Here is a 72,089-nt window from a genome sequence, read left to right on the forward strand (position 1 = left end):
TCTGACCTTGTTCTCAGAAATACGTGCTATTTATTTCAAACGATGATGTTGTGCTCGTTTTCTTGTTCATGTTTCATACAACGGCGCTGAAGAAGTCAATAGACGAAACCGGTACGCCTTTAATGTAACTGTTTTAACCCGGCAGTTGCTGGGGGTATTTCGCCACCCACCGTTTGCTGGGGGGGGGGGTGGCGTTAAACGCCCCCAGCCGATAACTCGAGAACCAATAGGCGCAGCGAAACGCACGAGGCGGCAAACGAAAGAACGCGAAGCGACGAACGCTTCAGATGAGTACTTTAAGTGAATTTTGAGTCACAGGTCAGGTCAAGGTCAGGTCAACACCTGAAATCGGGCTTTCAGTAGCATGGACTTCAGGACTCGCAATGGGCGCCTCTCGTCATAAACTCTGTCAAAACGGTGCACAATCCATCATATAAGGCCTACAAGATGTCAGCTCCATGTAGGGGTCAGTCAAGCATAGGTCAGGGTCAAGTCAGGTCAACCGGGCAGGCACATATCCCCGAAAATCAAAACTAATATTCGCAGCCTGTGACACATGTTTTATGGGTAATTTGGGGCGTGGAACACGATGGTGACATTCATTTTACCATATGTGTACGTGTTTGGCTAAAAAAGTTCAATTTAAGAAATGCATGTATCATGGTCGTGAAGTAGTCACGAGAAATTGCCAAGATTCAGTTCAAGATTTTGGAAAATGCGGAACGATAATCAACAATCGAAGATAGCCATTTGATTGTTCATGGTATTAGCAGTCCAGTGGCGTTTACGGCATGTCTATATGTCTATTCTGTGATTTTATATGATTTTTTTAACATATGCCGTTTTTGGTCGAAAACTCAGAAATCATGACGTCACTAAAACCTCGATATCTCAAAAAATTTCCGAGCGATTTTTTTGAAACTTTGTCACAATAAACTTCATTCAATTCCCTACAGGTACCCAAAATTTGGCGCGCCTGCGGCGCGCCGTTTTCATGCTGTGGCCCGGCGAAAAAAGTGGGGGCTTTTAACGCCCCCCCCCCAGCAACTCGCGGGTTAATAGTTTGATTTGTGGAGCCTGGAGGTTCATATACTCTCGATACCATACTTGTCCATTTATAACTACAAAGGTCTTATTTTGCTAGACGACTGAGCGTGTGGCGTTTCTCGGCCCTCTGTCAGCAGGCCCCAGTTGAGTGTGGTGGCGGCCGTGCTGCTCACCACTCTGGCGCCATCGCTCGCCGGAGAATGGTGCGAGAACTTCGAGGCCGGAGCGGGCTGGTTCTGGAGCCAGCAGGAGTACCAGGGTGGTCTGTGGTTCCACACCACCTACACGGAGGAGACGGCGGAGGGACACGACGTACCTAAACCACCCTCTGGAGAGGTCAGTGGTAACCATCGGGAAACGTGTCGACAGAGGTAACAATCCGGACACATGACGGGAGATGTGACAACTCGAACACACGACGGGAGAGGTGACAACGCGAACACACGACGGGAGAGGTGACAACGCGGACACACGACGGGAGAGGTGACAACGCGGACACACGACGGGAGAGGTGACAACGCGAACACACGACGGGAGAGGTGACAACGCGGACACACGACGGGAGAGGTGACAACGCGGACACACGACGGGCCAGGTGGGGATGGGCCGCGAGCGGACCATTGGCAGAATGGGGTTGGGAACTCGATTTTTTAAGATTGCATGAAAATGATCAAACTATTTTCACAGAATTTATGGTGCATACCATTGCCTCATAAAATCAATATGCTGAGAGAAATGGGGGAAGAAAGATAGGAAACTTGTTTTGAAAAGTTCTTGAAAAAAGATGCTCTTGATGCTGTTACGTCACATGTCACCTTCTGCGGTTGACAAATAATGGCGCATCTGGCGCACCACAGATTACATGTTATATCAATGGGTGAAAGATGTTGTTTGTTTCACTCTGCCATTCGCGCTGTTTTTAACTTTAAATTATGCTAAAACATTTACGGATGAAATGTTCAGTGTCAAAAATTGATGTGTCTGCCGTGTACTATCCTATATTCCCACTTACATTGAGCGCGTGATAAACATTTTATGTACCTCGAATTTTCAAATGATAAAGATGATGAATCGGAGGATGCTGAAAAGCAAAAGCTCATTCCAATATTTGGACTACTTTACGATTAAAATGTTTACATTCCTGTCATCTTATTGATCATTTATTTGTTCTTTTTTATGAAAATAACTTAAGGCGTTGAGAACCGAGGTAATTTCTATCTACCGTGCCTTAACCCGCGCCCTGATGGGGGGGGGCCATTTTGGCCCCCCCCCTGTGGTTTTTCTTAAATAGCGAGAAAACGGCGGCGCGCAGCGCCGCCAAATTTTGGGTACCTTACCGGGCATCAATTTAACACCTTCACACAAAATTTCAAGTCACAGGTCACCTCAGGTCAGGAGTTATTGAGGTCAAACTGAGGTCATGTTCGAGTAAAAATGAGCAAAAAACATGACATCTTGAAACGCTCACCAATTCTACAGTTAACAAGCAATTTTAAAGTTCTTTATATGGTTGTGTAGACAAAAGACGGCGCTACAAAACTGCTATCTCGGATTTTCGAAATTTTGGGATTTTGACCCAAAAAAATCAAAAAAATTGATTTTTTTAGAAAAACTCAAAAATTTTCCAAAAATTTTTCGAATTTCGAAAAAACCGGAATGTATGTGATAGTCCCTGCGCTCTTCGATATACATACCAAATTTTAGCTCGATACCTCTTTTTTTGGCCAAGTTATAGCGAAAAAACTGTTAAAAATTGATGACGTCAAATTTTTGAACTCAATTTTTAGCAATTCTAGACCTCGTAGCGCAAAACGGAGACCACCATTGAACTCCCCGTGACGAGCTGCATCGAATCGATACCCATTTTATGCAAAAATATCAACTTTGAAATTTGACCTAATTTGACCTGACCTTGACCTGACCTTGACCTGACCTTGACCAAAACGTGACCTAAGCTGGCCCTAAAGTCTGTCTGACCCACATAATCGCATTTGTCATGTAAAATGGACCATAAAACATGTATCACATGACACTTTCATATTGTGACCCCCCAGTGACCTGACCTCTGTGACCTGACCTGGTATCAGTGACCTCAAATAGCAAAATATGTGTTTGAAGAACATTTCGCCATCGATAATTTCCAATGAAATGCATTTTACACGATTTTACAACGCATTTCTTGAAATGCCTGTAAACGGTGAAAATTCGACCTTTGACCTGACCTGTGACGTCATCGGTTTGACCGAGGTCAATGAAATTGGGTCACAAGGTAGTTCCCCGTTGGGGCTATCCAACACCGTTTACCGCTTGTCGCTATGTTGCGTGGTTCTCGAGATCTGAGGGGGGGGGGCCAAAATGGCCCCCCCCCCCATCAGACCGCGTTGCTCGGCAGACCCCATCTGGGCGCGGGTTAACTTACCAGCAACAGCAATCTATCTACGCCCTACGGTGGCAAGGGAGACTGTGAAAGAAGCGTAAGATGGTTGCTAAACAATTCTTTTGTGATATACTGAAGGGCAAAGTGCAGAGAAGAGCGTACAAGTCCTGTTTTGTGCCAGGCTGTTGCAGTAGCACTTATGAAACTCCGAAAACGATCTTCGTTCATGTCCCGAACAACATTACCCTGAGGAGATGATCGTCTGCAATAGCAGGAAGAGCTGATGCAAGTACTTTGAAATCCACTATCAAGTCGGTGCTATTGTTGTAGTGATCACTGTGAGGTGAGATATTTTGTGCAAGGGCTGAGTGTAATGCCCAGGAGATGACCTCCATTCGCCCCCTGACCGGTCAGGGTTATAAAATTTGAGTGGATGGCGGTCCGTTTGGGGTTCAGATGTCAATTGTATTTTGTTACTGTCAAACAATACATGTTATGCTGGCAGCGAATGTGTGTAATGTCGGTTTTCGAAACAGAAGTTAGAACTGTAACGGCAGAGTGCTTGCTGTTCTCATCGTAAGTAATCAAAAATATCAAAAATATCAGTATATCAAAAATAGTATATATTTCAAAACTTTAAAAATGAATATTATTCTTTGTTTCAATGCAAGTTTAATGCCGTATGGCATTTGGCATTTGGGGCATTCCACGATAGATCGTACCACTTTTTTTCCAATTTGACACCCTCATCTCTCGGAATTTGACGAGAATTGGTCTCAGGGGTAATCAGGGGCTCTGAATCCACCTGTAACAATTTCAGGCTTATCAGATAAGTATTTTTTGAGTTATGGTGTATAACATTTTTTGGATCTTGCTTTGCAGCGCTCAGTTTGGCGGGCTGTAACTCTAAGACAGATTATTAGAGAGAGAAAATATATGAAAAATTGACCTCTCCTCGACATTTAAAAATTATTTGAATAGCCAAATATTACTGTATTGATATTTCGACCAACAGGTCTTCTTCAGAATAAGACAGTGTACACAAGTGTACAAGAACGAGAATACAATAATTGATGCAGCAGACTTATTCCCGCGGTTTTCAAATTCAAAAATTAGCGCGGTTTATCTCGCGCTCATAAAACAGTGGTACAACCTTTTTAACAACTTCAAAATATCACAGAATATGCATGAAAACACATCGCTTGACACATCGAGTTCAAAGGTCAACACTCCAAAGTCAAAGGTCAAAGTACTAGGTTCAAATGCCAGACAAGGTCGAGTTCAAGGTTAGAGTTCAACGTATCTATGACCATCAAGGTCAAACCATAGCCAGATAATGTAAATTATACAATATACACATATATACAGATCTTCATTCGCACTGATTGTTCACAAGTCCAGTAAAGCGCATTACAAATTTAGCAATACAAAATTGGCCATAGGAAGCATTGGACATTTCCACGATCACACTTCATACATTTCCAAATCTTCACTCACCCACATTTACATATATCTACATGATAGGCCATGAGGACACATTTGAGTTTAGCCTTGGGTCAAGCTGCCTGATGAGTAGTGATTCCGCTATTTTGCGGTCAGGATGGTCTCTTGCCCGGTACAAAACTTCAACATCTATGTGTGTGAGGTTGCCTGTAGTCTGTGGGTGACAGGTACGAAAATGGTCTCCTAAGGGTGTATCCTGTTTTTGGCTCGTCATATCACGTAAATGTTCATTGAACCGCAGCCTCAAGGGCCTTTTCGTTTCCCCAATGTACTCCATTTGACCTACATCAGAAGCACAAAGTTTGCATTTTAGCCTATAAACTACGTTTTTTTGTGTGCATAGTCCGCGAAAATCTGTCTTACATAGATTACATCTGTTGCCGCCCGGGCATTGAGGTTTGGAAAAGGCCGACCGCACTAACTGTTTCTTTAACTTTTTATAATTACGCCATGCTACTTTCACGTCCAGCCCCGATTTCTTGACCACTTTTTTCACCTTGCATAGCAAATCCTCATCGATGTACGGTAAGGTAAGGAAGCTATCCTCCCCCAACGTCTGTTTCGGTGCCCTACCCTTTGACCTCGCTTGTCTGACCTGCCTTAGAAGTTTTTTCAACAGCTGTGCCGAATAACCATTACCCAGTAGCAATGCCCTAATCTTGCTCACTCCAGATTCTGCCTTACTTGTGCTGGAAGCATTGTTGTAGGCTCTATGGAACATGTTCCTAATCATGCTATGCTTAGTAGCTGAGGGGTGTGCTGAGGTAGCATGTAACACTATGCCCGAGTTCGTTGGTTTGATATACAGTTCCGTCTCCAGTTTGGCCCTACCTGCCTGGGATGTCTCGATAGTAACCAAAGTGTCCAAAAAGGGCACCCCTTTGTTATCTTTAGTGAAGTCCAAGGTGAAAGCTAGATTTGGATGTATGCTGTTCAGATAGTCTACAAAGCCTAACAGCGCCTCCTCCCCATGTATCCAAATGCCTGCATAGTCGTCTATATATCTTACCAGAAACTCAGGTTTCAGAGCTGCGTTTCCGAGAGCCTGCTGTTCAAACCTATCCAGAAAAATGATGGCTAAAGGTGGCGCACACGGGTTTCCCATGGCTATGCCTAGTTTCTGCCTATAGTAGCTATCCCCGAACGAAAACACATTATTGTTTAGGCACTGGTCCAAGAGGGCACAAATATCATCGTACGTTAAACCAAAAGTGTCAATATCCTTGCCATGAGCTGATGATTAGGAACATGTTCCATAGAGCCTACAACAATGCTTCCAGCACAAGTAAGGCAGAATCTGGAGTGAGCAAGATGAGGGCATTGCTACTGGGTAATGGTTATTCGGCACAGCTGTTGAAAAAAACTTCTAAGGCAGGTCAGACAAGCGAGGTCAAAGGGTAGGGCACCGAAACAGACGTTGGGGGAGGATGGCTTCCTTACCTTACCGTACATCGATGAGGATTTGCTATGCAAGGTGAAAAAAGTGGTCAAGAAATCGGGGCTGGACGTGAAAGTAGCATGGCGTAATGATAAAAAGTTAAAGAAACAGTTAGTGCGGTCGGCCTTTTCCAAACCTCAATGCCCGGGCGGCAACAGATGTAATCTATGTAAGACAGATTTTCGCGGACTATGCACACAAAAAAACGTAGTTTATAGGCTAAAATGCAAACTTTGTGCTTCTGATGTAGGTCAAATGGAGTACATTGGGGAAACGAAAAGGCCCTTGAGGCTGCGGTTCAATGAACATTTACGTGATATGACGAGCCAAAAACAGGATACACCCTTAGGAGACCATTTTCGTACCTGTCACCCACAGACTACAGGCAACCTCACACACATAGATGTTGAAGTTTTGTACCGGGCAAGAGACCATCCTGACCGCAAAATAGCGGAATCACTACTCATCAGGCAGCTTGACCCAAGGCTAAACTCAAATGTGTCCTCATGGCCTATCATGTAGATATATGTAAATGTGGGTGAGTGAAGATTTGGAAATGTATGAAGTGTGATCGTGGAAATGTCCAATGCTTCCTATGGCCAATTTTGTATTGCTAAATTTGTAATGCGCTTTACTGGACTTGTGAACAATCAGTGCGAATGAAGATCTGTATATATGTGTATATTGTATAATTTACATTATCTGGCTATGGTTTGACCTTGATGGTCATAGATACGTTGAACTCTAACCTTGAACTCGACCTTCTTGTCTGGCATTTGAACCTAGTACTTTGACCTTTGACTTTGGAGTGTTGACCTTTGAACTCGATGTGTCAAGCGATGTGTTTTCATGCATATTCTGTGATATTTTGAAGTTGTTAAAAAGGTTGTACCACTGTTTTATGAGCGCGAGATAAACCGCGCTAATTTTTGAATTTGAAAACCGCGGGAATAAGTCTGCTGCATCAATTATTGTATTCTCGTTCTTGTACACTTGTGTACACTGTCTTATTCTGAAGAAGACCTGTTGGTCGAAATATCAATACAGTAATATTTGGCTATTCAAATAATTTTCAAATGTCGAGGAGAGGTCAATTTTTCATATATTTTCTCTCTCTAATATTCATAATGTTCCTCGCAAGAGCGCTCCAAAGAATAAGTTCTAAGACAGATTATTCAAATGCCAAATGTTATATAACATTGAACTTGATGGAGTTAAGTGCTTGTGCGAGGAACATAGTAGGCAATAGCATAGACCTCTACATACCTGGACTGGACACTCGAATCTGGCGAATTGCATAGTGGCCCTAAAAGTAAAACGTTATATCTCGGGAACTAGGTCAGGTACGATGTTGCGGTCCTCACTACTGGACAGCCCTATTCATCAAAATTTAGGGCACACATGTGTTGAAGCAATACCATGTAATAGGTCACCGTGAGCACGTGGCGCGTGAGGAATGTTTTCGAAAATGGTGCATCAGTATCTCTGGAACGGCTGAACCAATTGGCCTGAAATTTGGTATGTAGCCTGGTACACCACAGTCAACACTACAGGAAGATCGAAACTTGGCATACCAGTGCACGTGCGCACGTGCGTACCCCTTTTTTGTATCTCAGGAACCGCTCAAACGATTCGGATGAAATTTGGTATATAGTTAGATAACACATAACTTATAATGACACACACTCGATGCTTGGCCTATCGGTGCACGTGCGCACGTGCGTACCCCTTTTTTGTATCTCAGGAACCACTCGACCGATTGGGATGACATTTGGTATGTAGCCAGATAACACATAACTGATAATGACGCACACTCGGTGCTTCGCCTATCGGTGCACGTGCGCACGTGCGTACCCCCTTTTTGTATCTCAGGAACCCCTCGACCGATTGGGATGACATTTTGTATGTAGCCACTAGCCAGATAACACATAACTTATAATGACGCACACTCGATGCTTGGCCTATCGGTGCACGTGCGCACGTGCGTACCCCTTTTTGTATCTCAGGAACCCCTCGACCGTTTGGGATAAATTTTGGTATGTAGCCAGATAACACATAACTGATAATGACGCACACTCGGTGCACCCTATCGGTGCACGTGCGCACGTGCGTACCCCTTTTTTGTATCTCAGGAACCACTAGACCGATTGGGATGAAATTGAGCATGTACATCAGAATGTAGTACACACCACAGTACACCACACAGAAAGTTTCGGCAAAAACTTAAAACTTGGCATAATTGGTCTTTACCGCGAAGCTCTATCTCCAACAGGAACGAAATGGCGCGGGGGGGGGGGGGTGGCAACCCCCCCCCCCGCCCATGTGCGTTCTAGGATGGGAAAATGGCATGTGCGGGCGAGGGCTAGAGGAGCGACGATGGTCGACCTCGACTGTAGTCTTGAAGATAATCGTCTATCATGTCTGTCTATATACCGTTTATATAATGTAGCCCTCATGATGATGAGACCCTATTGTAGCACAGATGATGCAGCTAGCCCTAAGCTGTAAATTGTACTTTTTTGTGTGTGCTTTTCGGATTTTGTAATATTTTCGTTTTCCTCTTTCACAATAGTGTTGTGCAGGCTGAGTACATACTTGATTGCTAAGAATAGCAAATGAAGGCGTAGCTTTTAAGGTTTATACATTTGAAGCCGACAGCAGCATACAAAGAAACAAAGAAATTGAGCAATGTTTGCATTAATTTCTAGAGCGGGTGCAAACACGGACATACACAATAACAAGTGTTTCATCCTTATGACCGTGACAGTGACTTTACACTTCGAACTCAAAATTAGGCATTTAGAACACAACATCTGGCACGAACAAGGCAAACGAGCGCCGCCAAGACAGCTGAACATCGGTGATGTGAACAAGCGTCGACAAGGCAGCTGAACGTCAGCGAGACGAACACGCGGCGATACATCAGCTGAAAATCAACGAGACAGCTGAGCGTCCGCGATCTCAAGACATAAAATAGACAACAACGCAGAGTGGTGCACCCTGGGTGCACCCTGGGTGCGTGTCCCTTACTTCTTTCCGCTGTTCAGCTTTCTGATCTTGTCTCGATTTTGTTCACGTGTCGTCATCTGAGACGTCATTCTGCCCTTGCTTGAATGAATAGCACTATTCATTCCCGTAGCATAGTTAAACGTAAAGACGTTGAATAGAGCGCTGGCCATCCTTCCGTAGACTAACAGGAAGTCGTGGCCGCTCTCGCACTCAAGGCCTGCAAGGCTACTGTCTTGCTCGCCGATAGTGGTCATCACTTTCTCGAAGCAGGAGCGTGGCTCGGAGCAACCGAGCAGAGCAGACCGCGAAGCGTCGTCTTGCATGAGCCACCTGTGAATCAGACAAACAGTCGTTTTCTGTTCAAACGACTGCGCTGAAAATGCCGCAAATGCCGCGCAATTTCTGCTTTATTTGAATGAGTCTTTATTACGTCAAAGACACGACTTAATCAAGGGGATTTAACTATAATTTTCTAAACAATAAGCTGTGCTGAGCGTTGAAAATTGGTCAACGTGGTCTTGGACTGTCATCGAACCTTTTCGTATTGGAAACTTTTTTTTCAAGATGGGACAGCCCCTTTAACAGTGTAACTACACATACACCACATCTAAGTTTTAATAGGTAATTCATCATACCTGTACACATGGCAGATGTTCATAGACAGCTCGACAGCCAGCTCCGAGGGATAGAGAAGCTTGCCCCGATTCAGGAGGTCGGTAAATGTTTTGATGGCTTCAGCCAGGCCAGCCGCACCGTCCCCGTGATGCTCGAGGTCAGCGTCCAGACGCACTTCTTCCAGCTGGCGAGGGCTCTCGTTCACCAGAAGCGCGTGGCAGGCGTGACACGGCCTCCTTTTCAGGGCAGAACGAGCGAGGTAGACAGCCACATGCATGAGCGCTTGTTCTTATCCTTCTGATAAAGCCTCATGTTCTGCAGAGGAGGTGATGTCTACGAGCGTCTTAACCACCTCAGAGTCATCTCGTTGCCGTTGTTTGCGGGCCTCCTCCATCTGGGCAGATACTGTGCCCAAACTGTAGCCAGTGAGCCAGACGAGACTCTTCACACGAATGACCGCCTCACCTTCGAGAAACTGCCTCACGCTCGCCCAGAAATTTCCTCCAGCCAGCTTCCTCAGGTAACCGAACCGGCTCTCGATTCGGTCAGACTGGATTTTGCCCAGCAGAACATAATGCACTAGGTCACCGTGCTTTTCCAGCAGGTATTGGGTCACGCCGATCAAGCCTCTGCACGTGAAGATGGCGGCCTGTGTCGTGTCAGCTGACATCTTGCCCGCTCCGGTCCTGTTTTGCCAGGCTTCGAGCATCTTTCCAAAGTAGGCGAGATATTTCAGACCACGCTTCTCTTCCCTGCTTGGTGGGGCTCTGATGGAGCCGCGCAGACACACATGTGTGTAAGGAGTTTTTACATTTACGATGCTGAACCACTTCCTCAGCATCTCCAAGAAATCAGCCGTCTGTCTGAAGTTGCAGTGTTCCTCCTTCTGGCCATAAAACCTGAGGGCTGCCACGGTAGTTTCATGAGTGGCTGCCACGGCCAGCTGAACGTTGACACGCTCGACAGTTGTGGGGTGAATTACCTTGTCTGTCAGTCGATAGGCCATTTTGATGTCCTGTCCCATTTCCATCCTGTACAGTTGCTGCAGGTGGTTGTACTCGGCTTTCACCACTGTCTCGGTAGTTGGGAGCTGGCAGACGAGAGTTTTCTTGTTCATGAGGTTGAAAAAGAAGTTTTTGTATAGGTGCACAGTGTCGAACATCGTGTACACCCTGGCGTCTGGACTGTACGGGTTGATGATGAACTCCGGATGACGTCCATCTTCACCGAGGGAGTTGTGAAACCCCTGGTTAGTTCGGTGGCCATCGGTTGTGCACGAGACCACGGTGAATCCGATCTCCGTCAAAGTTTTCAGAACCGTGAAGAAAATGTTTCTGATGTCAGATGTGGTGATGCTGGTCACTGGAGACATGGATATGATATCCTCATAGCTACCAGCGACAGATGAGATGAAAGTGCAGAATATGGTACTGGTGACGCCATCCTTTCCCTCGCCGTACAGGCGTCCACCAGCCAGTTCCACCGCTCGGGCCGTGTAGACCTCGTCCATTGCGAGGTTCACTAGCCGTTCTCTTTCGCTCAGTTTTGCAAGTCTCATCTTCAGGTAGTTCACCGTGCCGATCTCTAGCCCCTCTCTGACGCTCACCGCGGTTGTGAGTCGTCGGAGAGTCTTTCGGTGCGGCAAGAGCAGAACAGCGGAGCGGCAGATATCTTCGTAAAGCCTGGGACTTGTTCTGTCCCAAACTACGGCCAAACTCATCAGCGCTTGGCTGTAGCGCCGCCCCTTGGCAGGAACTGAGGCCAAGCGCAGCTGCTCTGCGACAAACTGGCAGATGGTGAGGTCATCGCCACCGCCGGTCTCCGCCGCCCGATCCAGGAGATCAGCAGCACAAGACATCAAGTGTTTTCCAGTAGGATTCACTGACTTCAGACGAGCTAGGACATTCAGCACCTCGGCTGTGCTCTGGAAAGACCCAGACCTGGCCGTCAGTCCGGCGGCGTGCTGAAGCGGGACTTCGGCACCAGCCACGTGCATCCGGAAGCGAAAGTCCTCGAAAATGGTCAGATTTCTTACGATCACAGGAAGCCCGACTGCTTCATCAAGTCTCTCAAGCCGGATGCTCAGAACTCCAGCTGCGTTGGAGAGAAGCATCTTGACCATGATGAAGCCTGAGGGTAGATTTTCATTCTCTAGCTTGGCGTGCAGCTCCTCTAGAGTAGCGAATCTCTCCGCGTTCATCATGTCGGCGCACTGCTGCTGCAGCTGCCGTTCCGTGGCATGGCGCCTCGATGATGGTGTTGCTAGTGATGTCCGTGGGCGGTTGGCCGAGCTGAAAAAAACGGAAAGCATGTAATTAAGACTAGATATTCAAGAATTACTTATGCAACTTCATATTGGTATGTATTAAAACACTAACTTAAAAACATTTCCACCAATCAATGTAATAATTACATAAAATGTTTTTTTTCGAACGAGAACACATGCTTGACCTCACTTTGAAGTAGTAGGTAGGTACAGAAGATAAACTTAACCTGACTTGGATATCTCGCGTAACAGAACTGACTGAGCCATACCTCCGAACGGATTGATCTGATGTTAATAATTGAAACGGCGTTTATTGCCACAGAAAAAATGGTAGGCAGCACAAATTAACGATCATTATTAATGATCATGAAGATCAGTTGGAGATCATGGCTGCGTAATGTTAGGCCTGTGGTGGGCTGGAAATATTCAAATAAATCATGTCTGAAACTGCTAGATATTCGCTTCCTTCGGTCATAGTTGTGCTCCAATATCACCATTTTCATGATTCCTTTCACTTATTCAAAGTTCAAGTCCGGTCACAAACATCATGTCACAAAAGGTCACAGCTACTATGAACTCTGGGCTTGAATGACAGGATCTATGGTTGATTTAAAGTAAATTTTAATGTTGTTTGAATGAACATAAACCGCAATTTGGACCAGATAGAAACAGGTTCACTTAAAAGTCAGGTAAAAGTAAGTGCTACCTAGGTGACAAGTTAAAGTTATGATGTTGTAAAACAAAGACCATATCGTTGGTCCGTCTACCTCATTTTTACCTAAACGGACTACTTGTAGCGGAGTATGACTTCCTGGCGTTCAGCTGCAATTTATACTATATAGAACGAATACCTTCACGGTATGCGAGACTGCTACTTGCTAGAGATCTCGTTTTCGTGTAAGTTTTGTGATTAGATCAATATTTTGGTACTTTTAGCAGCAGCATGCTACAACATAAAAAAGTTCTCGCGAAGAGGCAATCTAAGCTATTCCATTACTCACGCCTTACTCATGCAACAGTTTGTTTCTTACCTCGTGTGGTCATTGAAAATTGACGGCACCGCTGATGGTTTCAGGGACTTTCGCTGCCGTTGAGTTTTCCTAAATGTGTCTTCCACGAAATCATGTTGCTGGAAATGTAACTCGCAAATCCCGCTGTGATCTGGATTCCATTGACCATCTCTTTTTACGGCGCTGAGCCATTTTTCCCTGATGTCACGCCTTTCATACTTTGGAAACGTGAACACTGAAACGTTTTTCAGGGAAGCAGTAAGATTACGTTCGCTTTTGGTGGGAGCATAACCTGACCTACAGCCTATAACCGCACATTTCACCATAATTATAGAAAAACAGAGTCCAATCCAGCGAGAACACATTTAGAAGACTTCGTACACTGTTAATAATTAAAGTCGAACTCAACCCATTTTCCTCGGTGAAAAAGCAAGACCGTAGAAGATTGCAATAAGCAAGAGTGTCCAAGAACACCTTTGAACGTCTTCAATATTCCGCCCTACCCCGTAAATCCATGATAAATGTCTTGTAAACTTAATATAGGACCTTGGTTATAAACAAAGCATTGTCCAAGCCCGCATTGCCTAGATTTTATCTGGATTTTATCACAAATGTATTTTTGGTATTTACTATGTTTTAGGGCCTTGGTATTTACTTTCTTCCAATGCCACGCACTGCAAGTTATCGTGCGATTTTTGCAAAATACCTCCGCGCGGCTGAAAAAGGACTTTATTTTGAAAAACATGAAAGAAAACAGCCCCTACGCAAGTTTATTCGAAGAGAAACACATGTTAATTAACACATTGTTGTAATTAACATACTAATTAACATTCAGTTGGTGAGTCTACTGCTTCTTGTCTATATTGACTAGGCCATGAATCTACGTCTCCCTGCGGGTCGTTACAACCATAACCGTGCTTATATTGGTTATATACTGTATAATGAGAAGACTCATATTCACTGCTTTAATCTTGTTCTCTATTTTATCAGTAGACATAGCGTTGTTTCAACTTTGGGTAGCAGAGTTTGTTAATAAATCGTAGCTGGGGACAGCAACAAACCATTACAAACACTGCAGTGCTCACCGAGATACAAAGCGGACGTATACGCGAAGCGTCATGTCCTGAGATACAAAAAAGGGGTACGCACGTGCGCAGGTGCACCCATAGGCCAAGCACCGGGTGTGTGTCATCAGTTATGTGTTATCTGGCTACATACCAAATTTTATCCCAAACGGTCGAGTGGTTCCTGAGGTACACGTGCATCGATAGGCCAAGCACCGAGTGTGCGTCATTATAAGTTATGTGTTATCTGGCTATATACCAAAGTTCATCCGAATCGGTTAAGCGGTTCCTGAGATACAAAAAGGGGTACGCACGTGCGCACGTGCACCGATAGGCCAAGCATCGAGTGTGCGTCATTATAAGTTATGTGCTATCTGGCTACATACAAAATGTCATCCCAATCGGTCGAGGGGTTCCTGAGATACAAAAAAGGGGTACGCACGTGCGCACGTGCACCGATAGGCCAAGCACCGAGTGTGCGTCATTATCAGTTATGTGTTATCTGGCTACATACCAAATTTCATGCCAAACGGTCGAGTGGTTCCTGAGATACAAAAAAGGGGTACGCACGTGCGCACGTGCAACGATAGGCCAAGCATCGAGTGTGCGTCATTATAAGTTATGTGTTATCTAACTATATACCAAATTTCATCCGAATCGTTTGAGCGGTTCCTGAGATACAAAAAAGGGGTACGCACGTGCGCACGTGCACTGGTATGCCAAGTTTCGATCTTCCTGTAGTGTTGACTGTGGTGTACCAGGCTACATACCAAATTTCAGGCCAATTGGTTCAGCCGTTCCAGAGATACTGATGCACCATTTTCGAAAACATTCCTCACGCGCCACGTGCTCACGGTGACCTATTACATGGTATTGCTTCAACACATGTGTGCCCTAAATTTTGATGAATAGGGCTGTCCAGTAGTGAGGACCGCAACATCGTACCTGACCTAGTTCCCGAGATATAACGTTTTACTTTTAGGGCCACTATGCAATTCGCCAGATTCGAGTATCCAGTCCAGGTATGTAGAGGTCTATGGCAATAGTTATTTGAAAATATATAAGCATGACCTTTCCTCGATATTGAATAAAAAAGTGCCGAAAAATGTACTTTATTGATAGAAAATATGTGATATTTCGGCCACTGGCCTTTGTCGAACATATATAATCAAGATTAACAAGTTCCAACTGCCTCTACAAAATAACGTACATCAGTTCGTGACAAAATCGATATCGTACCACTGTAACAAAGTATTATAATTCCGTTGAAAGGTGAAAACTCTATCTATGAGTACACAGGTTTAGATACACCTACCGGCCAATAACAATACCTATAATCAGGTTTAGATACCTTCATAAAGCTAGAAAATCATGACAAAGGCTTTAGACCGAAAGAAAGTAAGGACAGTTTAAGACGAAATTATCCTAACATCTGTGAAGACCGCGTGTGGAAGGTGAGTCTATACAAATCAAATGAAAACAAGCACATCAATAAACAATCCAAATCACTAACACATATCTCAAAGCAGTTCGCACAACACATATACACACATGTACAGTAGGGGTACCCATTTTTGGGTCAATTTTTCAAATTTTAGGTGGGGGTGGATTTACCCATTATTTGGTCTATTCTGATTCCATCTGTGCCAAAAATAGTGAAATCAAACGATTTCTAGGGGTCGCGAATTCAAAATGAAAATGCCAGTTTTAGCGAAAAATCGACCAAATTAATGCTATTTTATTTTGGAACAAAGTTACCATGCTAACAGGTGGGAGTCAATTTTCCCATTATTTGGTCCATTCTGATTCCATCTGTGCCAAAAATAACGAAACCAAACTATTTCTAGAGGTCACGTATTCAAAATGAAAAGGTCAATTTTAGCGGAAAATCGACCAAATTAACATTATTTTATGTTGGGACAAAGTTACCATGCCAACGGTTTGGGGTCGATTTTATCATTATTTGCTCCGTTCTGGATCTAGCAGTGACAGAAATAACGATATCAGACCACTTTTAGGGATCGCGAGCTTGCATTGGAAGTTTTAATTTTACTTGGAAAAATGACTTCATATGAATGGATATAAATGCGCAAAGCCTGAATGTGTTGCAGTGGTATTCGACGTGCAGCGGTAAAAGAGAGCACCAAAAATATCATTTTGGTCAATGAACAGCATACGTGTATGCTCATTTACACTCACTGTGGCTTAGACCGTCATTAGTACCTACATATATACAAGACCGTAACTCTTAGAACGACTGGCTATGTAGTCAGAGGGCTCAAATCAGTGATCGAAGCTTTCTCATTAGGACCATTTAGTTTTCAATGAGTCGTCTTATTCAGCAAAAGAAATGACTGAACCCCAGGACGTAAACAATGAATAGGGGAAGTTGGGGGAACGCCGAATACTTTTTTTCTGACGCCCGTAGCACGCAAGGTAGACAGCAAGAGCTAATTCTTGTTGGCGTCATTCGAGAGGTCAGTCTTTTACCTTTCAAACATACCAGGCGCATTTGATGAATTCGCATACCGTTAAGCGCACAAACTAAAAATATCAAAGAAGTGACTTTTTCGGCGTTGCCCCGGACTGCGGGGAAAGCCGAAAATGGGAGAAATGATCTGCGGGGAATGCCGACATTGATGTTTTGCCACTTTATCTCAAACTTTATCCAGAATTTATCAAAGCTGACACGCGTTTTAAGAGCTTGAGGACGCTTGGTGCACACTGGAAGTTATAATTGTGTGATATAATAAGAAAATGCCAGGTAAATAATTCCTTATAGGTAACAGGCCGTTGTGTCGGTTGAAAGTGTAATTTGTGTGACTAAAAATTCGCGTTGCTATTCTACAGCAGTAAAGTCCACGTAGCGTGCTTTAACGTGCGTAATTGCACGTTTTCGGCATTACCCCAGCCAGCCATACTTTCATTTGCAGGCCCATAACTTTTCAACGTGCCGTATAAATTTCAAATAGGCAGCACACTTATGCAAAGACATGCTGAAGATTACTTGACCGAACTGGCCAGACAAACGGTAGCATAATGAGTAAGAAATGCAGCTTCAAAGGCGCATGTAGTACAAGGAACGCGTACCTTGAAAACGCTCTTGGTGTCCTCACAGCCGAAGCATTCCGAATGACGACTCGTAACAAACATGCGATAATTGTAGTCACTTAAGCTTCAGAGCATCACTGACAGGTGGCATCCATGTCTTACGGTTTTCGAAATATCTCGAATTTCGGCTTTGCCCCAACTCCGGCATTGCCCCAACTTCCCCTATTGACACAATCTGGGTGGGAGGGGCATTAAAAGTCGTTACGGATGTGACGATATAACTCGTGTGTCGTATTGTAACGGAAATATGGCATGAAGTAGATAAATAAGTTGTTAATGGCCTATTTATATCTTTAACGAGATGAAAACAGCACAGAAGCTATGCCGGTATGCATAACCTTTGCCAATTCGCTAGCCGACCCCCTATAGTCCCGGAGTTGCAGACACGGCTGAGGGAGGGGCGCAAGCTTTACACCACCGAGCCGTTGGGTGACTGCTGTATGAGTGTAGCTTTGCCCCTCTCCCACAAACACCCACACCCACATACAGACTTTTGTTTAGACTGTTGACATATCGTTAACTTGAGACGGGTGCAGATATCATGTCATGGAACTAGTGCCTGGTGATGGCCGCTGCCAGCAGCGTCCTTGCAAGATAACGGACCTTACGCTGCACTCTATGTACATGCCCAGTCCAAACCCTCAGATGGTGCTGAACTGAAGTCGAATGGCATTGGCTAAAGCTGGAAATTAGGAAGGTGCCAAGTCTAAACGACTCAGCCAACTCCGAGGCAGATCCGTTTACTGACTCCTGGCATTGCCTGGGGGCCGACACATTGGGTGGGCCATGGACCTTAGGTGGCGGACCTAGTTCTCCTCGTCTTCAGCCTCTGCACGCACACTCTTTTATATGACGCCGCGTCCTGGTTACCACCATATACGGCCCATGCAGGATGAAAATCTTCTGCTTCATTAGGTTCTTCAGATTCATACGCCAATCACCTCAGATCACAAGTGATCTGTGCAAGGAGCAGTGAAAGGTCTTCGTCACTTATCAGCTATGCACGTATCAGCGCATGGCTAGTCGCCCGTGGTCAAAAATGCAAAGTCGTAAATGATGTGCAATGTGCATTGTATCGGAACCTCTTACACTTAAGACGTGTACTCGTATCCCCACTGAAGAAATGGAATAGTAGGTACATGGTTGGTAGGCATGGAAAGAATCGACGCTTTGGAGTTTATGGTTTTGGATTAGAAGTTGATATTTTTGGGTAGAACACCCAGAGTTATTCTACCTTGTCTCATACGTGTATTACATCGTAGCCGTCAGCGACAGTAGCGGTGGAACACCTTCAATTAAGGGGGGGCACTGCCGACTTTTGGTCCCATTCTTTCCATGCAACGCCCCTAGGGCTAATGTTAAAATGCCAAAATCAAAGGGGGGCACGGTGCTCCGGTGCCCTCCCCGTTCCGCCGCCTGTGGTCAGCGATCAGGACGGCGTGTCTTGTGGAAGTATACGGTCAAAATGGTTTGATCGTTTTTGAATTACATGGTTTGAAGTCCATTCGGAGCCATAACCTGTGAGATGTATCCTGAGCTAATTTGCGGAAACTTTAATTGTATGGACACAAAAAGCCTGTCATGAACTGAGATGTGGCAACTGAAACGTCATATTTAAGTTTGACCTCACAGGTCATCAAAGGTCACCAATACCAAAGGTCACCAAAGGTCACATGAAGGCAGAAGATATAAAAAATAATTACACGCCGACCAGAATGATACCAACAACAGGAGCAAAACATCACGGCGCTTTTCACCAAATGTTGCAATATCGACTTGTATTGATCGCTAGTAAGGCATTTAACCGGAACCACGTGATGGAGCACATCGATCTGGATGAAAAAGGAGCGCTCAATGACCCCTCTACCCGACTTTCGAAACAAAAAGTTTGCCTTTGGTGCGATTTACTATCAGCGTAAAATAGGCATATTTCTAGGTAAATACGCAAATTTAAATCTCAATTCGCGACCCCTAAACCACCTTTGATTTCAATATTTTTGGCATCATTGGAATCAGGAGCCGCGAAATAATGGGAAAAACCACCCCCACCCTCAAATTTCCAAAATCGGGAAAAATGGGTACCCCTAATGTACAGTCTGTCTTAAAAGTACCGCGCAAAGTGACGGTGGATCCATCGAGCCTGACTGAGCAAGGGCCTGCTAAATTTGGGTCACCGAAGCAATTGACATCCTTGTCTATTCCCTAGGTCAATTGGTCGGTGACTTTTAAATTAAAACAGGCCCTTTCTCGGTCAGTCTTGATGGATCCACCGCCACTTTGCGCGGTACTTTTAAGACAGACTGTACAATGTACATACATATAATTTCACAGGATAGGCCATGACGAGTCGTTACTGTTTAGATGTGGGCGGTGGTTCCTGATCATCAAAGACTCGGCTATTTTTCGATCCGGGTGGTCCTTAGACCTGTACAGTCTGTCTTAAAAGTACCGCGCAAAGTGAGGGTGGATCCATCAAGCCTGACCAAGGAAGGGCCTGCTATAATTTGAAAGTCACCGAACCAATTGACCTGAGGAATGGACGAGGATGTCAACTACTTCGGTGACTCAAATTTTGCAGGCCCTTCCTCGGTCAGGCTTGATGGATCCGCCCTCACTTTGCGCGGTACTTTTAAGACAGACTGTACATGACTTTCACAGTGAGAGGTACTTTGCCATCTACTGAAATATTAGAGTGGGAGGCCTGGAAATGCTCTCCCATGGGAGTATCTGGAGTTCTATTTTTGAGGTCACGTACAGTGGATCTAGTAAGGATCTCCAGACGCAACTAGATGGCGTTGAGCCTCATTCGAGTCCATGTGAGATTCAAGGAGAGGTCACTACCGAGCTGAGCCCGTTGGGGAGGTGGGCGGAGGGGGGGGGGCGGTTGGCGAGGTCACGGTGCGAGTGACCTGTCAAACAGCCCCGGCGCGGTGGGGCACTGCCCCAGGCAAATGGCGCACTCCAGCGTTGTTCCATATCGCGGTGGTGGACCGGGCGGCCGGTTAGCTTGACAGTTGGCTGCTTGGAAGGAAAGGATAATGAGGCATGGGTTTGCTGTGGCCGGCTCATCTACTGTCAACTATGGTGAACCCAAAGTAATGCAAATGTGATGTTGGTAATGCAGCTGGCAATGGAATGCTAGCGAATGCTCCGGGCGCCCAGTAGCTATAAGGATTAAGATTATTTATGTCTCCTGAAATGTTCATTGAATATAATTCAAGAAATAGAAAGATCGTATCGTTCGCCGGTTTTTTGACCGGCTGGTATTTCATGCGTAGAACGCCCTTTGGCAAATAGGTAATTATCACGCAGGTGATTTTTTTTTTTTGGCTGGTAAGACAAAAGGTCAAATCAAGTCGCTACGAGAAGATGAGGAAAAGTGAACGAATGCCACATTTTTGTGCATGAAGTCTGGAGTTAAAAAGCTAAAAGTTATTATACGTGTAAGCTAAAAACAATAAGATCAGTTCATAAAAATATTTGACCCGAAATTAGCCTCTGTTTTGTCTGACCACGATTGCGTGTAAGACACCGGTCCAACCGGGTTCAACCCGGTCCAACCTGGTTCGGCTCCCCCTTTTTTTAATATAAATTTTGCCCGGACCTTTTGAAAGAAAGGAATCACAAGGGCAAAGTCCCCGCTAAGCTGAGCTTGTTGCGTTGACCCTGCTCTCTACCCTCCGATCAAGCAATTCCTGGTCTATGGCAGAATTTAGAGTCCAAATTTTAACGTGCGCACATAGCCGCGCACGGCCGGTCCCCTCACTGACTTCGCCTGGCAGCGGCCTGCCACCAACCACAGCCATACCCGTCAGGAGCCGCTCAAAAACGTCAAGCACACGCCGCGTTTCGAACCCGGACTTTTTCAACCGGGACGTGCGCTCTCACCATATGGCACATGGAGTCCAACGCTCTACCGACCGAGCTACCGGGACGGACATTTACCTTGGGGTTTCGCCTCGTGACATTGACAGACGTCAGACACCTTGGCCGAACTTTAGCCGAAACACTGAGTAAGCTGCGCAAGGCGATAGGTGCTCGTAGCGTTGAGGTTGGGTAACCTGTGAGCTGAATGCGATGTCGTGAGTTCGAGCCCCACTCCCGGGTCCGTTTTTAGCTAGACACGAACCAAAACCTTTCCTTCTACTGCAACACAGATAAGCACGATGACATATTTCCCCAATATCTTTCCCCGTTATCCTCTCCAAAAGTCAAAATTATCGCTTATCAATGTTCAGCTAAGTTTCATTTTTTAAAGAAAAATATTTTTGGTCATTTGTCTGGAGCCGTTTCAACATTTTTCTTTTATGCTTCTTATCGACCCGATAAAACCCACCAAAACTGAACGTGCCAAATGAAAAATATCTAACTCAAATAACAGTTTGGAAAAGCCTCATCATGCATCATGAAAAGCATCATGCAACTATCGACTGAACAGTTGCATGCTATGAATACGTCCTAGATTTCAATTATCATTGTTCAACATTTTGGCTGGAACTGACGGTGCCTCTGGCTTGCCCGTTTGTTTGAGATAATGATTCCCTTCAGTCGCATTCCTGCCGGTTCCACGTGAACAGGATACCACCATACCGGAGTGAACGCACCCGCAACCATCATCCCCTCCCCTCAGCCTCGGCGCAGTGGCGGGCGGCGCGGCCCTGCCCGGCGCTACGCACGCCCCATGCGCCGTGATACCGCGTCACCCCCCCTCCCTCCTTCCCCCACAATGACCGGTGACCTCACTTCCCTCGGGATTTGGACTCGCCCTACCCCGACCGTAGCGCCACGTGGTGGCTCTGGAGATCTTAAATAGACCCACTGTACATGCTCGTTGAAGCGCAGTCGCAGGGGGCGCTTCGTTTCACCTATGTACACACAGTCATGTCCATCCTGGCGACAAAGTTCACATCTAATTTCATATACAACATTTTTCTGTGTACGTACAATCCCCCACGAACCCAGTTGAACATGTGTGGCATCTCCTACCCCCCGGACAGGCTGGCTTCGACATAGCGGATCGTACTAGTTTGTTTTTTATTTTTTCCTTGTTTTGCCACGCCACCCGTATGTCTAAGCCTGATCTTTTGACCTTACTTTTTATCTTGCACAGCAGCTCCTCGTCTATGTATGGTAGACAAAGGAACCCGTCAAACTGCGCTCGGCGCTGATGCCCATCAGCCGAAGGTCTTCTCTGTGCTCTCGCCTCTCGCAGAAGCCTTCGGAGAATGTGATTAGGGTACCCATTTTTTGACAGAAGTGTCCATACCTTTCGTATACTTTCCTCTGTTTTTTCGGCGGTAGATGAGTTCCGAATCGCCCGTTGAAATTGACTCCTAGCCATGTTATATTTTGTCACGGTGGGATGCGCTGATTGATAGTGAAGGATGATGCCGGCGTAGGATAATTTCGTCTTAAACTGTCCTTACTTTCTTTCGGTCTAAAGCCTTTGTCATGATTTTCTAGCTTTATGAAGGTATCTAAGCCTGATTATAGGTATTGTTATTGGCCGGTAGGTGTATCTAAACCTGTGTACTCATAGATAGTTTTCACCTTTCAACGGAATTATAATACTTTGTTACAGTGGTACGATATCGATTTTGTCACGAACTGATGTACGTAATTTTGTAGAGGCAGTTGGAACGCGATGCGGCGAACCGAAACTATTGTTAATCTTGATTATATATGTTCGACAAAGGCCAGTGGCCGAAATATCACATATTTTCTATCAATATAGTACATTTTTCGGCACTTTTTTATTCAATATCGAGGAAAGGTCATGCTTATATATTTTCAAATAACATTGAACTTGCAATGAAACAGAGATTAATATGTATTTTTGAAATTTCGAAAAATACGCTTTTTTTGATATATGACATATCGAGTTTTCTTTCGTTTGTATTTTTTTGGACTTTGGGACCAATTTTTTTTGAATTTTTATTTCTTTAAAAAAAATATTTGGCTCATTGTTAAGGAGTATGCAAAAATTAGGAAGGTGTTCTTTCTATAAATGTATTTATTTTACGTCACGATAACGGTTTCAAATAGTGATTTCGGGAGGGGAGCTTACAAATGGCGTGGTAAAGCTGCTTAGTGACATCACGGGCTACTGAAATTTCAATTCAAGTCTGAGTCATCTGAAAAAAGTGAAAAGAGGGTTCAGTCAACCCTCTTTCCTATAAGCGCGAGGGTGAAAAAGACTGTTTGGTTCTGACATTGTTTTGGACGCCAATGACCATAACTGTCCGAGATGAAAGTTACAGGACGCATACATGGTGTCCTCCAGAGGTCTCACAACTTGTATATCTGAAAATTTTTCAAGGTTACATGAGGTCAGGTCGGTCACGTGACATCACTGTTTTGAATCAATGGGGAAATATAAAAACTGTTATTTTGGCGCCGAGAATGATCTAAAACTATCCCACGGACATGGTATCGTGATTTCATGCACTCCTTGCAAAGTTCAATGCTTTACTTTTGCATTGTTAACCTTGCGTGACGTCATTTATGACGTCACTAGGGTCGTACGAGTTTTTCGTCAATAACACCCGATCAAATGGAGCTAGAGAGTCTGGAAAGCCACCAATGGACTCTGGAAGACCTTCCAAATCGAATGATATGCCATATGATACCCTTTGCCCAGCTTCGTGACCTGAGGGGCTCTGACCTGACCTTGACCCGAGGTCAACTGCTTAAGTTGACCTCACCCTAGCAAAAAGTATACCATTCGATGCACCTGAGCTAGGCGAACACAATGATGCCAAAATCGCGGCTCTGCGGCCATTTTTTGCGAAGTTATTTACTAGAAACCGAACCCGTAACTTCAGTCACGTGACCTGACCTCAGACGCTACTGGTTAACCTGAGACCTTAAAACCGGGTACCAATCGCTGAGACTTGTAACGGCACACACGCTCGTTTTTTCCGCGAGGCTCTAGCTCTATTAGAAGCGAAACGGCGTGCTGGGGTCGTATCAACCCCTCCGAAACCCATTTTGTTTGCGGGAAAATGAGGAACTTATATAGAAAGAACACCTTTCTAATTTTTTGCATGTCGATTTGCAATGACATGAAGATTATTTTGAAAAAATAAAAATGTGAAAAATTTTGGTCCCAAAAGTCATTAGAGGCAAATGAAAAAAGATTAAGTTTTTTGCTCAACAATGAAATTTTTCCTTTGGAATTTTTATTAATTTTTTATTCATCGCAAGCTTAGTGTTGTATTGTATTTTGTATTGAACAATCATGAGCGATCCACATTCTGAAAGTGCGTGGCGATTACTGCTCAGAATCCGTATCCGCGGTTACTAATCTAAACATTCACAGCATTCACACATTCACTCACGTCAAAGCACGGACAGAGACACTTTCGTAGTGCCACAGGTACAACTCACTGTTGGTCAGCGACGATCAGTTGATGCCCCGTCCACTATCGCGGCTTTAACAGATCGGGCAAAGGGGGCGGGAGACAGCTGCGACAGCTGAGCTGGGAGACTGTTGAGTAGAGCAGCGGCTCGATAGCCGAACCGCCGCCTACCCGTTTCCAGCCGTGGTCGCGGAAGGTGAAAGAGGTGGTCTTGCCTGGAGTGTCTCTCCCGGACAGCGCTGTTTGTGACGAACATGGTTGCCAATTCCTCGGGTTCGCCGCGCTGAATGGCTTTGTGGGCGATAACAAGGGTTTGGTAATCAGCCATATGACGCGGGGACAACCACCCGAGCTTTTTTCGCAGGTCAGAGACATGGGCAAATTTACGGCGACCGAAAATGACTCTAGCAGCGAAGTTCAAATTTTTTTGGAGACGATCGAAATTTTTTTGGGACCCATTGCCATAAACTGAGAGGCAGTATTGGATGCGTGAGATAACGAGTGCTGTCACGAGCGTTCTAATGATGCCATCCGGGAGACTGTGGCGCGCATGGGAGAGACCGATCAACAGTCCCGTACACCGGCGGCTGAGTTCGGAGACGTGAGCGTCCCAGGATAGAGTACTGTCAAAAGTGACGCCCAGGTTCCCCACCTGCGCGCACGGCTGCAACGCTGCGTCACGGAACGATACCCTGAAATCTGGCAATTTGCGTAAATTTTGACGACTGCCGAAGACAATGAGCTGTGTTTTACTGGCGTTGACCTTCAGGGCGTTAGCGCAGAACCATTCGTTGAGTGACGCGAGCGAAACCTCCATGCGCGAGATGAGAACTCCGAGGTCCCTGGCAGGACCGCTAACCAATACTTGGGTGTCGTCGGCATATTGAAAGACTACTGCATCACCCGCGTACAGCGATAAGTTGTTAGAGAAGATGGTGAAAAGTAACGGCCCTAACGCAGAGCCCTGGAAGACACCCATGGTATTAGGAAGAGGCCGAGACAGCACTCTACTTCCGGACCCATTTTTCAACGACACGCTCTGGGTGTGTCCATGAAGATAGGCGGCGAACCAGGAAATATCGATACCGTGCAGCATAAGTTTTTGCATCAGAAGCTCGTGGTCTATCACGTCAAAACATTTACTAAGATCGAGAAGGCATAGCATTGAGATCTCACCCCTGTCGGTGGCGGCCAGGATGCGTTCAGTGACGGACAACAACGCGGTTTCAGTAGAGTGCCGGGGGCGGAAGCCGTGCTGTGAGGATGCCAGAAGGTGATTATGAGAGAGATAGATGTAGAGCTGCTGATGGACAATGCGCTCAACCACTTTCATGACTACAGGAACCAGGAAAATGGGCCGGAAGTTTGCGGGGTCTGAAGGATTGCCGGATTTGAACAGAGGGTGAACCATGGAATGTTTCCATGAATCGGGGATATCGGATTGAATTAAGCAGGTATTGATAATATGCAGGATGACACCACCAATAGCTCGGAATCCGGCTTTCAGCATGCGAACGCAGACACTGTCGGTACCGCAAGCACCCGAGCTACGCATGCTGAAAATCGTCCGCTCAAGCTCGGCAAGTGTGATTTCTCGAAGTTGAAAACTGCATGCGCCAACACGGGTAAGACGTACATTCAAATCGGTAGGTGCGTTTTGGGCTCGGATCTCGGCAGCGACACGAGGACCGACGGATACAAAGAAAGAATTTAAGTCATTGGCAGATAGGTCAGGCTGAACATCAGAACCATCCTTCTTACCGGCAACCACCGACCTGATACATTGCCAAACTTTGTTGGGGCCCCGTTCCCCGATTTCCCTCTCTTTTGATTGTTTACTTTTTGTTGGTTGCTTAACCCGTTCTTGAGTTATAGGCCATCAAACTCACCGTTACATACCGAAGTTAAAAAAATGTAATGCAATATAACTCAAAAAGTTTTGATCTGAGAAGTCTGATATTTTGCCAGGCGTCTTTGGGGCCTATGATCACCCCTAGGACCGATTTTCATTAAAATCTGAGAGATGAGGGTGACGGGCCTGGTACTATTGCTTCCAAATTAAGCTTGATTCGCGCCTGGCTCTAGTACTGCATTGAATACCCTCCCGAACCCCTCCCGCATCGCCAGGGTAGCTGTCCCGGTGAGGTGCGTGTCAGACTGAAGCAGTGCGTGGACCTTGTGCCTGAGGCAGGGACACCGGTGTGACCTGTGATAATGGCGGGCACGTGAGCGTGACGCATAGCTGTGTCACATTCTATCCAATCAGGGATGATGAGAGCGCCACAGTGCAGTGGTCAGGACGATGATCGGGTGGGGGAGCGCTGGATGGGCGTGTTACGGGTGAGAAAATATTTGGCACACTTGGCAACTTGAGTGCTACACGGACTTATACGCTAAACCTTTTCACATTTTCTGAAGCAGGGAATCAATTTATGTCCTAGACGTCGCTGGCCGAGGAGAGTGCCTTCTCAGACATTATTTTTTCCAATTGCACGAAGCAAGCAAACAATCGTGTTTTTTTTAGATTTTCGAGCTTTTTCGAATGCCGCTTACCACGTGTCGCATACGTGGGCGTGGCCTGCAGGAGCCGAGTTAGTGGGGGGGGGGGAGGGAGGTGGTTGGCGCCGAGCACCTGCTTGGCGCGGGTTAATAATTATCTGAAGATATTTATAATATATGTTCAGATTATATTGACATTATTGTTTTAAATCATAGGTAGGGGAGAGTGGGGTAAGATACCCAGGGTGGGAAAGACGCCCCACCCCCTCTAGCGGCGAAACAAAGAATCGAATATGAAAATTAATGTTCTTAGCGTAAAGCGGAAGCCTGCCTTGTTAACTGCACAAAACTTTGCGAAGCTCAGTTGGGCAACGGATGGCTGGTGATTGCATGTTTTTTATTTGTTGCTTTCAAAAAATATTTTGGTGTCAAAACATTGTAAATATCAAAGAAGATAGATAATTTTTGCGTCCCTTGCTATAGTCGTGATACATTAATCCTCGCCCTGGCAGGGGGGTCGATGCGACCCCCCCCTAAGGTTTTTCAAAGATAGCGTAAAAACGGCGGCGCTTTGGCACAGCCTATGGGGCAACCTTTTTACATATGACCTGAAAATTTCAGGTCCGGGTAACCTTGGGTCAGGTTACCAGGTCAGAAAAACCGGTACAAGGTCATGGTCAAATTTCAATTTTCTTTTTGCACCTGTCCAACTCACAGTTTTTCACTGATTTCCTTCAAACTTTCAGGATGTGCTAAGTTCACCGAGTTGTATAACATATAGTTCGTTTTTTTTTTAGGTCACTGACCTGAGGTCAGTTAGAGGTCATTACGTCGTAACGACGATATCGTCGCAGAAGTAAAGGGGGGGCAACTATATGCCCCCCCCCCCCCAGAGGCCGGCGGGTGGCGCGGAGGCCCAGCGGCCGCCGGGTTAATGTCCCTAGCGTAAAGCGGAAGCCTTCCTTGTTAAAGGGACACTCCCACCTTAACATTAGTTTTGAGTTGAGATAGCCAAATTGGTGGCCATGGCCTGCAAATACCGGTTTGGGCACTCACAACATCGAAAAATGCTTTAATTCGAAGATATGGAATTTCAAACTTGCAGTTTTCGGATTCTAAGGGGCTAATGCATTGGAATGCCCCCTTAGAATTTGTGACGTCAGCGGAGATCTAACAATTTTTAAATCTTAGACTAAAACCATCGTTAACACGTGGTGGTATACGCTGCTTTGCGCGCAACGTCTGCCGCACTTTAAGGCTGCCAAATTATTGCTTCCAAATAAAGTCGCTAGTAACAGGGGAGATCCCAAAAAGTAAACAAAAGTAAAAGCCTAATATCTTGAAAACCAGTGAATATTTTTCGGTGAAATTTGGTAGATATTCGTTTTCGCTCTTTCTGAAGCAAGGGACATCACTTTCATGCCAATTCATTAACTTTTTTGAAGGTGGGAGGGTCCCTTTAACTGCACACAAAATTGCGAAGCTCAGTTGGGCAACGGCTGGCTGATGATTGCATGTTTTTTATTTGCTGCTTTCAAAAAATATTTTGGTGTCAAAACATTGTAAATATCAAAGAAGGTAAATGATTTTTGCGTCCCTTGCTATAGTCGTGATACATTAGCATGCGTGTACTGTTTCCCTAACAGTTTGTTTCAGGGTGTAGTTTTATGGCTAACAAATTGTACTGATTTAATGTTACTCATTACCTTGGGGTAAGATGCCCCCTGTCCTGATGGGGAAAGACGCCCCCTAAATCCGTAGGCTGTCCTTCAAACAGCCCGTCAAATCATTTATTACATACTTTTGATGTAGACAAAAGCCGATCTGGGACTATTGAGAGTCCAGTACGGTCGAGTGCTCCCCATGCCGGTCTCTCGGCCCACATAGCGACTTTTTGGGCGGCATCTGACTCTGAGAGCCCTCACGACGGCCTCTGTGGGCCCCATTATTGGCTCCAGGGCCCCTCTCGACATCCTTTGAGGGCTCCCACGTTGGCCCCACGGGCCGCGCTGGCATCGGAGGTCCCCACGATGGGCTCGAGGGCCCTCAAGCATCATGAAGACCTATAAGAGCCCCGCAGTGGTCTCCTGCGGGGACGCTTCGAAAAGCTCCTGCAACCGGACGCTTCGAAACAGTCTAGCCTCCTCCACGTTTCCGCCTCAGTCATCCTGTTACTGCTGTATCTGCAGTCTGCAGCCATGCCATTCCACTTCTATTCTCCACTTAATCTCCATGATATGCACCGCACAATGCGATAAACACCACTGATTCTTCATGATCTGAGCACTGCCAATGCGCTCCACGCCTCAGCCGACCAGACTGAGAAAAATGGCGGCGAACGCGGACGCGCATACGTCCTTTTGCGCATGCGCGAAAGGAAACCCCCGTAAGCTACTTTGAGAACACCTCCACGGATATTTTACACCTTTAAGAAGTAACGGGCGTCTTTTAAAAGCATTTACAAGGTAATTGTAGGCCTCAAGGTGTAAACGTACCGCTTTGATGTCGTTTTAATACCTTCTTTGGTGTACATAAACTGATCCCATCTTTTCATAGTCTAGATATACTTTTTGTACCTCAACGGTGTTTGATAAACTAACCGCCTTCATTTCTACTTCGATAAAAAAAGAAGGGATGTGTTATGGAAGTGTACGATCATTCTTTTGAAAATACCACTGACTTTAAATAGTGCATTCGGCGTAATTGCAGTCTCTGTACAATATTCATGAAATACTTTGGTGTAAAATAAACCAGCTCGGTGTTAATATTCTTATGTGTGTACAGTGGTGCGGCAAGCGAGGATCAAGCTTAATTTGGAAACAATAGTGCACTGGTGCTGCGGCCTGCGCCAGGACGTTGTGCCGCTGTTATATTGACGTGTTTGGGTGCGCCAGGACGGCATGCTGTTGCTCCGGCCGTACCAGAGCAGTATCGTGGCCTGGTCGATGCTGGTCTCGCCCGAGCTGACGTTCCTGGCGGACGCCTCGATCCAGCTGGACTACTGGCTCTGGTTCAACATCTCGCAGCCTCACACTCCCGTCAGCTTCATGTTGTTCAGGTCAGTTTTGTTTTTGTTTTTGACAAAAAGTTTTTGATTTTTTTGACAAAAGCAAATCGATTTTCGTAGCAACAAATTTATTCATTCAAAGTTTTCAAAATTTGTAATCCCGAGAGCTGTGCGGCTGATGGAATACCAAAATTTACCGCTCATGAGCGACTGGTCAGAGGTGGCGGCGGTTGTTTCACATTTTTTATCTTTTGTTCCAGAGTGGTGCTTCGAGTTAACCCGCGCCCCGTAGGGGGGAGCGAAACGCCCCCCCCCCCCTTTCCTTTTCCGTGGATATCTCCTAAACGGCTTCAGATATCGCCACTAAACTTTCATGAACCCCCCGGGGATCAATTTTACACATTGTGACAAAAAATTCCAGAGACTTTGATAGGTCGGCCGTAAATGACGTCAGAATGACGTCATGTTCTGCGATTTCCAACCGAAAAAAAACTTCGCGAAAAGAGCTGTCAGGCCTACAGAGTACAGCTTTTAAGATACAGAAACATGACCTTCACATAAAAGGTGTAGAATTGATAGGGCTACAAAACTGCCATCTCGGATTTTTAAATTTTTTGAATTTTGACCCACAAAAATCAAAAAGTAATTTTTTGCATATTTTAGCCAAAAAATCCAAAAAGTTTGTTGATTTTCGAACAAACGGAATATATATGATAGTACCTACTGTCTTCTATCTACATACCAAATTTTAGATCAGTATCTCTTTTTGGCCAAGTTATAGCGAAAAACCTGTTCAACACTGATATGTCAAATTTTCAAACTCATTTCTTGGCAATTCTAGACCACGTAGGGCAATTCTAGACCACGCACCATTAGACTCCCTGTGACGAGCTGCATCGAATCGATACCCATTTTATGCAGAAATATCAACGTCAAAATTTGACCTAATTTGACCTGACCTTGACCTGACCTTCACTAGAACGTAACCTAAGCTGGCCCCAAGAGCTGCCTGACCCACATAATCGAATTCGTCATGTAAAATGGACCATAAAACATGTATCACGCGACACTTTCATATTGTGACCCTCAGCGACTTGACCTCTGTGACCTGACCTGGTAGTAGTGACCTCAGATAGCAAAGTATGTGTTTGACGAATAATTTACCATCGATGATTTTCAATAACTTACCAGTTTACTCAATTTCACAACGCGTTTCTTGAAATGCCTGTGAACGGTGAAAATCTGACCTTTGACCTGACCTGTGACGTCATCGGTTTGACCTAAGTCAATAAAATCTAGTCACAACTCACAAGGTAGTTACTTGGTAAGGCTATCGAACCCCGTTTGAATTTTCGAAATCGGCCGGTAAATTTCCGAGATCTTAGGGGTGGGGGCGAAACGCCCCTCTCCCCCTACGAGTGGTAGGGTCCGCCGATAGCTCTACGGGGCGCGGGTTAAAGGGACCCTCCCACCTTCAAAAAAGTTAATGAGTTGGCATGAAAGTGATGTCGCTCGGTTCAGAAAGAGCAAAAACGAATATCTACCAAATTTCACCGAAAAATATTCACCGGTTTTCAAGATCTTAGACTCTTACTTTTGTTTACTTTTTTACTTTTTTTTGTTTTCTTTTATTTTTTTACTTTTTCTGTTTATCTCGAAATTTTGATATCGGTGACCTAAGGTCAGGTCAATTTCTCGACCTCCCCATTATAAGTCAATGGGGGAAAATCAACTCCCTGTTTTTACCACTAAAACGGGTCGGAATGGCCCCATATACCATACATGACTTCATATACGATCACCCTTCACTACCTTGAGGTCTGTTTTGCTGTTGGACAGCTGTAAGGCCATGTGACGTCATCAAAGGTCACCAAAGGTTTTTTTGCCAATAACTCCGTACAGGAACAAGATACAGCCGCGCAGATGGTCTCATTGTGTTCAGCTCGTCAAGACGCATCGAATGATATGCATGATGACCTCAAGGTCACGTGACCTGAGGTCAACCTTTGACCTTGACCTTTCGAGGTCAACATATATATCATTCGATGCGGATTGACGAGAGGATCACGATGATGCCCTTAATGTGTTCCTATCCGGACTAATTCGAAAGTTATTCGAGAAAAACTCTCTCCATATCTAGAGTTTTTCTCCGCCATTTTTTTTTATTCAGTCCTCCCTCCAACGGGCACTTGTGTCCCATTTACAGGAGGGCTCCTCCTCCTCCTGGCCCTTGTTCCCCCACCCCCAGGCTACGGCTGAAGTGGGAGCCTACCCCACACCTGGTGACACAGCCGGGGACGACGCCCACGGAACGGGCGGAACCGGGAATCGAACCTGAACCCGGCACCGCCCGCACCGCGGGTCGACGCCTTAGCCGACTGCGCCACCAGGGCCGCCGACTTTTTGACTTTTTGACCCCTGTGACGTCATCTTTGACCTGACCTGAAAATGACCTGTGTAAAAATTGTAGACCTTGTCCGTGCGTATCCGATGCCGTTTACCGCTTTTCGCTATCTTGCTTCGTTCTCGAGATCTCAGGGGGGGGGGCGGTCATCCGCCCCCCCGTCGGTACTAAGTTGGCGCAGACCCCCGTCGGTGCGCGTGTTAAGGCCCTACATCGTCGGCGGCTCTGAGGACCCCACACTGGCGCCTCTGAAGGTCTTACACAAGCGCATCTGACGGCTACCTACCTGCAACTCTGTGGGCCCCACACTGGTGACTCTGAGGGCTCCCAGCGACGCCTGAGAGTACCACGCCGGTCTCCAGGATCCCACAGGGCTCCTGAAGGCCTCTACTGACCCCTTGCTGGCCTCTCGAAGTCCTTTTGCCCCCATGCCTGTGTCTCTGAGGAGTGAGCACCCCCACAACGGTGCCTTTGAAAAATGAAAGTCCACCGGTGACTGTGAGGGCTCCACACAGACACCTCTGAGGTCTCTACATCGCCATCTCTGAGACACCGGTGTCTATTTAGGCCCCACATCGACGACTGTGAGGGTCCCACACCGGCGTTTCTGCGGCCCCACACCGGTGCCTTTGGCAGACAGCCACCGGTAAGTGTAGGTCCTACACCGGTGACTCTCGAGGGCCCAACCGGCGTCTGAGAGTCCCATGCCGATCTCTAAGGACTCTACAGGGCTCCTGAAGATAGTGCCGGCCCTCACTTGCCGGCCTGTGAAGACTCGTTGTTGGCATCATATGGCCCATTACCAACCTCTGAGGGCCCTTTGCCGGTCTCTGATAGGCCTTTCTGGGTTATCAAGCATTCGCACAAACAACTCCAAGGGCCCCACACACAGTCATCTGTGAGGGGTGTGGGCTCAGCGTCACACCAGCGTCTGAAAGATCACCACAACGGCGTCCATGTGAGGGCCTCACATCAGCACCTCTGAGCGTCCACACCGGCTCCTTTGTGGTTCCTGCACCAGTGCCTCTGAGGGCCACACACCGATACCTTTGAGAGTCCCACGCCAGTACCTCTTAACCCTCGCCCTGGCAGGGGGGGGGGGGTCGATGCGACCCCCCCCTAAGGTTTTTCGAAAATAGCGTAAAAACGGCGGCGCGCAGCGCCGCCAAATTTGGCACAGCCTATGGGGCAACCTTTTTACATATGACCTGAAAATTTTATGTCCGGGTGACCTTGGGTCAGGTCACCAGGTCAGAAAAACCGGTACAAGGTCATGGTCAAATTTCAATTTTCTTTTTGCACCTGTCCAACTCACAGTTTTGGACTGATTTCCTTCAAACTTTCAGGATGTGCTAAGTTCACCGAGTTGTATAACATATAGTTCGGTTTTTTTGAGGTCACTGACCTGAGGTCAGTTAGAGGTCATTACGTCGTAATGTTAAGCCTATGGGAAAATACTAAATTCCGAAAATACTGGAGATATCTACTTCTTTCTATCACTTTTGTGCTTTGAATCCATAGTAAATAACAGCAGGTCACTTAGTGCTTCGTTGTTTGGTGTACTTATCCATGGGTCAGGTCAAATGAGGTCAACTGAGGTCAAATGACGTTCTTGCCAATAACTTGGCACATAATGACGCTAGAGCTTAAAAAATGGTATCATTGTGTTCCTGGTGATCAGCCGAATCGAATGATATGCGATATGATTCAATTTGGTTAACTTGAACTTAATTTATAATTTTAAGTTTACTTAAAATTTAAGAAAAACTTTAGGTACACTTAAGCAAGCTAAAAAGTATATCATTCGACGCGCCTTGACGTGCTGAGTTCACTGGTGCTTTTCTTTTTGCTCTATCTTAATTAGATTAAAAGTTATAAGCGAAAAACTTTTGACCCGTTTTTAGCGAAATTTTTACATTTATACCCCCCAAAACCCCCCTAAATATTGACCTAGAGCAACCAAATTTGCACAGGGGCGAGAACTCCAGGGGGCCCACCTACCTACCAAATTTGGTGTTTCTAGGTGCCATAGGAGCCAATCGCGAGGGGGGGGGGGGTCGCATCGACCCCCCCCTGCCAGGCCGTGTTATGAAAAATGCCCTGCCAGGGCGAGGGTTAAGGTCCCATACCGGCGGTCCTGGGTCGGCTCTACATATACATCAGTGATTCTGAGGGCCCCACCGGCGTATGAGGACCATACACATCAGTAGACGGCCATCCATCGGCGCAACTCCGATTAGGTCCCACACCGTGGACTCTTGAGGGCCCCGTCGGCGTCTGAGAGTATCTTGGGCTGAGTTCTTTCGGTCTACTGAGAACATTTCAGATTCGCCTAAGACGAGGAGGTCAGACATCGAACTTGTAATCGAACACCGACTGACACCCCAAAGGGACAAAGTCCATCCCTTTGAGAAGGAAGCGTTTCGGTGGGTCTTCCCCTCAATCAATCAAACACTCAACACGGAGAGGTATGATTATTCTTTCGGGTAAGCGTGATCATTGTTTTAGAGGAAACTTTGTTTCGGTCAAGTAAGAATATCGCAGAGCTATTGGATGAGAGAAGCTGTTTGTTTCCGGTGTTTGGGAGAGACCCGCGCCGGGCCGGGGGTGTTTGAACACCCACTGCGGTTTTTCGCAGATATCCGAAAAACGGCAGACCCATGTCCCCATGTCGCCTTAGGTCAGGTCACCAGGTCACGCCAAGTGACCTCACCTCAGAAAAATAAGAATGCTCGTCATAGCTACACCGACTGAACGATTGCCTTGAAACTCTCAGCGATTAGTAAGAGCAGCATTATCTATAAAATGTACATCTCGGAAATTTGATATCGGTGACCTAAGGTCAGGTCAATTTTGCGGCCTCTCCATTAGGTATATAAGTCAATGGGAGGAAATTAAAAAGCGTCTGTTTTGCACGAACGCTATTCTAGACACTCTCAAGCATCGAGATGTAGGTAAAATTGACACACTGAACCGGAAAATGGCAACTGTGACCCCTTGTTATGGCCCCGAGGTCATCTCAGGTCACGAACAGAATCTAACAGTTTTTCGCTAATAACTCCTGATAGAGGCATGCTAGAGCGCTGAAAACGTCTTAGATGTGTTTGGCTCGACGTTGCGGATCGACTGATATGCAACATGACCTTTTCCGGTCAGGTCATGACATTGACCTTAGGTCAAATTTTCAAGTTGACCTTTCAAGGTTAAATCATAGTTCATTCGACGCGTCTCGACGAGAGGAACACGATGCTGGCAAAAGTAATGGCATGGCTCTTTTAAGTCAAAAGTTATTGCCGAAAAAAACGCTTTTCGTAAAACCGGTCATTTTTGGAGTTTTTGCCCTCTGGAGGCTAAACTGTTGACCTAAGGTCCAATCTGAGAACATTATTCAGAAAGGCCTGTAAAAGGGCTATCGAATGCGTTTTCCCGTGGCGCTGTAGCTCTATCGGTTCCCGAGATAGCCGTCGGCAGTTTCAAAAATGTTGAAATAGTCAACATTTTACCTTTGGTGACCTCTGGTGACCTGACCTTTGACCTGACCCAAAAAATGACGGAGTTTCTTCGTCCTTATTTTGGACGTTCTTTCGATTGCCGCTTACTGAGTGTCGCTACGTGGCCCAGGAGCCGAGTTAGAAGGGGGGTGTTCAGACACCCCCCCCAGCCCGGCACGGAATCTCGGAGCACCGGCCCGGCGCGGCGCGGGTTAACTCTCGCACTTATTAGGGGGTCGGATAGAACCACCCCAAGTTTTTCGCAAAGAATTCGGGTAAAAAGTGGTCCATCTGGGCGAAACTTTAACCCTCGCGGGCCCGGGGGGGGGGGCGTTTTTCGCCCCCCCCCCCCCTGGCGAATATTTGCGATAGCTCCCGAACGCTTAGGGATAGGAAGGCGAAACTTTCAGTACCTTTTCTCCCATCAATTTGACATCTTCTGAAGTAAAAAATGTGGATCTAGCCCCCTTGAAGACGTCACAAGGTCCATTTTTCTAGACCCCTGCACGGCAAACTTCGGCGTCACAGACGCAAACTTCAAATAGCTGCTAAAAATAGAGTTTTAGAGATAAAGACAAATTACGAGCACGGTTGTGTAGCGTTTGACCTAGAGAAAAATAGAAAAATAGTTTTGGTGACCTGAGGTCAGAGGTCAGGTCAACGACCCCGAAATCTGGTTTTAGTTTTTCGCAAATAACTTCGACAAAAATGGTCCTAGAGCTACGGCAGTGGTACCATCGCATTCGCCTTGTCAAGCCGCGTCGAATGATATTTATTTTGTTCGGAAAAGGTCAAATTTTATGTTGACCTCATGTGACCTCGAATGACCTCTGGTTGACCTTGACACATGAAAGGTCGTTTATGATGGATTTGTACCCGCTGATCACGAATCTGGCATCTATTTTCCTCTAAGCCTTCATTTAGAGCTTCCGGATTGCAAAATTGTCTTATTTATTATTACTAACTTGAATCAGTGAACTAGCCTCTAGCAGGGATACTCTTCTGTGACCTTGACCTTTGAGCAGCCTTGTATCGTAAGATGAACCACAAATAGGGAACTGATAAGCCTCAAAACATTTCAAAACATCTTGGAAGTTAGCACGCAAGATATGCGAAAAAGTGCCAAGTTTGAGGTCAATTTTGAGCGTGACCTTGACCTTGACCTTTCACTTTGAGCACATTTTCAGAATCCTCAGATCCTCTTCTTTCGTTTAACAGCCAATTTTGCCGGTTTGATGCAGCCTGCCGTCCTCTAGAAGGCTTACTTTGAGATCACTACACATGTGGCGGTTTTTGCCTTTGACCTTGACCTCTGACCTTGAAAATTGACCTGAGGTCAAAAATTTTAGGTGCATTAGAATCGTCTCGTAAGGACCTTTCGTTTGGTATCACTTTTGTTTCCGTAGCTTCCTTATTTACGGAGTTAGACAGGGGGGGGGGGCGAAAAACGCCCCCCCGGGCTGCGGTGGTTGGGATTACCCCCCGGGCCCGGCCGGGTTAAGTAATTTCGAGATAATCAATTCTACACATTACCTGAAAGTTTCATGGCCCTGCCACTCATAACCCTTGACCTGTAACCTGTTTGTCGAAACCATGTCAGGCCGGAACCGCCATTCAACGTATGCCACATTATCTATGCGTTTCCAGACTTTGTTGTGTCTTATAAACGAACCAACATGTGAAATGATGGTAGTCCCATGCTTTATAATTGGTGCCTGTGCCAAAGGGCCACTCAATGGTCAGGTCAAGGGCATTAAACAGGTTACTTTTGGTCACTTTTTGGATATGTCAATTTTGTCGAAACTAGAACCCTTTTGAACATTGGAGAAGTAATTTTGAATGCAAAATGTTACGAACTATGCGGCTGTCACTAGTGGTTAACACTACATACTTTGGCTAGCTGGCGTAACACTTACTGGCTGACCTGACCAGACCTGACTCGACCTATACCAAATGCTAAAAATGCTAAAAAAGGACTCAGGTTCAGCGCAAAATTTTGTGCTAGGTAGCACTGAGGTTGGATGTTTGTATTTTAGATTTTTTTAATCTTCTAGTAGGGCAATGTGAGGGGGCAACAAACTAATAAAAAACATGGGTCAGGCACTGCGGATCCAGAAAGGCGACGCTGCGGGAAGTGCATACACTCAAAGAAGTCTCTCCAAACTCCAAAATCTGATCAGATTTGTTTTCCTTACGCGTTGCTGTGCACTTTAAAGCAAACTTTTTGTAATACAAGTTAAGTTTTCCTGAAACAAAAACGTTAATTTCCGCCGATTTCTGGCACTGCCGGGGTATTTGTCCCAAAAGCACCCTCCTGGATCCGCCAATGGGGTCAGGTGGCCTGCCATTTCTGTTGCTTTTTTTAAGAAAAAAAAAAACTATCGTATCAGTGCTATGACGAAAATTAAGTGGCCTAAATCCGATGAGAAAACAGGATTTGGGGGTACCCTAGACTTGGCTCCGTGACCTGGTATGCCCCCCCGCGCTGAAACCCTGGATCCGCCAGTGCCTGCCAGTCGCTGCTAGTCCCCATGTCGAAATTTCGGGATTTGAGGGCCTTTATCTCGTCGCAGTGGGCCCATTAACCCGCGCCCCGTGGGGGGGGGGGGCGAAACGCCCCCTGTCTTTCTCCGTCGATATCTCCTAAACGGCTGGAGATATCGCCACCAAACTTTCAGGAACCCTCCGAGCACCAATTTTACACATTGTGGTCAAAATTTTCCACAGGCTATGATAGGTTGGCCACAAATGTCATGTTCTATCATTTTCGACCGAAAAAAGGCCTTCGCGAGAAGACCTGTCAGGCCTACAGCTTTGAAGATACAGAAAAATGATCAAGACGTAAAAGGTTTACGATTGACAGGGCTACAAAACTGCTATCTCGAATTTTTGATATTTTTTAGTTTTTACCCCCAATTTTTTTTCAAAACGTTTTTTGAGTTTCGATAAAATCGGAATATATGTGATAGCACCTACCGTCGTCTATCTACATACCAAATTTCAGATCAATACCTCGTTTTTTTGGCCAAGTTATAGCGAAAAAAAAAACTGTTGAAAAATGATGACGTCAAATTTTCAAACTAAATCTTGAGCAATTCTAGACCTCGTAGAGCAAAACAAAGACCACCATTAGACTCCCCGTGACGAGCTGCATCGAATCGATAGGGTAGTGTGGGGTAATTTGAACATATTTTTACGTCTTCTCCGTTGTACCAAATTCCAGCTCAACCCTGGATGAAGAAAAACTGTTTCAGTAGCGCATGTGTCACTTGCTTTCACCATGCAAGCCTCATTTTTGGACGAGCCGAGCATACCTTGAATAGCATAGCATCACTTCTCCACCAAGTCACGGTGTGTTCAAATTGCCCCACCGTGGGGTAATTTGAACATACTGTCTTTACCTGCCATAAAAAAGATAGTCTCGCCAGCACCGATGTTGTTTGACCCATAAACAAATAGGCAGAGCAATTCTAAAGATACCATCATTTGAAACATCAACACAACAACAAAAATAAGAGTTGCAGAGTATCAATATCTGCACGCTGCACACCGGTCAGTTGACAGAATTCGCCTCTCTTCAATAAACAGAACGTCTATCATCTCCGTTCGATAAAAACTCTACCAAACCTTACTTCATCTGTTATAGTGGTGCCAATCGGAACCTGGACATTCGGAGCTCCGATTCTTTATAATGTCCAATTCAGAATTGATTGCACAAAGGTATAGAAGTCTGGACAACGTTGGACGATGGCCTGCCACACTTAAGCATTTTTATCAAGTAATCATGCGTAGCATTGATTGGCGAATGGAAAGCTTGTTAAGCTCTCAATATAATGAACACTTTTCGGCTGGTAAAATTACATGATAAGCAATATAAATGACGGTTTTGAGTGTTGATAGCTGCATAATTTTCGGACATATTTGGACAAATAGTTGACTTTAACATTTTTGGACGGAAAATCAACGAAAATGCCAGACATTAGACGGATATTAGACGTAAATTTTCTAAAACTGGCATCACTTATCTGCTACTGCTTTGGGTCAAAAATATTGGCAAAAAAAAAAACGGGGAGCGTTGTTTTTCGGAGCTATCCCTGTCTTCCTTGAAATTCTCACACTATGTTCAAATTACCCCACGCTAAAAGTTATTTTGCAATTTTTAAAAAACAGGGTTCAAAAGCAAATTTCTTGGATTGAAGGCACTGATTAGGTCATTGTACAACAAAAGCCGTTGCGTATTAGGCGCTAGCAATGCAAGATTTTGCGCTGCAATGAAGTTGCAATGACGTGTTGTTATGCGTTTATCCTTGCGAAATTGATTTTTAACACTGTGCGTCAACATCTTCATTCCCTGAAACTTTAAACCCCGTTCATATGATAGCCCTTTTCGTTACGATAATTTCTCTTATTGGTCTTATTGTCATGCCACTTATGGATTTTCCGTAATTTTGTGTTATTCACACTATGTTCAAATTGCCCCACATGTTCAAATTACCCCACCCTACCCTACCCATTTTATGCAAAAATATCAACTTTGAAATTTGACCTAATTTGACCTGACCTTGACCTGACCTTCACCAAAACGTGACCTAGGCTGGCCCCAAAGGCTGCCTAACCCACATAATCGCATTTGTCATGTAAAATAGACCATAAAACATGTATCACACGACACTTTCATATTGTGACCCCCGGTGACCTGACCTCGCTGTGACCTGACCTGGTATCAGTGACCTCAGATAGCAAAGTATGTGTTTGACGAACAATGTACCATCGATGGTTCTCAATTGATTACCAATTTACTCGATTTCACAACACATTTCTTGAAATGCCTGTGAACGGTGAAAATCCGACCTTTGACCTGACCTGTGACGTCATTGGTTTGACCTAGGTCAATGAAATTTGGTCACAAGGTAGTTCCCCGGAGGGCTATCGAACGCCGTTTGAATTTGGAAAATCGGCCGGTAAATTTCCGAGATCTCTACGGGTGGTAGGGTCCGCCGATAGCCCTACGGGGCGCGGGTTAAGGTTTATACCATATCGGGGTCACATCGGTTTCTGAGGGCCCATGTCTGCTGCCAAGGGTCTCACACTGGTCTCTGATAGTTTCATTTAGGCTTTGAGAGCCAGGGCTTGCCTAATGCCCACAGCCCATCGTGGGCGCCTCATGCCATCTTCTTAGTCTCTGCCGGTCTCGGAGGGCCCCTGTCGATATTATTGGCCCTTACAGGTTTTTAACCCTATTCCTGGCGGGGGGGCCTCAGGAGCCCCCCCCCCTGAGGTTTTTTGGTTATTTCTCCCAAACGCGTTGAGCTAGGAAGCTCAAATTTTCTTACTTTTCCTAAAAGGCTTCTACGCAACATGTCTGAAAATTTTGAGTTGATCTGACCTCAGGTCAGGTCACCAGAGGCGGTTTGGTGACCCTACCTCAGAAAAGTTTGCAATCACGCCAGAGCTAGAGTTTTTGACCGATCAATTTCTTCTCTTCAGGCTTTAGTTAGGGTACCAGTATGTGCAATTTGTATATCTCGGAATTTTGATATCGGTGACCTAAGGTCAGGTCAGTTTCGCGACCTCCCCATTATAAGTCAATGGGGGAAAAATCAACTCCCTTTTTTACCACTAAAACGGGTCGGAATGGCCCCATATACCATACATGACTTCATATACGATCAACCTTCACTACCTTGAGGTCTGTTTTGCTGTTGGGCAGCTGTGAGGTCATGTGACGTCATCAAAGGTCACCAAAGGTTTTTGGCCAATAACTCCGTACAGGAACAAGATACAGACGCGTGGATGGTCTCATTGTGTTCAGCTCGTCAAGACGCATCGAATGATATACATGATGACCTCGAGGTCACGTGACCTGAGGTCAACCTTTGACCTTGACCTTTCGAGGTCAACATTTATATCATTCGATTCGGATTGACAAGAGGATCACGATGATGCCCTTAGTTTGTTCCTATCTTGACTAATTCGAAAGTTATTCGAGAAAAAACTCTCTCCATATCTAGCGCCGCCATTTTGACTTTTTCGACCCCTGTGACGTCATCTTTGACCTGACCTGAAAATGACCTTAGTAAAAATTGTAGATCTTGACCGTGCGTATCCGATGCCGTTTACCGTTTGTCGCTGCAATGTGTAGTTTTTGAGATCTGAAGGGGGGGCCGAATCGGCCCCCCCCCCCGCCAGTTTCTTGTCCCGGCGGAGCCCGCCAGGAATAGGGTTAAGGGCCGCTGGTAGTCTCTGCAAGCACCATGTCGTCAGTTTTGTCTATTTTTGGTCGCTTTGGGACCCAACATGTCTCTTAGCCCGCGCCCTGGTGGTGGGGGGCTATTTTGCCCCCCCCCCCTCCAGACTTCTCGATATATCTCCAGAACCGCTGCGCCGATCGTCACTAAACTTTCAATACCCTCCCGGCCATCAATTTTACACATTGTGTAAAATTTCTTCAAAAATACTTATTGTTGGTGCTCGGGAGACTTTATGGGTGCTCAGACTCACTTTGTGAGCGCTTGGGCACAGGGGCGGTCGCAGACTTGGCGTTTGGGGGGGGGGGCAACTTGGCAAAGGGGCCCCTGCACTGACCCGGAGGCCCCCGGTGCTAGCTAAAAGGGGCCCACGGGCGTAGTGCATGTGTGCAGAAATCCAGCCATGGCCGGTGAAGCAGGGGGGGGGGGGGGGGGGGTAGGGAGCGGCACCCGAGCGGAGGCTGTACCATGTCGAAAAGGTAACTTCATTTTGAAGCATTGGTAATGTCAATTGTCAATAATTCACGCAACTGTGAATTGACTACCGCAAAAAGTAAAACCGGCTAACTTAGCCATTTTCGAAGATATCGTGCTAAAACTTTTGACAGTGGGTCATCGGTTTGTGTTCAATCACATGTGTTCCGTTTCTTATTTTTTACTTGAGCACAAATGTAAGTTTTGAACACCATCACAGTAGCAAATGCATCGAAACATGGATAGTAGTGGGCAAAATATCCTGAATTTGTCGTGCTGCATCGAAAGTAGTGTTGATGAGAAACGGGGCTTTTATTCCAGATTATTGTGGGTGCATAATATATTGTCTGCACCCACTGGAGAATTATTGTTGGTGCAACTGCACCCACTGCACCCATGGTTCCTACACTTATAGGCCCATGGATAACGCTTCGGCGATACCTATCGCATAGAGGCTACAATGTGGCCCTTAGAGTACAGTGTCAGTTTCCTAGAGGCCGGCGTTGGACCCAAGGGTCAGCGAAGGGCCTCAAAGGTCCCAGATGGGGCCCCAGAGGCTGATTTGGGCCCTGAGAGGCAAGTGCGTGACGCCCAAAGATAAGTCTTGGGCTCCCATAGAACATAATAGGGCCATCAGTGGCCGGTGTAGAGACCTCATAGGCCAGTTCGGGGCATATAGAGGCTAGTTCGGGGCACCTCAGAGGCTAGTGTGGGGCCTCAGATGTCGGTGTGAGGCCCTTAAAGACCGGTATGGATCCTCAGAAGCCGGCATCGATCCTTCAGAAGCCAGTACGGGGCCGTCAGAGGCACATAAGGCCAGGGGTCAGTTTGGGTCCCAGAGACAGAAATGGGACCATCAGAGGCCGGTGTGGAACCTTTAGAGGCCAGTTTGGGCCCTTAGAGGCCAGTTTAGGGCCCTCAGAGACCAGTACAGGGCCTGCAAAGGGCAGTTTGAGACCATCAGAGACCGACTTAGGCACACGGATGCTAACGTGGGTCCTTACAGGCCAGCATGGAGCTCAGAGGTTAGCGTGGGGCCCTAAAAGACCGACATGGGTCGGCGTTGGACCCCAGAGGCCAGCCTCAAAGGCCAAAGATGGGCCCTCAAAGGTGATGCGGGCCCTAAGAGGCCGGCATCGGGTGTCCAGAATCCAGTGCGGGGCTCTCAGAGGCTAATGTGCGCCCTTCAACCCAGCATGGGGCCCTCAGAGGTCAGAATGGGGCCCTAAAAGACTGGCATGGGCCGACGTTGGACCCCAGAGGCCAGCAGAGGGCCCTCAAAGGCCAAGATGGACCCTCAGAGGCCAATGAGGGCCCTTAGAGGCCGGCATCGGGTCTTCAAAATCCAGTGCGGAGCCAATAGTTTAATTTTGTTTATTACGCACGAAACAACCACAGGCTCCAGGCCCACTTACGGCTGCAGTCACATAGCATACATGGGGCACCTAAAAGATGCACGAACGTAAAAGACGAATGACTAGACAGCGTAGTTTAAGCATATGTAGATAGCACCGCTGCCCCAACCATGGACATCAGTAGGAACTAGGAACCCTCACTGTTTGCGAACTTAAAAACCTGAGATCTAAAAGAAGATGATGAGTAAAAGAAATCAGTCCCTGGCGCTTTTTTTCAAAAGCGCGTTGCATGTTTCCGGTAACCGCGACAGGAAGCCGTTACGCACAGATTTCACTCGCCCGCCCGGCACATGGAACATGCCAGTTTGACGGGTACGTCGTAAGGGAACAGCCAGCGAGAACACGGAGACAAGATACTGGCAGTCCAGGCGGTCATGCATGACAGACTGCAATAACCTCATATCGGTTTGAATCAGGCGAGCTTTGATGGACTGGATTTTAAAATGGTTCAGGAGTGTGATGTAGTCCATGGAAGGGCAGCGGGGCTGGGTTTTACGCCCTAACCACATCAGAAACCTATGCTGAACACGTTCCAAGCGTTTGAGATGAGTTGCGGCGGCCCCGGACCAGGTGACACTAGCGTACTCCATCACGGACAGCACGTGGGCTCTGTACGCTGACAAGATTGCGTGATGATTGAAGTCTGGGCGGCGGGCACATGGGGACATCTGGACACTGCGCATAAGCAGACCGAGCATACGGTTCGCCTTGCCAACCACGACATCAACATGATCGGCAAAAGTCAGTTTTGCATCCAGGACGACACCAAGATCGCGCATCTGCTCGCATCGCTCCAGTTGATGTCCGTCAAGGTAATAAGTACCCTGTACCGGGGCTAATATGGCTAACATGTGTCCTTACAAGTCAGCATAAGGCCCTCAGAGGTCAGTGTGGGGCCCTAAAAGACCGGCATGGGCTGGCGTTGGACCCCAGAGGCCAGCGGAGGGCCCTTAAAGGCCAATATGGGCTCTCAGAGGCCGATTCGGGCCCTTGGAGGCTGGCATTGGGTCTTCAGAATCCAGTGCGGGGGGCCTCAGAGGCTAATGTGGGTCCTTACAGGCTAGCATGGGTCCCTTAGAGGTCAGTGTGGGGCCCTAAAAGACCGGCATAGGCCGGCGTTGGACCCCAGAGACCAGCGGAGGGCCCTCAAAGACCAAGAGGGACCCTCAGAGGTCAATCCGGGCTCTTAGTGGCCGACATCGGGTCTTCAGAATCCAGTGCGGGCCCTCAGAGGCAATTAAAAGCTAGTCTTGAGACAAATGAGGCCACCAGAGCCTGTGTGAGGCCCTCAGCCGCCGGTTGGGCCCCTGAGACCGGTTTAGGGGCCCTCAAAGGCCAGTGGAGGGCCCTCAGAGGTCAACGTGGGTCATCAGCGGTCAATGTGGGCGCTTGACCGCTACTGAAGGGCCCTCAGAGGTCAGTGCAGGACCCTCAAAGACCGGTATGGGAGCTATTAATAGCTGGCGTGGGCTTCTCGAGTCTCGTGACAATCGAATACGGGTCAGGGCCCCATACGCCCATGGGGGCCCATCGGTTGTTTGGGGGGGCCAAATGATATGATGGCTTCCCTGATTTGCCTTTGGGGGGGGGGGGCATGGCCCTGATGGCCCCCCTGCAACCGCCACTGCTTGGGCACACATAAAGAGATATACAACCCCACCCCTGAGGGGGCATGTAACACCATTTGCCGACCTCTACTGTCTAAGTGTGACTGTCTAATACTTAGTCACTAGTCTATGAATGTTTTTCAATAGCATGCCGTTTACTTGATGTTATGACACATTCCGAACTCCGAAGGCCTATAAGCGGTCCAAAATGCGACCTTTGACCTGATCTGTGGCGTCATCGGTTGCATCTACGTCAGCTAAAATATTTGGGTCACGTGGTAGTTTCTTCGTGGGACTATGGAACGCCGTTTGAGTTTTGATAATCGGTCGGTAATTTTTCGCAACGTAACGCTGTTTCAGGAATAGGCTCTTTAAAATTATCACTGAAGAAATTCTAAGGTTTGATGCCTAAAGGTAGAGAGAAAAGCGCTATCTATTTTTAAAGCTGCCTAGTCTTCCAGGAGGAAACCTTATTGCTGACATTTTTTGTGGCATGTGGCTCAGTCTTGCTGTGCTGGAATAATGCTCGCCATTTGTTTTTAGTGTAGTACTCGTAATGTTTGGTGTGTAGCTCAACCACGGCTCTGGTTCCGTGTTCTTTATTGCGTGCACCCTTTTGCTTTGTAGGCGTGTTGACGGCATTGAGGAGGACGAAGCGTTCCTCAACATCTCAGCATTCGCCAGCGTCCACCAGAGCCACTGGTCTTCCATCGACGTCGGCCTGGAGACGGACGACACGGATCGCTTCCAGGTCAGCGCCGCCGGACCACCACAAACACAGAGACAGAGACAGAGCCAGAGCCAGAGAGAGAGAGAGAGAGAGAGAGAGAGAGAGAGAGAGAGAGAGAGAGAGAGAGAGAGAGAGAGAGAGAGAGAGAGAGAGAGAGAGAGAGAGAGAGAGAGAGGGAGAGAGAGAGAGAGAGAGAGAGAGGGAGAGAGAGAAAAAGACATACAGAGAGAGAGTGAGTGAGAGAGAGAGACGGAGCCAGAGAGAGAAGGACAAAGAGTGTGAGAGAGAGAGAGAGAGAGAGAGAGAGAGAGAGAGAGAGAGAGAGAGAGAGAGAGAGAGAGAGAGAGAGAGAGAGAGACAGACAGACAGACAGACAGACAGACAGACAGACAGAGAGACAGAGAGACAGACAGAGAGAGACAGAGAGTGAGTGAGTGAGTGAGTGAGTGAGTGAGTGAGTGAGTGAGTGAGTGAGTGAGAGAGGGTGGGTGCGTGCGGGCGGGCGTGTGCAGGTGTCAAAATCGCTGGCATCAAAATAACTGGTGCCCCAAAATAGCTATTATAGTACCTACATGTCCGCCACAATGTTCCTAACTATCTGTGAAAAAAAAAAAAAAATGGAGTGGGCTGATGAGCTACGAACGTGAACCTTGGCATAGCTTCAAATGAATACCTAGGCAATGTTTGAGGAAAGTTTGGTGGTTGTAGTACCTAAGATGACGTCACAGTGACGTCATAAAGTTTTGTCGTTTTCCGATATGGACCGTTTCTGATGACGCTGAGCATGAAACTCAGCTTTAAATGAACTAGACAGCATCTGCTGTCATCCTAAAACATCTAACTACACTTCCATCTAGTTTCTGACCAATAATCGACCCTTTATATTCGGTCCCATATATCTGATGTATCGTGAGGAATATGAGAGTCGCAAATCTATAATTTCACTTATGACGTCACTGTGACGTCATTTTAAATGGGATCGACACCAAATTTGGACACAACCTCGGCTAGGTATTCAGGAAGATGTGTGCAAAGTTTCGCTTCTCTATCTCTTCGCGTTGCGACGATATTGTCGCAGAAGTAAAGGGGGGCAACTATATGCCCCCCCCCCCTAGCGGCCGGCGGGTGGCGCGGAGGCCCAGCGGCCGCCGGGATAACTTAAGCAGCTAACGCCGTTTTCATGCATCAACATCACGCAACGGCGTGTGACCTTGAAAGACAGTCAGTGTTGGTGTGGAAAGTCAATGTCGCATGGTGTGTCAGAAGTGGAAATAGCCGCATGGCTTTAGTTCTCCAGCCTTGTCAATAGATGGCAGTACCACAATATGGGCAGCGGATCGTGCAATTGACGTCAAATTTTCGTTACCTGCTAAGAATTGAATGGCGGATCTTGTCATGCAAGAATCAAGTAAATCGGTCCACAACTTTTCTAGCAACAGGGGTATGAAGTCAAACACCCTGCCAGAGCGGCGGCGCGGCGGCCGGCGGCGGCCGTTACGTGCCGCCCCCCAGGCGCGCCTGGGAGCCTGGCGGCGCTGAACGGTTCCGACTTGGCACTGCACTCAAACCTGTTAACTGCTTGGAAAGTAGTTATTATAGCAAAATTTCCGTTCAAGTGAGGAATAATCCAAGGGCAGGAAGCATGTACACTGTACAGGGTGTCCCAAAAATAATGTCACACCTTTCCAGCGTCAATTTCATGAAAATAACAAACATGAGAGGCGCGCTTTTCTTACATATGCATCCCTTCCCACCTTCTCCCTGATGCAGGCAAGCATACGGTCCGAGACATCTGACATCAACATGTCTAGCTTCTGTGGACTGATCTTGGACCAGACAGATCGAACGTTCCTGGTCAGCGTGCGTTCAGGTTATACTGGCGCCGTTTTGCTCATGTCTTACAGGACGATCGCCCAAAGATTTTCTATCGGCGACAGGTCGGGGCTATTCACCGGCCATTTGCCCTTCTTCCAGAATGCTAGGAAGTTCGATCTGTACCAGTCCTTCGTCGTTCTAGCTCGATGAGCCGGGGCGCCGACTTGTTGAAAGATGGCCCTGGACATGTTCAGCAGAAGTTTTCGGCTGGAAACGTGGCTTGTTGGGCTTCAGCTTTAGAGACATCCGACCGGTACCGCTGGATTATCAATTTAGAGACTGGATGACTGTTGGCAATCAGCCTCCTTGCCAGTTTCCTTGTGGATAAGCCCGTCTTTAGCTCCGCACTTCGCGATGACGATCTGCGCTATACCCGGCTGGCGAAAGTCTTCCTGCCGCGACCTAGCTTGTTCCCAGGTATCTATCCGCTTCTGTCGCGTGAAAACCAGCGCCAAATCGTGCGAAAACTCATGTACAGTACCTCGGCGACCTGGCCGTGGGTCATGCAACCGGCAACCATGCCGACTGCCCCGCTGCGGGACGATTTGCTCTGCAGTTTCGCCATCCTGGACACCTGGTCCGCGCGCGCTGGGTACTGCCCCGGAAATGACCTCCGTACACCCTTTGACCGGTCAAGGTCACAAAAATTCGAAGGTCACGTGACTAGAATGTAGCCAATATGGTCTGGGAGCCAGTACCGGTGAAATTATATTGATATTGCACAGTAGAAGGCAAAACAAAGGTGGGAGGGTGTGACATTAATTTTGGGATACCCTGTATGCTTGTGTGCATACTGTGTAAGCCAAGAAACTGCATTAGTAGATACTCGCTAATATTAGACCCAGCCAAGTCCGAACGCATTCCAGGGATGTGTTTCTGATGGGTCAACAATATTTATCGTTCGATGGCGGATACAGTTTTAACAATGCAATTTTTTTTTGCACAGCTTGAGCTCTATTCCTTGAATAATTCTCTTCAACGCCTCATTCCTAGTTAAGCGAATTAGTCCACCCTGGTTCAATAAATGAGGCGATTTCGCCACAAGGTCGCGGAAAACCGACCGAAAACGGCCGCGCTCAACGTTAACCCGCGCCGGGCCGGGGGGGGGTGTTTGAACACCCCCCCCCCTGCGGTTTTTCGCAGTTTTCAGCTATTTTTGGCACACCTGTTTGCATCTTTTCCGCACATGTTGTTAAAATTTCAGACTCAGGTCGCCTTAGGTCAGGTCACCAGGTCACGCCAAGTGACCTCACCTCAGGAAAAATAAGAATGCTCGTCATAGCTACACCGATTGATCGATTACCTTGAAACTATCAGCGATTGATAAGAGTAACATTATCTATAAAATGTATATATCTCGGAATTTTGATATCGGTGACCTAAGGTCAGGTCAATTTTGCGGCCTCTCCATTATAAGTCAACGGGAGAAAATTGAAAAGCGTCTGTTTTGCACGAACGCTATTCTAGACACTCAAACATCGAACTGTCGGTACGATTGACACATTTAACCGGAAAATGGCAACTGTGATCCCTCGTTATGTCCCTGAGGTCATTTCAGGTCACGAACAGAATCTAACAGTTTTTTTGCTAATAACTTCTGATAAAGGCGTGCCAGAGCGCTGAAAACGCCTTAGATGTGTTCGGCTCGACGTTGCGGATCGACTGATATGCAACATTACCTTTTCCGGTCAAGTCATGATCTTGACCTGAGGTCAAATTTTCAAGTTGACCTTTCAATGTCAAATTATAGTTCATTCGACGCGTCTCGACGAGAGGAACACGATGCTGGCAAAAGTAATGTCATGGCTTTTTTGAGTCAAAAGTTATTGCGAAAAAAAACGTTTTTCGTAATAACGTTTTTTTTTTAGTTTTTGCCCTCTGGAGGCTAAACCGTTGACATAAGGTCAAATCTGAGGACATTGCTCAGAAAGGTCTGTAAAAGGGCTATCGAATGCGCTTTTCCGCGGCGCTGTAGCTCTATCGGTTCCCGAGATAGCCGTCGGCAGTTTCCAAAATGTTGAAATAGTCAACATTTTACCTCTGGTGACCTCTGGTGACCTGACCTTTGACCTGACCCAAAAAATGACCGAAGTGTTTTCGTCCTTATTTTAAACGTTCTTTCGATTGCCGCTTACCGCGTGTCGCTACGTGGCCCAGGAGCCGAGTTAGAAGGGGGGGGGGTGTTCAGACACCCCCCGGCCCGGCGCGGAATCTCAGAGCACCGGCCCGGCGCGGGTTAATTTGGGCATGCAGCCTCTTTAAAACTCGCATTGGGCGGGTAGGGTTTCCCAGGTATTGGCTCCAAAACACCGTATTCGGCTCCCAAATACGTCCAAGTGATCCGCCTCGTTCCTAGTTACGCTCTAATTAGATCAAGTGACTCATAAGGAGCGAAAAAGCGACAAAAAGCATGACTTTTCCTATGGCGGCGGGCTGCCGGGTTGCCAGACGGCGCACCGGCTATTTCCACTTTTGACACACCATGTAATTTTCAGATTTCAAGGTCGTAATGTGAAATTCAAACCTCCGTTCTTTGTTTGAAATCGTTAGGGCTCCTCCTGGATGACCTTGAAATTCAAATTTACTCCTAAATTTTTGTTCTTTTGGTGTTCATCTTTCACTGGAATTGGAAAAAATATACTCATGATTTCAAGATTGTCCGACAGCCCGTTGACTGAAAAATTATTGCATTTTTACAAAGACGCAATTTTCGGAAAAACCCATCCAACGATTTTAATAGAAATTAAATTTTTGAAATCAGCCTACCGTCAGTTCTCGAATAACAGTTATAGTAGTAAATACATAGCAGTCAGTTAGTATATTTCGTTTCCTTTGTAAATCACATGACCTTCCGACGAACGGCGTGTGGTGACTGCCGATGCCCGCCGTCCCAGGTAGCAATTTACGGATTCATGGCCGGCGACGGCCCGGTGCTGACCAGCAACCTGGGACTGGACCGGGTCATTCTGCGCGGCGTCGCCGGCGACAACCCGTGCGGGGGCAACTCGACGCTGCCGCCGACGCCGACACCGGCGCCCACCTCTCCGATGACAGGTCAGTCGACGGCAGACGACGGATGACGGGGAGGACGGATAGGGCTGACCGGGCTGCCATTTGAAAGGTGAAGCCAATAGCTCGTTTCGCTAGCTCAATGCTCTTCTGCGTTGTCCATTGCATTATCCAGGACTTTGGCTACAGTTTACCCCCGGACCCAAAATCGAGAAAACATGGCCTGTCTGCGTCTAGTTTCAATCTCTCTCTCTCTCTCTCTCTCTCTCTCTCTCTCTCTCTCTCTCTCTCTCTCTCTCTCTCTCTCTCTCTCTCTCTCTCTCTCTCTCTCTCTCTCTCTCTCTCTCTCTCTCTCTCTCTCTCTCTCTCTCTCTCTCTCTCTCTCTCTCTCTCTCTCTCTCTCTCTCTCTCTCTCTCTCTCTCTCTCTCTCTCTCTCTCTCTCTCTCTCTCTCTCTCTCTCTCTCTCTCTCTCCCTCTCTCTCCCTCTCTCTTTCTCTCTCTCTCTCTCTCTCTCTCTCTCTCTCTCTCTCTCTCTCTCTCTCTCTCTCTCTCTCTCTCTCCAGAGCCGTCGCCGGGGCCGACGGAGCCACCGACGAGATCTCCCACCACACCTCCGTACGACTTTGTCTGTCCGACCCAGTACGGCCTGTACGAGGACGCCGCCGACTGCCACTACTTCTACCAGTGCAGCAACTGGACGCCCTACCGCATGGTCTGCCCGTCGAGCCTGGTCTACAACCCGAACACAGAGCGGTGCGACTATTCAACGAACGTGCCCGGATGCTGAGCGGCGCGCCGGTCCGGCGCCGGCGGCACCGCCCGGCACAATGTGCCACCTCTCCGACACTCCGAGCACAGTTTTACCAGCAGAAAACCCGTCGGCCGCCAACACTCTTTTTCTCATGTGCCCCAATTTCGTAGGCTACGCGACAAAAATGTTAAGGTAGAAATATATCCGTCAGAATAGTGTTTTTTTAACAACGGAATGATATACATAATCACTTTTTGCGTGGTTGATTAAACTTGTGTGTGAGACTTAAACACGCTAGAAGTAAAAAGACTGGCAGCCCGGCGATTTTTCTCTTTGTAAAACTGGCCTTTGACCTGTAGTATGCAGTCGCCGCTGCAAATGGTGGGGATGACCCATCGCTGCACATACTGATAGGGATTTGACTACGTATTGATTACAAATGATGAGTGATCACGCATTGATTACGTGTTGATTACGCTTTGAATGCGTCGCTACCAGCCTCTTGATCGAAATTTGACGCCTAATAAAATATTATTCGCATTCCAAAAGTAATATACGAGAGCGTATGATAGGTATGATACTGAGCGAGGCCGGTGTAAACTAATTTTCAAGACTGACGTTGTTACTGGATTTTTGAACGAGGCCGAAGGTCGAGTTCAAAAATTGTAAGGACTGAGGTCGATGAGGTCTTTAAATTTTATCACCGGCCGAGCTTGGTATGTGTCTTAAGGCCGACCCACAATGGACCTCGCATGCGGGTTGCGAGTTTGTGGTTTTTCGTTTTTTTTCAAAGTTAGAGGATACACTCTACGTTGAGTGACCCACACTGCATATAGCGAGGAAGTGCGAACTTTTGACTTGCGAGCGATCTCGCGTCGCATTCCAAAGTTGACTTTGAGTCAACTTTCGGTTTTCCTCGCTGCGAGGGCTACGAGTTTTGATGTGTTTCGTTGATGTCGGTTGTTGGTTCGTTGTGCTGTTATTGAGATGCTACGTAATTTTCTAAAAGTGCATCGGCTTCACAGCATTCATGGAATGAGTATAAGAGAACGGTGTTCTCACTCATGAATTAGTGTGATACCCGCAAACCCGTAACCCGCAGACTCGCATGCGGTCCAGTGATGGCCAATGATGAGTTTATTTTAGGCCGGTGCTCTTAGCAGATTTTTGAACGACGCCATCCTATTATACTCGGTTCTGCTCTGTTCTATATCAAGCTTGCGGTTGGATTTCCTTCGGCATTATGCAGGGGCGTAGGATCCTATACAGTTGGGGGGGGGGGGCTTCAGCCCCCCAACTTGCTGGTCAGCCCCCCCCCCCAACTTGCCAGGCAGCCCCCCCCAACATTATAAAATATGGACAAATAAAAAAAGCTCAACTTAGCAAGGTTAAATGGTAAAATTTTGGGTAGTAGTAAAGCAGGCGTGACACTTCTTTTTGCTACCAAGGAGAGGCGCTGTAGGTTAGGCTGTAGGTTGTAGGTTTTAAGTTTTAGGTGGTAGGTTTTAGGTTGTAGGTTGCAGGTTTTTGGTTGTAGGTTGTAGGTGAGGTTAGGTCAGGTTTGGTTAGGTTTGGTTTGGTTTGGTCCGATTAGAAAGAATCTCTGGAGCCTAGGTATAGCGCCTCTCTGCTTTACGACTACCCAATTTTGGCCTTTAAACTAACTGGGGGGGGGAGGGTTTTGTAAATGTGCATTGCAATGGAGGGAGTAAATTTAATTTATAAATTTAGTTTATAAAATGACTTTCGAGTCATTAGAAAGAACATACTAGCAAAACAAAACCAGGAAGTCAAGGTACACATAAAAATCAACTGTGGTTTTAGCAAGCCTGAAATAATCAATTGGTCAGCATGTTAGAACACCAGTACAGCAGGCGTCACCAAGCAATTTCGGTTGCGGTATTTTAAAAGAACCAAGCATTCTGCATATCACTCGAAAACTAATTTTATTCTAAATAGTTCCAGATCGGCACAGAAACGAGCACACACAACCTTCGCGAAAATAATGCATCGGGTATCTCACCTCCCGAACGTTGTCACACCGTTTTTGTAACAAGACTAGTAAAATAGAGGTGAAATCAAGGCCGGTGAAATATCATCGTCAGCTGATTATGTTTATGATTATGTCAAATCTTTAAATAATGATAACGTCATAATTGATAAAAATAAACAGGCATTATCCTAACACTTTTTCGTGAAAGAAATTTGCACGTTCACTAACTTAAAACTTTTTTTTCTCATCTTTTTCTAGATATCTCTGTCTAAGATAGATGTCAGATAAGATAGATTTGATTCAGAAGAAGGCCAGGTCTTTTTTACGGAATTTGACGCCATCGTAGGCATAATCAGCTGACGATACTGCACAAAACCTTTGGATGTTATTATGCGTGCGTTCGGCATCCGGATAATCAGAGATAATCATCCGGGATCAGCGATGATTATCGGGGATTACGTTCGGTATCGCGATAACGAGACATCCTAAAGATAGGCACTCGCCAATAATTTTCCGGCAGAGAATATCCAAACGATAATATGTTCCGGATGCCGAACGCACGCTAAAGCGGCCCAGAGAGCAGACAAAACACAACAAAACAATTAAGACGCGACACTCGACAGTCGACAGCTTCGTTTCGTTTGTTTATGGGTGGGTTCAAGGCCATGTGGGTGGAACTCGGACGGTCGGACGGACGATGAGGACAATTGTTCAGGGTCGTACCCAAGATGGACGGGGTGCGCCCCCCCCCCCCTCGGGTTTTCAGGAGGCCCCCGTGGGCCGAAGGCCACGGGGGCCAAAATCACGTCGGAGGCGAAAGACATTCAAGGGTATCCCAAAAATCGCGTCAGGACATTCAGGGCCTCTGACCAGCCTGACAGCTAGGGTCCTTCTTACTTCCTGGGGCCGCCTGTGAATAACCGCTAGTGTCTGTGTCTGACAGCTAGGGCCCGTCTGACTCCTCAGTAGAGAGGAGGCCCTCTGTAGAGAAGAGGCCCCTTTAGAGAAGAGGTCCTCTGTAGAAAGGAGGCCGGCCCTCTGCAGAGAGGAGGACCTCTGTAGAGAGGAGACCATCTGTAGAAAGAAGGCCCTGTGTAGAGAGGAGGCCCTCTGTAGAAAGGAGACCGCCTGAAAGCAGAAGGCCCTCTGAAGAGAGGAGGGCGGAGGCCCGCTGTAGAGAGGAGGCCCTTTGAAGAGAGGATGCCGTCTGGTACCAGCATGCGGCTGCTGGAGAAGGGAGAGCCAGAGCTGGCATTACGGGCCAAGGAGCTGGCAGGCCGGGAGTATGGACGCCTGACGCGACTCCCTCCGGACGATCCCGCTCGGAAGCTCATTGATAAGACGCCGCCGCCTAGACTGCAGTACAGCGCCCACCTCCATTGGATGCGGAAGAAACAGGAAGCCCAGGAGGTGGGAGGAGTGCCGGCGCCGTCGCCGCCAGATGAGGACGTTGCTGGCCTCCAGCATCGACCCTGTTTCCGACGAGTGGGGACATAGGTGTCCAGTGTTCGGGAGTACTGGAAAACCTCACGCCGGAAGGACGTGGAAGGATGGTAAAAGTCCACCGACGGACCTTGTGCCAAAAATTGATTGCACAACCGAGGAATATGCACAGAAAGACAGTTCTTTACGGTGTTCACTCTCCCGAAAGGCACATGAAACAAGCCCGTGCGGCGGTTACGCCTCAGGAACATTAACCCTCGCCGGCACAGGCCAATTTGCGTCTTTCGACGGCACAAGGGGTTGGTACACTCGGGGGCAGATTAATGTTCCACCACTCCCTACCCATCGGGCTCCCATGGCTCAGCACTGGCTGCTGCCAGTGTTGCCTGCCCTCAGCACTGATCAGCACTGCCTGCCAGTGCCAGTGCTGCCAGTGCTGCCACTGGCAGCAGCCAGTGCTGAGCCATGGGAGCCCGATGGGTAGGGAGTGGTGGAACATTAATCTGCCCCCGAGTGTACGACCCCCCCCCCCCTCGCGTTTGGCCCCTGATCGAGCTAGAGCTTCGAGGAAAAAAAACGAGCGTGTTGCCCGTCACGCGAGGAAGCCGATGATATCCAATTTTAAGGTCCTAGGTCATCGGATGACCATCCAGGTCAGGTAATGACCCAAAAGTCGGGAAAATCGGGACCTGTTAGAAAATCGTAAAGTGTGGCTACCATGAGGTTTTCCGGGGTGCTGATTACGAATATCGTGTTAGTTTTGATCACAGGTGATGTCTTTGGGCATTTAGACCAGGTCGGGTCAGGTCAGGTCATGTCAACCGGTAGGGGTCGTGACGGGTATTCGTAGTACGTGTCAACCGCCTCTGACAGCTTCGTAACATGTTACGAAGGCACCAAAACTACACTGACAACCAAAACGATTCTCTATTCCCTTTGATCATGGTGTGTCATGCTCCTATAACTCTGCCGTTTTCCTGGCGGAATGCCCTTAAGATACTCAAATGATTCCTCAAATGATTCCTTTTAAGCATATCAGGAGTTTTGGTCTAAAACAACACCCTGATCATTTTCTTCGAACATACCCAAACTATACCCTCATTCTTTAAATACCTCCCTTGAATTCTTCTAATATACCCTAGTGTACAGTCTCTGCCGCTACTGTCAGATACCGTACCTGTGCCGCTCGGCGCCTCCGGCGGTGACCGGTCGGCGGGCCGGGACTGGCCGGCCGGGCGGGTGGGGAGAACGGGCAGTCGCTCCCTGGACGTGTTGCTGACCACTAATACAGCACCAAACGCGGTGCCGTCTTCGCTGAGTGCGTGTGGGCGGTGCGACGACATAACAGGCAGCTATAAGCTTGTTTTGACGCGCGGTATGGGTAGCTATAACCAGTCGCGGCGCAAGTGCGTTTGAGCCAGGTGATTCGCAACCGCCACCCAATCAGCATACTGCAATCCAGTGCCGGCAGTGACGTACATGACACGTGATCAGACAGCTGGGCCGAAAGCGCGCCAATTTTCAAAGGGTTTGAGCGCGCCAGTTGAGTTTGAGCGTGCAGTGGAGAAGGACGGTTGTGCTCAGCGCGGGTGATAGCGGGTGTGTAGTGTGTGCATTGATCATTCGAGCAAAGGACGTCGTGGAGGACATCGAAAGCACAGCTGTGGAACCCAGAAAAGACGAAACCTGCACGACAACGACTTTTCGTCGTGCCGGAAACCGGAAAACTCACCCAAGAGACCCTTGGTGGGCGTGTTTGCCCGCACTCGGTGTAAATCTGCATGACTATTTTACGGTCAGCGCCCGGACCCGAGCAGTGCGCAGTATCTGGTCCTATTATCCCTTTTACAGGGTCCGGCATACCGTAAACGGGGGTGACTTTGCCATGTTTTCAACTTTACACGCCTGTATTCTTTAAGCTTGTTAACTTATTGGGATGACTCTATGTTCAAAATACGGATGAAGATTAGCTCTTTGGGTTTTGCTATTATCGTATTTATATCTTGCCTAAAAATATAAATTTTTAAGGAAAATGAGTCGTGGCAAAGTTAAACTGAAAAAGGGGTGACTTTGCCACCATGCCAAATAATGTTTTTTAACGCTTACAAACACTTTTCAAGCATTTTTGTTTTTTGTGTGGGGAAGGGCAACCATCCTTAATTGTTTAATAGGAAAAAATAAAGCAATTCGATATTTTTTTCTCTTAAACGATGTACAAAATTGTCGAACGTGTAGTACATCAGCAACTGTTCACGTACCACCTGTTTCGTGACACTCAGCATGGATTTCGCCCACGGTATTCAACTGAGACCGCGCTACTCAGGGTGACCAACCATGCCTTGAGCGCGATGGATGCCGGTAAAATAGCACTGTTAGTCCTGCTTGATGTGAGTAAGGGGTTCGACGTTGTCAGCCACGAAAAGCTCCTTGAAAAGCTTGTACTGTACCTACGGTGTCCACACTGAGTGGTTTGCAAGTTATTTTCGAGACCATCACCAACAAGGTCGTCTTGACACGCCGGATAATGGCCCTCAGTTATCCGTGAAGCGACCTAATCCGATCGGTGTGTATCAGGGTACTGCCCTTGGGCCATTGATGTTCTCGATTTTTGTAAACGACATGTGCTTGCACACTGACAGCGACGTCCTCATTACTCAGTACGCAGATGATACTCAGGTGTTAGTGACCGGTCGCAAAGCTGAACTAGATCTGCTAGTCAACCGTATGGAGAACGCCCTGAGGGACCTGCTCGCATGGTTTAGCCAGAACCTCATGAAAATCAACGCCGGCAAAACAAAACTTCTAGTGATTGGTACCCGTCAAATGCTTCGTGGTCTGCCCCCCGTCACGCTCCACGTCGAAGGCGCGCATTGTCGAGTCGGAGACAGCCAAAAACCTAGGAGTGGTTTTCGACAGATACGTCTTTCGAGCCGCATGTTGATGAGCTTGTCAATCGTTGTAATGGTCTGCTGATTGGTCTGCGTCACGCCAAGCATAGACTGCCGGGCGATGTCATGCCCACTGTCATCAACGGATTAGTGCTCTCCATCATTCGATACTGTATCCCCGTCTATGGCCAGGGGTGTCGTTTTCCGAAAATGATTGGTAGTGCCCAAAGGCGGCGGCTGGCCATATATGACGGGGCTTACAAGGTAGGGTACCCCCAAATCTGCCTTTCTCATCGGATTTCGGCCACTTATTTTTCGCCCTGGTCATTGACAAGACTAACCGAAATCTAAAAAAAACACACAAAAAAAAACTTTGGAAATCTGGGTCCACACCGGACGCCTTGCACAAAACGTGCAGTTATATAGGCAATAGTGTCGGAGGAATGCACGCCATTCTGAAAGAGGCCCACATCGACTTAAAAGGACGGCTGTGCTGAAAGGGGACATGAACAGCTTTGAGGGCCCAAGCCGACTAAAAAAGACGGCTGCGGGGCCAGGAACGGTTTTGAAGACCCACGCCAATTGAAGGGTTCGACAACTAACGAGGACTGGAAACACAACGATAGTTAGAAAGACCTGCTTGCCAAAATAAAAGGATGACAGTACGAGGGGCGTTCAGAAAGCTACGGGCCCGACCATGAAGGAGCAGAGAGATACAGCATCGACTCATTAGACCAAAAAGTTCATTTATTCAAATAAACACCGTTAACCGGCGGCCGCTGGGCCTCCGCGCCACCCGCCGGCCGCTGGGGGGGGGCATATAGTTGCCCCCCCCCCCTTTACTTCCGCGGCGATATAGTCGCAACGCGAAGAGATAGAGAAGCGAAACTTTGCACACATCTTCCTGAATACCTAGCCGAGGTGGTGTCCAAATTTGGTGTCGATCCCATTTGAAATGACGTCACAGTGACGTGAAATGACGTCACAGTGACGTCATAAGTCAAATTATAGATTTGCGACTCTCAGTTTCCTCACGATACATCAGGTATATGGGACCGAATATAAAGGGCCGATTATTGGTTAGGAACTAGATGGAAGTGTACTTAGATGTTTTAGGATGACAGCAGGTGCTGTCTAGTTCATTTACAGTTGAGTTTCATGCTCAGCATCATCAGAAACGGTCCATATCGGAAAACGACAAAACTTTATGACGTCACTGTGACGTCATCTTAGATGCTACAACCACCAAACTTTCTTTAAACATTGCCTAGGTATTCATTTGAAGCTATGCCAAGTTTCACGTTCGTAGGTCATCAGGTTTCGGAGATATTCCACAAAACGTAAAGGGGGGGGGGCAATTTTATGCCCCCCCCAGCGGCTCGTGGGTTAAGACAAACATTTCGCGCAGCGCTTCGCGAGAGCCCTCAAGGCCTCCATAACCAAGTGGGTTTTGGACCCATCCTGCACGTCCAAGACGGCTGATTTCGTCTCCCTGCTGTTAGCGAGGTTGCCGCTGCTAATTTTCTTATGTTGGGGAAGAGGTGACAACCACTAACCAGAGTGTGCAAGGTTCGGAGAGAAAAATGTGGATGCGACAACAACTCGAAGCTCATCGCTTCACTGTTCGTCATCCCGCCCATGTACGCAGGTGCGTGGTCGCGGATCAGGTGCACACTTTACGTCAGCTTCCCTATAGCCTCTCCTCGATGTTTATCGAATGGACGCACATCATCAATTGTGTGCCCCTGTTTTGGAAAGTTGACGAGCGGAGGGGGGTCGCATCGACCCCTCCCCCCTGCCAGGCCGTGTTATGAAAAATGCCCAGGGCGAGGGTTAACGCTTGGTGCCTTTTCTGCACTAACTACTATGAAACGAATCACTGCTCTCTTCTGGGCGTCGCCCATCCTATCCGAAATGGCGAACTATGCTACGAATAGAAGCCCGAATCAATCACAGAAGAGACTTAATTAATGGCCACTTACTTAATTTGCGTAAGTGGACATCCCAATAACACATCATTTAACACACCGCCTTGCAGGCCAAAATTCCAACTCCTTCATTGTTCGGCCCGAAACTTTTTGAACGCCCCTCGTAGTTACGAGCTTCAGTTTTCGGGGTCTGATGCGGTAATGACCTGGCGTTGAACCCTGGGGAATCAGGCTGCATCACCCACTCAAATCAATATACCTATGGCCTATTCTGGAGCACCGCGGCACCTTCCGAAGTCGGTGTAGGGCCTCCAGCGGCTGGTGTGGAGACGGATCGGGGTCTATTAGGGGCGGTCGCGTGGTATGCGGGACTCAGAGGCAGTTATGGACCTCTATAATCAATTGCGTTTTCGAGCCTCTTAAAATCCATTAAGGACCGGAGTCCTAGACACGTGAAACCTCATTGTCAGCTACATGCACCTACTGTGGCTAGAACCTTATTTATGTACTTGCATATGTGCTTATTTAATATTTGCTTATCTGTTTATTTTTATTTTTTATCAACTGATAAGTGACAAAAGATTGGTAGGGCTCAGCGAACATTGGTAGGGCCCAAATAAACATTGGTAAGGCTCGGGCCCTACCAGGCCTATACAAAACGACGCCCCTGACTATTGTGAAACTTGGTAGGTAGGTAGGTAGGTAGGTAGGTACCACATAACTTGAAATTACTTGACGTAATGACATGATGTGGAAAGTGAAAATGATACCTAGGTATTGATGGAAATTTATGGACTTAGGTAGTAGGTACGCTACAAGAAGATTGAATTGGTCAACCAATTCAAATTCAATCTACTTGTGTATTCACATTGTATTCACATTGTTTCGGAACTTTCCCCAATCGACTTGGGGCTATTACAGTTCCAAAAGGATCGGTAACAGCGAAAAACAGTGGCGTCATCACATCATACATAGTGAGCACAACACAAATGCCGCAGCCTTAATCAACATAACGAAAAATGATAATAATAATTGCTAACAATTAAATTGCAGGTTGCACGTTGAATGTAACATACAATGGGATGGTTGTTCGAGATGTTCACGGCCACATTCAAGTACACTAACATACATGTCATCAAGAACGCAGGTATTTAGATTATGTCTCTACAGGTCGGTCACATATATGGCTCACTAACTTGCTAGCAAACGTTGGAGTAAGTCTATAGATTTTCATCAATAGTTACCACTTACCATTGAAGTTACTTGCTATCATGTTGATTTTATACATAAGAACCTCATTCATTTTATTTGTATGACATGTTTGAATGCAATTTTCTCAATAAGTGAAGAAAAATGTTGGTAGTGCTCAACAACACATTGGTAGTGCTCAGCTGAACATTGGTAGTGCTCGGGCACTCCCAGGCCTATACAAAACGACGCCCCTGTATGGCAGCGCTCCAAAGCAGGCCATGCATCGCATTCAGAAGGTTATGAATTTCTGTGCCTGAGTTTTATCTGGACGCAGAAAACACCTTGGAAAACACGATCACATCAGTGACGTGCTCTCACAGTTAGGCTGGCTTTCCGCTCACAACCTATGTATGTACCGCTGTATCTGCTTGCTGCGTCAAGCACTGGTCATCGGCGAGCCAGCCACAATCGCCCAGTCGATCACGACCACCAGCGAGGTCCACGACAGGAGCACATGTACCAGTTATCAACAACAGTTGCGACCGCCGGTGATCAGAACAGAAACTGGCCGGCGGCAGTTTATGTACAGGACTGTCTCCGCGTACAATGCGCTGCCCCAGTCTGTTCGTGGGGGGTCCAAAAGACGGCTGAAAGAATACTTGGTACAATCACAGGGATGATAGATCGACCGAATGTTTGAACATCATGTGTGTCAATGGAGTGCATAGTTATTGTGATGTGATTTTGTTCCCACTCATCCATGTTAACCCGCACCCGGCTGGGGGTCCTGGATTTCCACGCCCTGCTGGGGGGGGGGGGTGTTTGAACACCCCCCCCCCCCTTGTAACTCGGCTCCTGGGCCACGTAGCGATACGCGGAAGGCGGCGTTCGAAAGAGCGTTAAAAATAATGACGAAATCACTTCGGTCAATTTTTTGGTCAGGTCAAAGGTCAGGTCACCAGAGGTCATTGAAGGCAAAATTTCGCCGATTTCCAGGTCGAATGTCGAAAATTTCCAAGAAGCCAACGCATAACTCGAGAACCAATAGAGCTACAGCGCTGTGGAAAAGCGCATTCGATAGCCCTATTAACGCCCTTTCTGAGTAATTCTCTCAGATTTGACCTAACGTCAACGGTTTTGCCTGCAGGGGGCAAAAACTGCAAAAATAGCCGATTTTTTCGGAAGCAGTTTTTCTGCAATAACTTTTGACCCAAGCCCTGTTCGAGCTTACTTTTACCGGCATCGTGTTCCTCTCGTCAAGACGCATCGAATGAACTATAACTTGACCTTGAAAGGTCAACTTGAAAATTTGACCTCAGGTCAAGGTCATGACCTGACCGGAAAGGGTCATGTTGCATATCAGTCGATCCGTATCGTCGAGCTGAACACATCTAAGGCGTTTTCATCGCTCTAGCATGCCCCTATCAAAAGTTATTTGCGAAAAACTGTTAGATACCATTCGTGACCTAAGATGACCTCAGGGCATACACAAGGGTCACGGACACCATTTTCATGTTCAGTGTGTCTAATCCACTTGTAATTCGGTGTTTGGGAGTGTTTATAATGTCTTTCGTCCAAAAGAGGCGCATTTCAATTTTCTCCCATTGACTTATAATGGGGAGGTCGCAAAATTGACCTGACCTTAGGTCATCGATATCAAAATTCTGAGATATACATTTTGTACATGCTATTGCTCTTAGCAATCGCTGAAAGTTTCAAAGCGATCGGTCATTCGGTGTAGCTATGACAGACATTGAAACTTTTTATGAGGTGAGGTCACTTCAAGTGACCTGGTGACCTGACCTTAAATGACCTTGGTCTGAAATTTTCACATGTGTAGAATTGATGTATGATAAGGTGTACCAAAAACGGCGGCGCTCCGCGCCGCCGTTTTTGAGATATTCGCAAAAAACCACAAGGGGGGTGTTCAAACACCCCCCCAGCAGGGCGCGGGTTAACATTTTATATCTGTACTTGTTCTCATGAAAAGCCACACTAGTGAATGAGACGCGATGTCAATACAAAACAATACAATACAATACAATACAATACAATACAAAAAAGGAGAGATACCCTACTTTTTTATAATACATTATATTTGTTGAAAATAACTGAGATTTGATCGTAAATAGAAACTGAAAATGGTTCAGAATAGATAAAGAAGCAAATATATTATTGTATCGGTACTCTAGGACCTTGCCGCGTTTTTCCAGCGGCATTAAGAGGGACAGAAAGAGGACGTTCTTGCGGGAACTTACCGACACCCTTATTATCAGCGTTTTGATCTATAAAATGATACATATTTCTTCAGCCTGTCTTATTGGCAATCTCAGGAGTTGTAGATGATCATTGCTGTGCTAAAAAGTTGGGCCTAGCTTCATCCATTTTTTTTTTTTTGGTAACCTTTGCCTTTTTATACTCCCACTGTGTACTCCTGTGTTAATTTTCAACATATCAACTCTTACATTAAAAAACCAGTTTGGAGATCATAATGATGCTACATTTAAAACTTATTTTGAATTGCATCGGATAAGTATTTCATTTTTGCAATGATAACATGGTGGCAAAGTCACCCCATGTGGCCTGCAATTCACTTGGAAGAATCGCCACCAAAATTTTTAGCTAAATGAAGTGACAAATGCCAGTTTTGTTGGATATGCTAGCTTAACAGCCTTGTCATGATCAACCATACCAAGTTTCAGCATCGCAGTTGGTCATGGTTAGAACATGGTTAGATAATAAAAAGTTCGGACCTCTTCAAATTTGACCATTTCAATGACTCCAATAAAATGGAGCCCAGTTCGGTATTTAGTGGTAACTTATCTCTCAGTGTTGGTTATGCTAGAAGGCCCATCAGTTATCTTTCATTTGTGCATACACAATTATTACATTATTCGTAAAATATCACTGGAGATCACCCTAAAGCATTTTTTGAGAAGAATGGCAAAGTCACCCAGCATGGCAAAGTCACCCCCGTTTACGTTTACGGTTAATGGTATAAGTTTTGTCTTGTAAAAATGTGTCGTGTAAGCTGCTAGGTGAAAGTCAGCAATTGTTACAGGATATGCAATGCTCTAATGACATCTCTTTGGTAATGAACAGTTATTTAACATACACGCCATTTTTGCGTTGCTGAAACCACCGTTGATTTTCGTGTTTTATAACCGAACTAGATGTGGGGGCGGGTATGACCCCGCTTCCCCCCTCGGCTCGAGTCCGCACGGCGGACGGCGCGTGCGGTGTGTGGGGGCGGGTATGACACCGCCCCCCCCCCTCGGCTCGGGTCCGCACGGCGGGCGGTGCGTGCGGTGTCCGCGGTGTCCGCCGGCGTCCCCTCGGCTCAGGTCTGCGCGGCGGACGGCGCATGCGCGGCGACCGGGCGGCGGTCAGCGCGCCGAGGGCGAGGCAGACGTGAGGGGACAGGCGGTACGAGAGGTGCACGCTGTGTAAGACGAATAGGCGATAAATGTGCATTGTGCAAGAATACATACGACAAGAAGACACTGTATCTGCACCCAACATTTGGCGCGGTCGGTAGGACCACATCTACAACAGGTGAGACAGTGTCTTGATATTATTGTGCTTACCGTTTGGTTGGAATAATGTCTGTCCAGACATTGGATTGAATGGGTATCGATGGTTAGGTATGATTATAATTGAGAGCGAGTAATAGTGACCGATTTCGGCACCATTAGGCGCTCGATAATATTCGACATTCTGAGCGAAAGGGAGAACGATATACCGTCCCCTGATACATATTTAATTTAGAATAATTTTTTTCGTTGGGCTCGCGAGGAAACTTGAATAATTACGACGTTCGATACCGGCGTTATAATTATAAGAGACCTGGTATATTTTTTTCCTTCGTTAAGGTACATTGGATAGCAGCATGTCTGAATCACGGCTGTCCATGAGGATAGCAGGAACACCCAAATTCAAGGGTCGTGGTCAAGGTGCTCCAGCACCTGACGAAGGAGGGGAGGGTAACCCTGGCGGGCCCAACCATCCGGTTGTGGATGGACGACGGTGTGTTCTGGGAAGACACGCTGGCGTTCGAGGTGGACCGGATCCTGGGAGAGGTAGCCGAACAATACCCCGAGGTCCGGTTCCTCCCATACATCGGCAGGGCCATGACAGTCACCCGACGTAACGGTCGAAGCAAACGCCACGTCGTCGATGGGACGCTCCTTGAGAGTTATTTCAGTGACCGCCTCGGGGTTCACCTCAGCAATACAGGATATGATCGCATGATGGGCAAACTGAGTGACGTATTCTTTTGAAAGGGACCCAAACCGAGGGATAAAACAGCGGTCGTTTAGCCGCTTCTGGACATCTGTGCTGCCGCAAATGTTTTTGTGCCGACAGCGTCTAGCCGCGGCGTCTAGCCAGACGCCAACGGAGAACTGAAACCGCTGTCGCTGGCTGAGGATTGCGGGAAACGACAAGCATCTTCGGCCGACGCAATGCCCGGACCTGGAGACGTATCGCCCGTTCACGGACGCGGGCGCCTTCACAGTGATGTATCGCGGCAACAGGACCGGTTTCGGCCTGCCACACAGTGTAGTGTTTATTTCATGTATGTGTTTATTTTATTTTGGAAGTGTTTCTTTTTTTGTTGGGGGGAGGTGTGTGGGGGCGGGTATGACCCCGCTTCCCCCCTCGGCTCGAGTCCGCACGGCGGACGGCGCGTGCGGTGTGTGGGGGCGGGTATGACACCGCCCCCCCCCCTCGGCTCGGGTCCGCACGGCGGGCGGTGCGTGCGGTGTCCGCGGTGTCCGCCGGCGTCCCCTCGGCTCAGGTCTGCGCGGCGGACGGCGCATGCGCGGCGACCGGGCGGCGGTCAGCGCGCCGAGGGCGAGGCAGACGTGAGGGGACAGGCGGTACGAGAGGTGCACGCTGTGTAAGACGAATAGGCGATAAATGTGCATTGTGCAAGAATACATACGACAAGAAGACACTGTATCTGCACCCAACATAGATATTAAATATCCATTCATGATGATCTCAGATTTCCTTATCCCAAGTTGCGTCTTATCGGAAGAGAAACGGTGAAGCTATGTCCATGCTGTTGTCACCAATGTAAAACATGAATAATAATAAAAGACCAAATGTCTGTGAGTTTTGGATGTGTAACGATATATAAAGGGAAATCGGACGAGGGAGCTGAGAGTAATGAGACAGTTTCTGAGCAAGTTCTACGACGAATATACCTAGGGCATTATTAGGTGTTGATTTTTTTTATTATTAGGTGTTGATTTTTTTTTCGTACTCCATCTACGCTGGAGTACGAAAAACATCATCTCACTTAGGGCATTATTATTTTCCCTTTTGGGTTTATGTGGGGTCTAATGGGGCGTTCCACGACAAATCGACAAATAAAAAATTAAATTTGCACCCTCATATTTTATTTTTCGTTGAAAACTGGTGTAAGGGGTTGTGATGGGCGGGGAAGCCAGCTGTGGCAAGGATTTTTTTTTCTTCGAACAATGGTTTCCGAGATATAGCCTCGGGCAATTCCAGCAGGTCGCGCTGCAGCCCTATGTTTGGCGGCCTATAACTCAGAAACTATTGGTTTTCTACGATAAAAACTTTATATGGTTCAACTCACAATCAGCCAACAAACATTTTGGCTATCTCGGATTTTCAATTTTTGAACATTTTGATCACGTGACCTTTTGACCTATTTTTCGAAGAGTAACCTTGATATTTTCCCCACCGTAAGTTGCAATTTTGTCTGATAACGATTAAAGCCTTATCAATTGTCATTCATATGCGAAAATAAAAAAGCGGATATCGCCCTGCGTTGACCTCAGGTCAGGTCATTTTTATGACCTTTCCATTATTACGAGCGGGAGCGACAGCGAGATCTCGAGAATAAAACAAGATAGCCACAAGCGGTAAACGGTGCAGGGTACAAATGGATAAGGTCTATAATTTTTACTGGGGTCATTTTCAGGTCAGGTCAAAGATGACGTCACAGGAGCAAAAAGGAAGTCAAAATCGCGGCACTACATATATATGAAGTTTTTCTAGAATAACTTTCAGGGTCTCTCAGCTAGGAACAAACTAATAGCACCATCGTGATCCTCTCGTCGATCCGCATCGATAGATATGTATGTTGACCTCGAAAGGTCGAAAGGTCAACTCAAAAGTTGACCTTAGGTCACGTGACCTCAGGTCAACTTTTGACCTTTCGACTTTTCGAGGTCAGCATACATATGTTTCTATGCGGATCGACGAGAGGATCACGATGGTGCTATTAGTTTGTTCCTAGCTGGGATACCTTGAAAGTTATTCGAGAAAAACTTCATATATATAATGCCGCAATTTTGACTTCCTTTTTGCTCCTGTGACGTCATCTTTGACCTCACCTGAAAATGACCTGAATAAAATTAAAGACCTTATCCGTGTGTACCCTGCACCGTTTACCGCTTGTCGCTATCTTGCTTTATTCTCGAGATCTCGCTGTCGCTCCCGCTCGTAATAATGGACAGGTCATAAAAATGACCTGACCTGAGGTCAACGCAGGGCGATATCCGCTTTTTTTATTTTCGCATATGAATGACAATTGATAAGGCTTAAATCGTCATCAGACAAAATTGCAACTTTCAGTGGGGAAAATATCAAGGTCACTCTTCGAAAAATAGGTCAAAAGGTCACGTGATCAAAATGTTCAAAAATTGAAAATCCGAGATAGCCAAAATGTTTGTTGGTTGATTGTGAGTTGAACCATATAAAGTTTTATCGTAGAAAACCAATAGTTTCTGAGTTATAGGTCGCCAAACATAGGGTTGCAGCGCGACATCCAGGAATTGCCCGAGGCTATACGAGGGGCGTTCAAAAAGTTCTCGGCCCAACCATGAAGGAGGTGGAATTTCGGCCTGCAACGCGGTGTGTTCAATGATGTGTTATTGGGATGTCCACTTACGTAGCCATTAACCAATCTGCCCTGTGATTGGTTCAGGCTGCTAATTAATCGTAACATAGTTTGCCATTCCCGGTCAGAATGGGCGACGCCCAGAAGGGAGCAGTGATTTGGTTCATGTATTGCAGGAAAATGCACCAAACGTTATTCACGAAAAGCTAGTGCCAACACATGTTGAGGTTTGTCTTTCTTACAATATAGCGTCAAAAAGCGTACATCTCTGTTCAATTTTGGTCAACAGATCATTAAAGGTCACCCCCGCAGTGGCCAGCCATCAACAGCATTGACTCAAGAAAATATGAAAAATTAGCACTTCTTTGTGAAAATGACAAATGTTCTGGTCTGGAACAACGCAGCAGAAGCGGAGGAGTCTATCAGGTCCCTCAAAGCCATTCTTCGACAGCGTATTAATATGTTTAAGATCTCTGCAAGATGCATCCCCCGTTTGCTGACTCCAGAGGAAAGGCAAACTCGAAAGGAGGCGTAACGCGAAAATTTTGGTCCCTATATCGAAGATCCAAAAGAGTTCATTGAACTACTTGTTACCGTGGAGGGGTTGTGGGTGTCACACGTTGATCCTAAGGGCGTGACCGAGTTGCACAAGTGGAAGCACACTGAGTAAAGGCCATCAAATGTGTGCGACGTGTTTAAGTCAGACGGCAAGGTGACAGTGGTTGCATTTTGGGATGCTGGCGGGGCTCTGCTCGTCAACTTTCTAAAACAGGGGCGCACAATTAATGATGAATACTACACCTCCCTTCGATAACAGTAGCGAGCAGCAGATATCAAGGAGAGACTAGGGAAGCTGACTAAAAGTGTGCTTCTGATCCAGGACGACGCACCAGCACACATGAGCAGGGTGACGATCAGCGAAGCAGTGAGCTGTGGCTTCGAGTTGTTGTCACAGCCACTTTTTTCTCCCTGTCTTGCACCATCAGGTTGCCACCTCTTCCCCAACATAAGGAAATTGCTTAGCAGTGGCAACTTCGCTGACAGCAAGGAGACAAAAGCAGCCGTCTTGGACGTGCCAGATGCGTCCGAAACCCACTTGGCTATGGAGACCCAGGGGCCTCTCGCGAAGCGCTGCGCGAAATGTTTTTGTCTTAACGCTGGTTATTTGAATAAATGAACATTTTTGGTCTAATAAGTCGACGTCGTATCTCTGCTCCTTCATGGTCGGGCCGATAACTTTTTGAACGCCCCTCGTATCTCGGAAACCGTTGTTCGAAGAAAAAAATCCTTGCCACAGCTGGCTTCCCCACCCATCACAACCCATTAGACCAATTTTAAGCAAAAAATAAAATATGAGGGTGCAGGGCACTTGTCGATTTGACGTGGAACGCCCCTAATGCAAGAATACATTCAGATCAGTGATGGAAATCACAGAATAATACGGGAGTGTTAAGTGGTATAATGAGAGTATAGTTTGCAAAATATTCCCCTTATACGCCTAGAAGGAATACTAGAGGTTTCGATGTAGGGGTATTTTGGTAGGTTAACCCGCGCCCGGCTGGGGGTCCTGGATTTCCACGCCCTGCTTGGGGGGGGGGTGTCTGAACACCCCCTTCTAACTCGGCTCCTGGGCCACGTAGCGATACGCGGAAGGCGGCGTTCGAAAGAGCGTCAAAAATAATGACGAAATCACTTTGGTCAATTTTTTGGTCAGGTCAAAGGTCAGGTCACCAGAGGTCATTGAATGCAAAATTTCGCCGATTTCCAGGTCGAATGTCGACAATTTCCAAGATGCCAACGCATAACTCGGGAACCAATAGAGCTACAGCGCCGCGGAAAAGCGCATTCGATAGCCCTATTACCGCCCTTTCTGAGTAATTCTCTCAGATTTGACCTAACGTCAACGGTTTTGCCTGCAGGGGGCAAAAACTGCAAAAATAGCCGATTTTTTTCGGAAACAGTTTTCTGCAATAACTTTTGACCCAAGCCTTGCACGAGGTTACTGTTGCGTACTGCGCTATTGATTTAGTGGCCGATTTCACTGGTCGGGTTTTACACGTCAGCGGAGTCGATGCCGGGAGGTTTGCTCGTGTGCGCGCCATTCGTGTCTGGCTGGCGACTGGGTGGAGTTCGTGGAGGTGTCACAATATATGAAGACTACGAGGCACAGTTGAGTGTTCTGCGGACAAGGACGGAACACTTTTGGCGACGAGGATGAGATATTCCCTCATCATATCAAACCCTGGATATTCCCCACCGAGCCGTGGAGCAGAATTCATGTTGATTTTGCCGGCCCCGTGGAGGGAAAGATGCTTTTAATAGTTGTGGATTCGTTCACCAAATGGCTTGAAGTGTTTGTTACGAGCTCGACAAGTTCAACGTGTGTGATTGAAAACCCTCGCAAGTGTTTTTCTGTTTTTGGATTACCTTTAGTCCTTGTGTCAGACAATGGCACCTGCTTTACGAGTGAACAGTTTAAGTTGTTCTTGTCTGAGAATGGTATCCGGCACGTTTGTAGCCCGCCGCGTCATCCCGCCTCCAATGGCCAGGCTGAGGCTTTGGTGAAAGTCGTAAAATCGGCGTTGAAGAGGAGGACTGAAGGAAGTCTCCAGACAAAACTGTCGCGTTTTCTTTTCACCTACAGGAATTCGCCACAGTCGACAACGGGGCGAGCTCCGGCTGAGCTGATGTTCGGCCGAACGCTGCGTACTCCACTGCAGTCGCTGCGCCCGAGTCTGCGCTCCACCGTGGAGGCCCGTCAGTCAGCCAGGAAGGACGTCCACGACCGCCGCGCCCGACCGCGCGATTTCCGCGTCGGGGACGCCGTCTGGGTTGAAGAGTGTCAGGGCTTCGCCCGCCGATGGGTCCCCGCGGTGGTCTCGAACAGCAGTGGTGTAGTGGTGGACGTTCGCCTCGAGGACGGCCGCGCCTTCACCCGTCATGCTGACCAAATTCGTCCGGCCCATGTCGTGGCGGGTCACCCCTAAACCGCTGCAGTGGTGCCCCCTACCGAGTTACGGTGCTGAATCGTGGCATGGGTATACTTCTTGCCTGTGGGGAGGAGTGTTGCGTACTGCGCTATTGATTTAGTGGCCGATTTCACTGGTCGGGTTTTACACGTCAGCGGAGTCGATGCCGGGAGGTTTGCTGGTGTGCGCGCCATTCGTGTCTGGCTGGCGACTGGGTGGAGTTCGTGGCGGTGTCACAATATATGAAGACTACGAGGCACAGTTGAGTGTTCTGCGGACAAGGACGGAACAGTTACTTTTACCGGCATCGTGTTCCTCTCGTCAAGACGCATCGAATGAACTATAACTTGACCTTGAAAGGTCAACTTGAAAATTTGACCTCAGGTCAAGGTCATGACCTGACCTGAAATGGTCATGTTGTATATCAGTCGATCCGTATCGTCGAGCTGAACACATCTAATGCGTTTTCATCGCTCTAGCATGCCTCT

General features: G+C 47.1%; 1 protein-coding gene across 1 annotated transcript; it reads left to right on the top strand.

Moving 5' to 3' along the window:
* Positions 1–1,160: 1,160 nt before the first annotated feature.
* On the top strand, positions 1,161–52,860 carry LOC122370485. The gene is made up of 5 exons (XM_043346141.1): positions 1,161–1,383; positions 30,195–30,358; positions 46,574–46,697; positions 51,446–51,605; positions 52,125–52,860. The coding sequence occupies exons 2-5, from the start codon at positions 30,201–30,203 to the stop codon at positions 52,346–52,348; spliced, it is 666 nt and encodes a 221-aa protein (XP_043202076.1). The 5' UTR covers positions 1,161–1,383; positions 30,195–30,200; the 3' UTR covers positions 52,349–52,860.
* The last annotated feature ends 19,229 nt before the right edge of the window (positions 52,861–72,089 follow it).

This window comes from Amphibalanus amphitrite, unplaced genomic scaffold, assembly GCF_019059575.1.
Source record: "Amphibalanus amphitrite isolate SeventyFive unplaced genomic scaffold, NRLGWU_Aamphi_draft 001136F_arrow, whole genome shotgun sequence".
Classification (NCBI taxonomy): Eukaryota; Metazoa; Arthropoda; class Thecostraca; order Balanomorpha; family Balanidae; genus Amphibalanus; species Amphibalanus amphitrite.

Coding starts and splice junctions, on each gene's coding strand:
- LOC122370485 (XM_043346141.1), top strand. CDS start 30,201: ATGCTGTTGCTCCGGCCGTACCAGAGCAGTATCGTGGCCTGGTCGATG. Junction 46,698..51,445: donor ACGACACGGATCGCTTCCAG/GTCAGCGCCGCC, acceptor CCGCCGTCCCAG/GTAGCAATTTACGGATTCAT. Junction 51,606..52,124: donor GCCCACCTCTCCGATGACAG/GTCAGTCGACGG, acceptor CTCTCTCTCCAG/AGCCGTCGCCGGGGCCGACG.